Source organism: Puntigrus tetrazona, chromosome 19 (genome assembly GCF_018831695.1).
Source record: "Puntigrus tetrazona isolate hp1 chromosome 19, ASM1883169v1, whole genome shotgun sequence".
Taxonomy (NCBI): domain Eukaryota; kingdom Metazoa; phylum Chordata; class Actinopteri; order Cypriniformes; family Cyprinidae; genus Puntigrus; species Puntigrus tetrazona.
The window spans coordinates 6,878,027-6,950,115 of NC_056717.1; the positions used below are offsets into that span (position 1 = coordinate 6,878,027).

General features: G+C 39.5%; 2 protein-coding genes and 1 long non-coding RNA gene across 3 annotated transcripts; 1 reads left to right on the forward strand and 2 right to left on the reverse strand.

The window, feature by feature from the left end:
• Positions 1–5,935: 5,935 nt before the first annotated feature.
• LOC122324041 lies at positions 5,936–7,417 on the reverse strand. The gene is made up of 2 exons (XR_006247094.1): positions 6,993–7,417; positions 5,936–6,717 (listed from the first exon to the last, which is right to left on the reverse strand). It is a non-coding gene; the product is annotated as an uncharacterized LOC122324041 (long non-coding RNA).
• Positions 7,418–11,244: 3,827 nt separating this feature from the next.
• Positions 11,245–21,779, reverse strand: ube2ql1 (ubiquitin-conjugating enzyme E2Q family-like 1). The gene is made up of 2 exons (XM_043217669.1): positions 20,786–21,779; positions 11,245–15,237 (listed from the first exon to the last, which is right to left on the reverse strand). Exons 1-2 carry the CDS (start codon positions 21,491–21,493, stop codon positions 15,106–15,108), a joined length of 840 nt encoding a protein of 279 aa, XP_043073604.1. The 5' UTR covers positions 21,494–21,779; the 3' UTR covers positions 11,245–15,105.
• Positions 21,780–22,608: 829 nt separating this feature from the next.
• med10 (mediator complex subunit 10) lies at positions 22,609–24,303 on the forward strand. Its single transcript, XM_043217670.1, has 4 exons — positions 22,609–22,875; positions 23,056–23,139; positions 23,416–23,518; positions 23,924–24,303. Exons 1-4 carry the CDS (start codon positions 22,754–22,756, stop codon positions 24,017–24,019), a joined length of 405 nt encoding a protein of 134 aa, XP_043073605.1. The 5' UTR covers positions 22,609–22,753; the 3' UTR covers positions 24,020–24,303.
• The last annotated feature ends 47,786 nt before the right edge of the window (positions 24,304–72,089 follow it).

Consider the following 72,089-nt stretch of genomic DNA (forward strand, 5'->3'; position numbering starts at 1 on the left):
TCAGAGCTGGAAAGTTAAAAGTTAGTACTTTAAAAGAAAATGATTTGTGCGTTTCATGTGCTGAAGAGATTAGAGCGGTCACATCTGATTATATTGTCATAAAGCCTGTAGCTCTCACACCCTTATTATTTTAACATTTTGGGAGGAGTAAAATTTACATACGTGGTTTTGACAACCAGATGCTTTTACACCTCGTCCAGTTTTATCTGGAATGTCTCCCAGAACACACTGAAGTGGTATGAGCGGATAAAGGGCATTTACATCTGTTTGTTTTTAACATTTGGATAGCTATCATATCAGAGAAAATGCATGAGGTGGCCAGGTGTGATCAGACCCTGACTATGCTGAAAAGGTTGCCACTTTTGCGTGATTTATGCTTGGTGTTTATTAATCGTTAGAAATCGTTAAAACAGTTTTTAATCGTTAAAACTGGCAGCTCCAGTGGTAATGAAAATATTTATTTTGAACTCTCATGGAAACGAGCATGCTATTTAATAATCGCTTAAAAACTATACCTTTTTAAATGATGCTGTACACTTATTGGAAGAAGTTTGGTCACCACCTTCTGGCGAGTCATGGGAATTCATTCAGCGTGACCCTCCCTGCATTATGGGTATTCTCAAGCCATTGAGTGTACATTTGGTTGTACACTTGTTATTAGAGTGCATTGTGGGATGGAATGAGTGCACTCGATGACATCTAGTATGATTTTGGACACCACTACAAATGGTGTCCCCTCACATAGATTTCACACACAGCCCTAGAAGGTCTTCAGGTTTACCAGAATCCTACAGGCTGGTGAGTCTGATCCGGTTTGGAGCTGAACTCTGCAGGAAAGTGGATCTCGAGGGCCAGACCTTGAGCAGACCTGCCTTATCTGCCATCTTGGTTGCCAAACAAGGTGAATGATACACTTCATTAACCCCCTGCACTGGCAGACGACGAGTGTAAGCCAGGCAAAGGGAGAAAAGGAGGGCGATTCGCTTTAAGCAAAAGAAATGTCAACATTTTCTGCCAGATATACGACTCCTTAAACAGTACACACTGTCCAACCCCTTCCTCATCACTTCCTGCTAAAACGGTCCATCTCATATACTTCTCGGCACTGTTGTCTTATCTGTTTCTTAAGTATCCATCCTCCTTCTGTTGCTCACCCTCATTCATCAAGATCAGGCTATTGTCTGTCTTGCTCCACTCCGGTTCAGAATTATTTCACTGTCCTTCCCTGACTTGTTGTGTTGGGTAACACATGATCCACAATCTTGCCCTTTTTTTAGTCTTTAAATCTGTCTGTCTGTCTGTAGTTGACTGCTGGTTGTTTGGTTTATCTCCCTTCATTAGCTCATGGTGATTATGTTTCCCTGCAGCCATCCATCTCACTTCCTGTTTATCGGCCAGTGTTCTTTCTCTCGGGCTGACAGGATCTATTTCGTCTCCTGCATTGACTGACAGATTCACCCCTCTCTCTCTCTTTTCTCAGGCTTGCTGGTTCGTTCTAGAGATAGGCAGCGAGTCTACAGACCGTGGAGATTGTTACTATGGTCACTGCAGAGAGCTCTGAACGTAATTAACCACAGTGACAACCAGCTACAAGCAGCGCATGCCAAGGCACAACATATGAAAGAGAGATCTGACATAACCCCTTAAAACCTTGCAATTGTCCTCAAATGCTGTGTGATCTGGCATGCAAATAGCCATGAGCTTTGTGAGCGGACATTGCCTTACTGTTTTCAAGCAGGATACTTTAACCAGGCTTGGAGCGTCCTGTGCCAGTTGTGCTCTGGGTCCTTGAAATATAGAAACATCTAAATCTAAATTTGCAGAATTGCCGTGAAAGAGTTGCAACACCTTGACAACGCGGCTGCTAAACCCCGCTTTTCTAATTTTTGTTTCTTTAGATAACATTCTGGGTGGAGAAAAAAAAATAAAAAAGTGGTTCTGCAGTGTTGACTTTAACGGAACACTCCACTTTTTTTTTGGAAAATAGGCTCATTCTGTAACTCCACCGAGTTAATAAGTTGAGTTTTACCGTTTTTGAATCCATTCAGGCGATAACACTTTTTTAGCATAGCTTAGCATAGATCATTGATTGCAATTAGACCACTAGCATCGCATTCAAAAACAAAGAGTTTCGATATTTTTCCTCTTTAAAACTTGACACTTCTGTAGTTATATCATGTACTAAGACCTGCTGTCTTTTTTTTTGAGCGAGATGCTTATGGTCTAATCAGATTCAATTATCTATGCTAAGCTGCAGCTAAAAGTGCCAGCGTCAGACCCAGAGATCAGCTGAATGGATTCAAAAATGGAGAACTGTTGGAAAATAAGTCTATTTTCAAAAACGGTGGAGTGTTCCTTTAAGATCAGCCAGCGGATCGAGCGCAGCTTGGTCCACTTTAAGAGCATCACCGGCCAGTTTTCTCTCTATTACTTCTCCAGATCAAAATCTTTAAAACACCAGCCCTAGACAAAGTGATTTTTAGAATATAACAATATATTCTCCAGCTTTCGATGTCTCTATTTCCTGAACCGAACGCCCCCATGTTCATGCCTGGTTTGTTCGTGCTCTTATTTTAAATTCAAAACAAGCCTCGTATGTGGGAGTGGGGTGAAGCATCACTCGAGCATCCCCCTTATGATGATGATGATGATGATGCTCACACAGGACGCTCGGAGGTGGGGGTGTTTTTTCTCTCTCTCTCCTCCCCTGCTTTCAGATGGGACACTCCGGGATGCCTTATAATAAAAAGCTCTAAAGATAAACCTCTGATATGAGTGTACATTTGGGATTATGTAACGAAAGCGTTACGCAATGACCGACAGCCACGAAAGCACCAGCGGATGAGTTTTGTGTTTTCTGTGAGGATTAGACAGATTTTTCCTCCGAGTCTTCTGTCGTTTAGCAGTTATAACCACCCATATGCCACTCGTTCACTCCCATTTTCCCTTCCCCCAGATAGTAAGGTGAGTAGCTGGTCTATTGCTCATCAGTCACACCTGTTCAAACATCACATGACCGCTAATGTAAATATACGCTTTAACATTGCAATATGATAAGTACTAACCATTATGATGGCTCCTGTGGCCGTCCAGGACTCCCTAGTAACTGCATAGCAATGCCTTTTCAATCATGTATAGCAATGTGATGCTGAGTTTTGCTCAGACACGCACTACTGTCATATTTTTGTGTGTGTGTGTGTTCTTCTTCATAAGTACAGAAAAGCAGACCCAAGTGGTCAATGTTTGGAATATACATTTTTTTCTTATATGCTTACCAATGCTGCATGTATTGGTCCATTAGTAAATGATTGTTTGCACGGTTTAAAATAACAGTTTTGTATTGGATTTTATTTAAATTTTTATCATCATTTCTGCAGGCTTCAGTGTCACACGATCCTTCAGAAATCATATTAATATGCTGATTTGCATATCCAGAAGTTTTAAGGTAGGATTTTAAGAAATGCATTATTTTCTCATTAAGGACCGATTCAATTGATCAAAAGTGCTCGTGAATACATCTATAATGCTACAAAACATTTCCATTTAAAATAACTTTTAAAAAAGTTTCTATTCAAAGAATATTAATATTAAGAAGCAAAAAGCCTATTACTATGATTTCTGAAGATTGATGTGACGCTGAAGACAAAAAACGGCTTTATCAAAAGTAAAGCACATTTTAAGATTGTAGTTGTATTTCATGTCGTTGATCCAATAAATGCAGCCTCGGTGAGAATAGAGACTTCATTCAAAAGCATTAAGGGTAAAAATGATTTATTTGGGTTTGTTGTTTTTCCTCAGGAACTAGAGCATGTGTTTTTGGCTGTTAATCTGTAATATCAACGGTGGACGTTGGAAGTTGTAAGAAAGCGGGAGCTGTGCTTTTGTGTCTCTTACATCGCTGCCAGGCGCTCGCCTGGTGCTAATCTTTATTTAGCACATGCCAGCAGGTGTTGCCTAGTAACAGAGGACTAACAGGTTGGGGGGTGGAGGCCCGAGGGGGACGTACATCTCCGTACTAGCTTCACAACCCCACAAACCCTCGGCCTCCCCCAGACCCGTCTCCCCTCTGACTCTGGCACTGGAGCCACACCACAGAAAATGAGGAGTGTGTTCGTTTTCACAGATAGCGGCGATATTTCAAGGGGCCTTGGTGAAGGTATCGGTTTCAAAAGGAGGAAAGTAAAGTGTGGGCAACAAAGAATTCCTCCGTTGTACACAGAGATGATAAACGGCGGAGGGTTGCCATGGTTTTTTTCTCCATGTGGAGCTCAGTTTGCATGCCGTCATGTTCTGAGGATGTGCTCCTTCATTCATGTCTCACCTGAACTAACACAGGCAAATCTCAAACTGACTTTATAATGCATGCGTGTTGAGATGGTTTTGCATGTCTCTGAGGAGGGTTTTAAGTTTACTCAGAGGTTTATTGTGAATTGGCATGAATGCATTCGGTCGATCAAAAGTAACAGACGTGGCACTAAATATTTTAATAGTTTTCTGTAGTTATTTGATGAATACAGTAAATAAGATGTTTTGAGCATTGATGATAACATTAAAAAAAGTTTCATGAGCAGCAAAATATAATTTCTGAAGGATCACTATTATTATCGCAGGAATAAATTACATTTTAAAATATATTAAAATACAAAATGGTTATTTTAAACCGTATTATTATGTTTATTGATATGTTTATGTTGTATGTAGTATTTTTATTGTACTTATTAAATGAGCGTAGCCTCGGTTCGCAGAGATTTCTTTGAAGAACATTAGTTACAGACCCACACACACATTATAATTATATTAACAACGTGACGTGTGTTAAACATAATATTATAACATAACTGGATTTGGGAAGAAACTGTAGGGGGTTTATAAGTTTAATGAAATAGCTAACAATTAACTCCTAAAATGATTTCTTATATTTTGAAATATTGTATTTGTTTACCTGTACCATTAACCAACACCAGAGAACAGTGCTCATACAAATGAGATTAATATATTTCTTTTAAAATATATTCAGTGATAGAGGATTGAATGAAAGAAGAAGAAAAAAATTGTGCATTTGTGTTTGAAAGACAAACTCTTTCCAAAGTAACACTAACAAAATTAAAATTAATAAAATACAAATGAATGTGTTCGTCAGTAGTTGACGGTGACTGTGAACGAAAAACACTGTATCAAGCATTTAAGCGTAAGCGTTTGTATCAGATTAGTTTTGAGCTCAAAGTCATTAACATTAGTCAAGACCCTCTGTATGAACTGCATGAACCTAGTGCTGTTACATATGCAAATGAGCTCCTGACAACTACAGTGACCTCTGGGTTTGTCACAAGGACAAGAAAAACTTCCAGAACCGTATTACATTATTAATAGTAACAAATAATAACCACTCCTGGCATCCTCTTATTGTTGGAAACCATCACATAAGGCTGTAAGATTTCACTTCCCCGGGCGTCCACTTGATTCAGCTGGCTGAAGATTACAGAGCAGAACTGTTTGGGATTACTCAGCACATTGATGCACTGAGATTATTTGCCCAATATAACCACCCCAGATTATCCTGACCTGTATTACCCTGGATTATTTCCTTCACATACACAGATTACTCAAGCCATTGTAGCAACATGAAGTCAATAGCAGGAACGCCTTTGTTTGTGCTGAAGAAATCTGACTTCTTTCAGAGTTTACATCTTGCAAATCTGAATTTGTATTTTGCGATTCTTACTTTTTAGTTCTCTGAAGTTTGCTTCTCACATTTTCCCCCAAACACAAGATAAAAAATAAAAAAAGGTAATTGTTAGTTTTTCTCACAGTTGAGAATTTTAAGATTGTTTGTCTCACAATTGTTAATTAATTGATAATCTTGCACATAAGTTGCTAACATCCAGATGTAAAACATCCAGAAAATGATGTTGAATTGTAAAGTAAAAAGCCACAATTACACTATTTATTTTATTAAATATGCTGCCACACATCTCATAAACCTTTATTTGACGATGTGTTGATGTTTTCTTTTTCATCCAGATTTTACATTAAATATTTAAATATTTGTTATAAAGTTATGGAGGTCCAATAATTTGCAATAATTCATATTTTTATCTAAATGATTTAGGCTTATTTAAAGCGAGACTTAACCACACAATGATAATTCTGTCATCATATACTCAGCCTCATGATATTCCAAATTTGCATGACTTTAATCGAAAAAGTAGATTTTTAATATTTATCAGAATATCCAGGCTGTTCCTTTAGGACCAGGAGCAGATTTGGTCCCCATTGACTTTCACTGGATGGAAGAGAGCAGCTTGAACATTCTGCTAAATATCTTCTTTTGTGTCCCACAAAAGAGAGGTGAGACAGTTTTAGAGCAACGTAATTGTAAGTATATTGATGACAGATTTTTATTAAATGTTTTTTTTTTTCCTTATTTTTCCCTTATAAATAGCAAAGATTTTCTGATTGGGCTTGAAGAGCGAAAAAGAAACTAAACGTCATCACCCATGGGTAGATCGCGGTGTTCTAGCCCTGCCTGTGTGATGTCATTGCAATCCCCCTCCTTCCTGTCCTCTGTGTCCTTTTCCTGCCCAAACTGGAGCATTTCATAAATCACGGCAATCCTTCTGGAGAGCAGAAAGCTGAAGAATCCCGGAATCACCTTGAGCGAGATTTCCTGCATGATGCAGCGGGACAGCGGCTCATTTATTACTGTCCTCATCCCCGCTGAAAAAAAGCGAGATGTACATAGATACAGTATGTTCGCCGTTTCCAACGGAGCTTTCACAAAGGCTCTAAAAATACATCTTTCCCACATGCACTGTGCCATAAAACATTTATAGTCCGCCACAATCTGCTACACTGCCGTTGATGCAACAGTCTTGAAATATTCACAAGGTTTCCAGCTTGTTGGCTCGAAGAGAGCACTGGGGGGAAAAAAGGTAGAGGAGAGAGAGAGAGAGAGAGAGAGAGAGAGAGAGAGAGAGAGACGATGTGCTTACATAATACGCCAGCCGCAGTCTGAGATGAGGGCGCAGGTTTAGACACGCGTCTCCACGGCCAATATCAACAGCCAGTCTCTCTCCCGCTGCAGTGCATGGTGACAGGAGATGCTGTCCATCTCTCTTCCTCCCTGCAGTCTTACACAACCGCACAGCTTAGAGGTCAGGTTCAGACAAGGACTGAATGCACATTCGTGCGGCCGATGTTCGTTGACAACAGAGCACAATATAAAGCTTGACGTAATTAGCAAGACTGCACTTCAAGATATTTTTAGATCTAACTAAAAGATTAAATAATAAACATCATGCATCACCTCTTCTGGAACAGGTGCACAATGGCAATTGTAGTACGCTTAACTTGCTAATAAATGCTATAATAATGTTGGTTTTACAGTCGGATCTCGGAAGAAACGCTGGTATGATTTATTTTCGACTAAAGGTATTTAAATATGTTTCAAAGCTGAATTATTGCTTTAGTTTTGAAAATTGCTAACTTTTGAAAATGCATGTAAACCCAGCAAGTTCCGTTAATAATATATGACGTCCAGTCAGTTACCACTGAAAATAAGTCACAGTAACCACCAAAAAATCCTTTTACAGTAATGCACCTACGATGGAAGCGTATGAATGAAAGCAGACATGCTGCATTCTAAACACACTTCAAGTATATTCACATACTGAAACCTAATGCTGGATTAGTGTGATAAAATCACTTGCTAACCTCGCTTGTGCAAAGTCATATCCCATTTCAATTATTGTCAAGACCATGTGAAGTCAGTACTTGAACTTGATACATGCACGGATACAAGACACTTTTACATAGATCACATTAAAAAGTTCCAGAAACCAGGCATTCATTTGTTTAGACCAATTTAGACAACTTTACAGCTAAAAACAATATAAGTGCTTTATAAAAAAACATGAGCTGCACATTTTAAATGTATTTACTCACACACTTTTCCTTTACAAACAGAGAGATGTGTCTGTATAATATTTCTATGCTAATTAATAGCGTTAATAATTGTGTTGAACTTAGACCATTCCTTTAAAATTTGAGATTTACGCTGAAGTTGCGGTACAAAAGACCGCTGCATCGTTTTTACTACTTAAACTTACTTGAGTTCATTAAAATTCCTTTACTTTGAAGTCCGACGCTATGAATATAAGAGCAAAATAACAAATATTTCCCATAGGCTCGCTACCCTGCATTCTAGATGCTTTAGGTCTTTGCTCGTCTCTGAGATATAAATGTATGTACGCCTTTTCCATTAATTATTGAACTTGTGTCTTGGCTATGAGCGGCGATAACTCGGCGGGGGTTGCACAGATCTTCTGCACAGCTTCTGGAGCGCACTGAAGGCCTTATTATGAATATGCATTAAAGAGCAGTGTGATTTGAGACACCCCGTGTTGCTCGTAGCACCGCACTAACCGCGACGCAGTCGTCGTGGCCCAAAGGTCAGGAGGAAATCAGAATCGCGTCCGTCTTCTGGGATGTGCAGCAGCACCTCAAACCAAATCAACTCCACCCAGCAGCATTCAAATGGAAATACACCCACTCCTTTATCTCACCCAACCGGGGTTTGTTGTTGTTATTTAGTCCGCTCTTTGAAGAAGTAACCTTCAGAGGGCTGGAAAATAAGGCCGGAGCTGCATTGTCTGCTACCTATCTGCTGTTTGCCGTCCAGCGGTGTTTGTTTACTGAGTTTTAAAGGGAATCTTCGCTATCTTGTCTGGTCTGCAATGCAGTCTGCGAGTGGACCAGGGGGCCTTTAATGCTGCAGATGAAATGTCCTCTTTCTTATATTGTTCAGATGTTCTCTATCGTATTGATTATCTGTTCTTATTCAAAGCAAACCGTTTCGGTCTTTGATGGGTAGCGTTATGCGGTAAGGCCTTTCATCCGTGTTTATCCCGAACACAGAGACGTAATGTTAAAAGAATATTCAGTGTTGGGAAACTTGAAGAAAAAAAAACAGTAGCTAGATGGGCTGCAAACAACTCATTTAAAAGGATAGGTCACCCAGTAATCAAAAATGTGTAGAACGGTAAAGACGATTTTTAGGTGATTCCCTTGGTCTCGGTGATGTCTGAACAACTTCTGCTGGTTTTTTAATCATCAAAATAAAAATCAAAAAAGAGTACATATGGTTCTAGATGACACACTTATGAAGTAAAACGAGCTGCCTGTGAAAGAAATAACCGTCATTTACAACATGTTTACAACACAATCCACAGCCTGGGCGAACGATTCTTCTCCATATATTTTGTATATTACTTGTATTTTGGCCTGAGAGTAAGTTAATAGCGGACATTTCACTCTTTTAGGTGAAACGCTTCACTTAAAGTATTACGCTACATGCTACACGTAAAATGCAGCTGACTATTTTAACTGCTTTATAATGTATGTGATGTTAGATTTGCTCTCTTCATATGTCCGTTTATTAAAAATGCCTCCAGAAGAGGTTCAAAAATGTTATATTGCACTTTGTTTTGTATGTTTTTAGACCGTCTATGGTGTAAAACAGTCGCATTAGAAATTAAAGAAAAAACTGGTAGTCTACTGTATGAATATATGAATTTTTGGGTATATGTCACAGTTTATTTTGCTATTTTCACTTACATTTATGAGTTATAGTGTCCTGCACCTGGTAAAAAAACAAAAAAAACAATAGTAATAAAATATTGTTGGCTATGTTCATTAGTTCCATTGAACTCTATGAGTAACAACGAAATAGACACACTCCTGTTCGACTCGGTCCTTGTTGTCATTCTTACTAGATGACTGAGAAACAGTCCAAGCATCTTTATTGCTGAAATTTTGTTAGTAAAATGTAAAAATCTTGACTGAATTTCTGATTAAAATCTATACGTTTTTAAACGAAAATAGCAATGCTAATCACCTCACTACAGAGAAATATAATTGTTATGTCTATTTGCGGCATGTATCGTCAAATAAATAAAGCTATATGATATAAGCTATAAGAGTCATACAAATATATGACTCTTACATAAGAGCTTGTGACCGAGCTCTTTCTGCATGGCGAGAAAGGTTTGAGAAAACTTCTTTGTGCTCTGGGATCAATTAGAGGTGCTTTCAGCTCAGACAGACTGTGACTGAGGCTGGTTCATGTGAGAAGTGTGTTTTGTTTGGGTGAGAAATGTGTTTGGACCTCATGACCCGCTCACACATACTTATCGGTGTCCTTGTGAGCCCCGGGGCAGAGCAGCCGAGACCTGCTGGCCTTTCTTCATCCTGTACACACTGCTCCTGGACCTGGAACGCAACTGCTGTATTCTGTCCAATCTGGGACTGGAGCTAATTACATTTTCTGAAGGAAATCAGCCCATGCAGCACTTGCAGCCTTGTTTCTAGGGTGTTGCTAAGGTGATCTGATTGGTTGTTGCACATTGCTTTGCAGTATTAATGAACTCAAATCAGAGCCCTAATTTAAGCAGGTCTATAATATATATATATATATATATATATATATATATATATATATATATATATATATATATATATATATATATGACCCATATATATAAATGTAACTGTTACTGTGCATATATGTGTGTGTGTGTGTGTGTATATATATATATATATATATATATATATATATATATATATATATATCACATACAATATATTGTGCATTATGACTTTACTCTTTAAAATCTTCTACATTTCTAGCATTTCTCATCTCTAAAGCAAAAAATAGATATATTCTTACTGTACCCAAATGTTATATGTTTCAATTATATTTCATAAATGATAACAATGACAGCTATGTTAGTTATATATATATATATATACACACACAAGTGTCTTTATAATAGCATAAGTACCATTGCAAAACATATAGCTCCAGTCCTTGTTTCTGATTGGTCAGTACAGTGATTCAGCCATGCGGAAACAGAAACAGTTGCACATACTACTTTTCAGGACCCATTGCAGCTTATTGTCTTTGCTGCATAGCAACAAGTTGTTGTTTTAACGGAAACATGTAAATGAACACAGTTGTTACACTGTATCGTAATTGCTAACAACAGCTGAGAAATTCTCGCAACGTGCATACAGTCCTAACGAGGGAAACGTGGACTGGTGGGGTTCTGCAGAGAAGCCGGTGTTATCGTTCACCGTCACGGGTGATTTGATATCCCCGAACCCACAGGGCGGAACAAAACCGCATGTTCCCAACCTCGGTGACTGCAGAGAGCCTAGAGAGCAAGGAAGACAAACACAAAGTTGTTCCAGGGTGGAATCAGCCTACAGCCTTTATTGCACATTCCTGTTTGGTTTTGCTCTGACCACATCCTGGCATGATGTTTATGCAGTGCAGAAAACACATTGTCTTGTAGTTTTACCTTTCACCCCGTGAAAGCCTGAGATCACTACATATACCAGACTCCTTTCAATTCAGGTACATATATTATATTTTTTCATTTATTTTTCTTTCTCTTTTTTTTTATCATCAGTGACAATGCCTGCAACATGCTTCAAAATCTTCATTTTGGCAAACTACAAATAAATTAAAACACATTCATAGAACACAATTTGACATTTAAGGACAATAATAAAGAAAATTAGGACAAACTGAACAAACGAACAAACAAAAATAAAAATACAAAGAAGCGGCTTCTGCTCTTTTTCGTTACTTTCTTGCTTTTTTTTTGAAAAACAAAGAAAAATAAAACAAGTTAGCTAGCTAACAATCACAGACCACATGCAGATATAATACAACAGAATCATCTCACTCGTTTGGACGATTAACTCTGTTAGTTAGTTTCTGCAAACTACTGATCTAAACTATATCACAAAATTATGCTTTAAACCGGAAAACATCCAATTTCGCGATATTTTTGACTGGTTATAATAATAAGTCCTTGGTATAGTATCTCCTCTCGCTAAATAGGAAAACACACGACCACTTTTCAATAATGTCCAAACAGAGTCTGGAGAAGACCAAATGCACTTCAGTAGTGATAAGAGATACCATCTGCGACCAGACACAGAAATCTGCAATAAGCCACCCACGAGGGTTTCCGCATGTTTTTACAATCGCTGCAGTGATACGAACATGAATTACAGGTTCTCCGGTGATCAAAGTGTATTTGATTTCAATGACCGGGATAAAATGATCACTTTATACAGTAAAATGTAGTGCTTGCCGCCGGATTGCCTTTTGAAGCGTTGCACAGTCACCGTTCATTTTACCGGATCACCTTAATATCAAGAACACAAAAAGCTACTAGACAGAAATAATAAATATCAATTACAGATCATCAGTGTTGTTTCCCCTTCATCCGCCTTCAGGGCATCAGCATTTCTGGTTTTATCACTGATGCATCAATGTCTTCATCGTTTTGTTTTGTTTGTTTTTTTTTTTGTTCAAATGCCATATTAATTAGCAGCGTCTTGTGTGACATTTGAAATGGTCAGAGAGAGCAAAGAGTCTTTCTATTGAGAGCGCAGCGGTTACACACGAGAAAACACACAAGGAAATGGTGACAAAGTACATTAAGCATTTGGCACATGCTGTTTCCATGTCTGGAGAAGACTTTCCTCAATACATCACATGAAACGCATTTCACAACAAGGAAATCTGATTTTTCCAAATTCACCCAAAAATGAAAACTCAGTCGTAGTTTACGCACCCAAACATGTACGACTGACTTTCTTTTATAAAGCAAAAAAGAATGCAATTGCTGCTCTTATCCATATAATATAAGTTAATGGGAAGCTCCAAAATGACAAACAATGCACCATAAATGTATCGTGATCTAATGATAACAATTAGTGTCAGACAAAGGAGGGATCTTATATCATCCTCCCCTCTGCCATAGCTCTCATTTGCATTTCCACATATTCATACTTCAAGATCAACTCGTGACTCATGGAGTTTAAATGCACCGTATATGAATCAAAGCAGACAGCGACACTTTTCACTTATTTTCTTGATTTTGTTGTACGTCTATATTAAAGATCAACCCTAAAATGGAAAAGAGCATCAAATACACACTTCAGCATTTATCCATTTGCGTTTCGCGCGGGTTGCCGCACCACACAGGTTAGAAAATGGCAGGATTGAATTTTGAGAGTAACTCATTCATTTAAAACGGCCAATGTGTCGACGAAACCCGTGATTTTGCCTTTTTTCGCCCATCGTGCCATTTGTATTTCGCACGCCGTGTGGAGAGCGACCGTGGGTTGGGTGGGGTCTAAAATAAACAGAGCTCTTCTACATCTCATCGCTCACAAGATGCAGTCTGAGGCGTTCCGGATTCACGCTGACATTTGAAGGAGAAGTCAATAAACATCAAGGCGTCGAGCTGCGGCTCTCTCTGAGCATCAATCAGCCAACTAAACGAGACGCCCTCATTCCTCAAGGTTTCAGAACAAAGGAGTCGCCCCCTCAGCGTCTCTCTCTCTTTCTCTCTCTCTCTTCCCACCTCTGTCCTTCTTCATCTGGCTCTCGTCAACAATGGCAGCACCGGCTACCAAGTTTGATGCCGACGCGCTTTGATTTACGCGATTTGAGAGCGACGTTTACAGTCTTGAGATCTTATTTCCTGGGCCGTCGGCCATTTTGTCCGGTTGTTCTAGTCTAGTATCGATCGGCACAGTGATGCAGAGTCAGTGCAAGGTGGAGGAATCAGGCCCACAACCACAAGAGTATCGATTTATGAGCCGACGTAGTACAAGAGAATCAGCACAATTAATGTTTGGGGCATCAGCTGTGGCATCGGCATGTGAAGGTGAGAAGTTCTTTACGTCTTTACTTTTTGCGCGATCTGCGTGGTCCTTTCACTCAGTGCTCAACATCTCGCGTGTCTGTCACATGCCTCTCTCTTGCCAATACTAAGATCCCATTGGGACACTGACATTCGTTAATGCCATCTGGTATCTAAACCATCCGAATTAAGAGCTTTTGGTCTTCTCCACAAACAAATAATGGAATGACCAACAGAGGTGCTTCATTTTTTTTTTACTTAGACCTCTGCAAAAGCAATGAAGGCTTTGTTCACACCGCATATCAATCCAATTTTTCAAATCACGATCTTTAGGACGGACCAGTGCATCGTTTTGTAAGTGGCGTGTGTGTCGTGTGGTCGATATCCGATGCATCTACTTGCCACGATGCCAGACTTTCTCATATAACAACCGAGAGCAGCTGTCAGTGTGGAAAAACAGGATGGAAAACTGGGAATTTTGCCTCTGCTCAGTGTATCATGGCATGTTGTGGCAGCACTGGACTCACAAGAGGCATTTTCACGCATTCACAGTGTCCAAAACTGCTGACTCGTGCACTCACCGAACATTTGAGGAGATATGAGCTAAAAAGATCGATTCAGATCTTAAAATTTGGATTTCGCACCACATACGGATGTGTTCAGACTCGAATTTAAGTCCGATATGGTAAAAGAAATAAAAATAAATCAGATATTTGCTGCCTGTCTGAACAAAGCCCTACAGTATTTTTTTCTCCATCGGAAATCAATGACCATCTACGCAACACAGTGATGTCTAAATTTTGCCACGTGTACGGAGGAATAGAAAGAGCACAGCTCTACATAAATTACAATCATTATGTTGCATCCAACCGTGAAAAACAGCACAGCCAATGAGGAGGAAACCAGAGAAACCGAAACTCAAATGTAGTGTAATGATCTGCTTATCTATTAAGTGTTAACAAAGTCATTTGCATGTAAATGGTTTGATGCTGTTCAGTGCAATGCATTGTCAGCTATAAAAGGAAAGAGAGAGGGATGGATGGAGGGAAAAAAAAAAAGAAGCTACACAGACAAGGATATAGAGTGGAGATGGTGCACATATAACTTTGCTTGGAGCCTCAATCGTATCCAGAATCCATAGCTGTATGTAGCTGCAGTGACGCCCACTCATGAGTAATTGTGATATCGCAGCAAGTGTTCGGTCCATGGCACCTCGATGAAGAAGAGTGAAGGACGGAGTGATGGTGAATGTGCCACGTTTATGTGTAAGATATGACGCGCTAGCTTGTTTTTTTTTTCGTAGTTAAGTTTGATGATGAAAAAGAAGAAAACCCAACTGAAAAAAGCCGTGTCGGGATCGCTGTCGAAGATGCTGACATCAGCCGTCGGATACGGGAGGGGACACCCAGCCATACTTCTCATGGGTCTTGACAAGGCTCTTGAAGGTCGCCTCGGCTTCCTTACGACTAAAGGCCTTCTTAGACTTGCCTGCTTTCCTGCAGATACGACCCTAAAGAGAAAGCACAACGTTTGAAATAGTGAAGGTTTTCATGTGTCAAAAAATAGTAAGACATTCTATAATGAACTGAATGGCCTTTAAAATGAATAGTGGAAATGGGATGAAGAGATGAATGTTAACTGTGGGTAACTTAGTTAAAATAAAAAATAATTGTAATACTTAATTAGTGCATATTAGTATTAGTAGCGTAACAAATATATGATATGATGCACACACATATATATATATATATATATATATATATATATATATATATATATATATATATATATATGGATTCAGTTATATAAAAAATATATCATAGAAACACAATAATGTTAATAAATAATATATTGTTTTATACACACACACAATATTACAATTTTGTTGGATTAGACATTTAAATAGGTGAATATTATTATTATATTATTAAATTAAATGTAAATATTTTGAGGCATTTTTGAGCTCACCTGAATATTATGATTTCATATCCCTTAAACAGTTTTATTGTTTAACATGTCAGTGAGACAGTCTTTCTGTCTAGTTAGATGTTCTTGGCCAGAATAAGCTGCAAAACATTCTAGACATTATACAGGTTTATGAGACACAAAAGGCTACATAAAAATGACAATTGCAATCTTAACATATCTATTATATTTCAAGAGATTTCATTCTTTTAGCATATACTTGATTTAAACAACGGTCTGCGTGTGTTTTATTTGTCCAAGTGTGAAATTATACATGATCTTAACATACTGTGACATGTCCTGCTGGACACAACATTTAATTTAATATAATTTAGGCCTAATTATTTAAGGGTGAGATGTAACTTCATTATATTAAACCGCTTTCTATGCCAGTTTAATGTGCAAATAACTACAAGTAAGCCATTAAATGATTGTTTTATATGATTTAAAGTAAATAAATTAATCTTAGGTTTGCAATTAAGAATCAAAGAAGCTTGAATCAGATGAGTCAAGATTGTCACCAAAAAAAAAAAAAAATCAACCTCTACATATGAAATCAAAGTTGAGGGAAAATGTGTAGGTGGACTGGAGTCTCACACTAGATGTTTTCATACATTATGTAACTGACATGCAGATGCAGATGTGTGAATGACGGCTTGTGGTGCGATTAAATGGTCCTGGTGCTCCATTTTCAGAGGTTTTCCAATTTTTAATTTCAAAGCCGACTGCTCTGAGCTTTGAAGACACAGTATATCAAGAGGCAGTGCTTGATAAAACCTCAGGCTGAATTATTTAAACAAGCTACAAGAGCATTTTAACACCAAGTTCAGCCATTTTGATCACTGCTAAAGGATAATAAGAATAGAAATGACGCAACGGTGCATCCAGAATTGCGACATCCCACAGTTAAAAACATCCAGCTCTCATAGTATGATGTTCACCAAGTATGAAAAAAATTAGATTTTTAATGCTGCGTGTGCAAAGAAATGGAATCCCCTTTTGCTAATGTCTCAACGATGTCTGCATGTTTGTAACTCCAGATTAATAACAATCCTACTGTTATTAAAAAGTCTTTCAAAAATCAACATAGGCACCCATTTGACATCATTTATTTATTTATTTAATATTAACTATTTTAAAAAATTGGATGAAAGATAAGACAGGTCTTATAAATGCTTATATATTTACATTTTAGAAATTATGAATTGATTGGAAAGTGGGTAAAATTAAGACGGTTTGACAAAGTATTACATTTAATGTGCGCACTATGCATGCATTAAAACAGTGTCCATTTAGGTTGCAATGTTGATTTTGAAATTGTTCTACTTGCCCATGCAAGTAACTTGTATCTGACTCATCAAGCCTCTAAAGCCTGCTCTACTTACGTGTTAAGGAAACTTTTTTTTTATCTGGCATCCTCAAAATGCCAGCCAACAACCAGGCATGACCTAACAAATGATTTCATAACGGGAGAGACATTTTAAACCAAGACATGACGGTGAAACACATTTTCACCCCAATTTTTATTTTTTTTTTCACAAGAAGTGCATCTTTAATGGAATAATCCAGAGAGAAATAATTAACTCAAATGCTTTTCGAACTCTATTTTCTTTCTTCTGTGAATCACAAAATGAGATGTTACGACACAGAACGTCCCATCTAACTATGGATGTGCTCTACAATCTAATTTTGGGATTCACAGATGTCCAGTCAGTCAAGTGACCGCATTTAAACACTCTTAAACACAATTAGTCCATCTGCCATCAGTGGTTCAATCAGATTTTTTTCAACCTTGTGTCGCAGCTGAAACAGGGTTATTTTTATTTTCTTTGCATACAAAAAGTATTGTTTTCACGTTATAAAATACAGATTGAACCACTGACGGCAGATGGATTATTTTGAGTGTCTTTCATACTTGACAGTCGTTCTTTTTGGCAGTCAATGGGATAAGTACAGTCACAAGCTTCCCGGTTTTCATCCAAAATATCTTAAATAGTGTTCTGATGATGAACAAAGCTTTTACATGGAGGTAAGTGATTAATGTCAAAATTGTCTATTTGTTGTAAAGTAACCCTTTAAAAACAATCAAGCTTCTTTATTGGTGTCATTGCTTGTATTAAGAACTTTAACACTCCTTGAACCTTTTCAACGCACAACATTTTCTTTACAGTGGATAAAGAGTGGTTTTAAGAGTGATAAAATGTTTTTTTTTTAAGAACTGTTCACCGAAAGGTACTTTGAGGAAGCAAAAATGGTTCTTTTATGGCATGATTACAAAAACCCCCTTTCAGAATCAAGAGTGCATGACCAAATTTTGGTTTTGGCCTGAACTTCTCCTTTAAGGCCAGCAAAAGTAATCGGGTTCTGCGTGCAAAACACGACCGTACAAATATGCCACTTCGGGCTACATGCAAGAGAGCCGCAATCTCGCAGACCCAGCATCCACTAAATGAGCAAAAAAGGATGTGCTTTCAGATGCCCCAGGACTGAGGTCAGTCTAGTGCCAGTGCTGATGTAAGACAGCAGGGACAGTGAGACAGAAATAGCTAGCGCTTCCCTCAGGCTCTATCAGTCAGGATGAGATCTAATGGCCCAGAAGTAACCGCATGAGTTCAATCGAGAAGAGGCTGCCCTATCCCCTCAGAAAAGCCTGTGATTTTTGGATTAAAAGGAACCATTGGAGCCTTAATTAAGCTTTATTGTGTTTGCGGTCTCCTTGAAAATCGCTTCCCTCACGCTTGAGAGGCACCGGAGGAGAGCGCTAGGGAGAAAGCCGCTCCGATGTTAATCCAGGTTATTCGCATCAGCGTTTTCCCTGCAGCGTGCTAGCGGCATCAGCGGCGTCTCCCTGCGCTATTTCGGTTTTGGTGCATATCGAGCGCGACGCAGTGCCCATGTGAGGAGCCCGATGGGTAATCTGTGAATGGAGATCAGTCAATGGTCGCGCTCGGCCTCTGTGCATTCCGGGACAACACAGACGGTAGGGATTATGTAACCGACATGTGCCAGATAAGGGTAAACAGTGTTGCTCTTTGCATCATAGCATCACATAAAGCCCGATGGATGCTGCTTACCGCTTTGTGTCTGAAAGGAGCTTGTCTTTAAATTCAACAAGGCAGAACAGAAACATTGCTTTTGATCAACAGGAATAAACCCTTGTTTCATTTTGAATCCATAGGGTCCATTGAATCCATACTACTTTTCTTTCTGTTGACGATATTTTGTGCTGCATGTGTTGAGAACCGTAAAAAAAAAAAAACAGCAAATGTCTTAGCTTTGGGATGCAGAGAGAGTTTCCCTAACCCAGGCAGGATTTGAACAACAAAAAGCCTTCAGTAGAATTTAAATGACTGTCAAAGCATATCTATGTCTTCAAGATGAAGCGAAGGGAGCCTTTTAAACACAATTCGGTAAAGCTGTAAAATTTCAGCATTGAATGCAAAACGGATGAACCATGAATGTTCTGCAGCGAACGCCAAAACATGGCTCGTCGTTTCCTTTTCTGATACAATAGCTCCATGTTAATTGGGGGTCTGTTGTGTCAGCAGCAGCTAAAATGGTAATTACCCTTGAGTGCTTTGGGTCATTTGGGGAAAAATGGTTATCTAGCCGCTGCCTCGGGCTCATCATGAATTTGGCATTTAAGAGCTCTTGACAGGTTGAGGTAAGCGTAGATGAACAGGTCTTTCCTCTCAGATTTACAGCACAGGGTTAATGGCCAGTCTCTAGCTTCATTATGGATTCTCGTCCATTTCCATGACCCACGTCGGTCTTTGCATTCATCCTTCGAACGGGACCATCTAATGACCGATGCCATCTATCTGTGGAGCCCATCTAATCACATTACTAGTTAAGATCCAGGCTGCAGGACGTTCTTAAGAAAAAATGGTTCGAAATAGCACCAGATTATGATTGCAACAATACTAGGACCATTTTTGATGCCAAAACCACCAGATAGAAGAATCTACATACAAAAATCTTAATTTTGATGTGAGCTGTAGTAGAAAGCACAACTAAAGCAATGTATGGTCATGAAACCCTTATTCTGGTTACCCATAACATGTTTTACTGTCCAATGACATAAGAGACTTTTTGTTTAAGTTGCTACAGTGCATTATGATACACTTTCTACGGTATTTTAGATAACCACATATGTTCTAGTGCTTCAGTAAACCCAAGAGAGCTTTGCTTCGCTCTGTTAATGGACGAAGCCAGCACTGATCAGAAGAACATATAATGGTGCATCCAGACCTTTCATAATCTCCAAAGCCTACATTCTATATGCAGCCAAATGGCTCTTGATAACACGTGTTCTTCGCTGAAGATATAAATCATCTAAAAAGGCAATCCTACCTCAATTTGTTTGAACCCATGACGCTCACAAAAGTAACCTCAGCCACCATTTACTTTCATTGTATAGATGCAAAGATGGTTTTGTGCAGGAATGAAATTAGACATACATGGGATGACACACCAGTATTTTTCTGAGTGTGTATTACTATGTAATTACACTCACGCGCAATATATGTAACAGACACTCAAAAATAAAGGTCCTGCCTGATGACATAAGAGCCTTAATATGACATATGATCATTTTTCAATGATACTTTAGACCACCACCTATGTACTGGTGCCTCGATAAACCCAAGAGAGCTTTGTTTTGCTCTGTGAATGGACGAAGCCAATACTGATCAGGAGGACCTATAACGGTGCATCAAGAACTTCCACAACCTCCTTAGATGACAAGTGTCCTTTGCTGAAGATGTAAGCGAGTAAAGGTGACATTTCTACCCGAATTTGTTCGAACGCTTGTCTTCCGTGGAACGCAAAAGCAACCCCCGGCCACCATTTACATTCGCTGTATGGGAAAAGACGCAATGAAAGTAAACGGGGACATCTTGTTTCGCGAGCGTGTGAAGATGAGCGCGTACCGTTTAAGCGGCACTCACGCGCAATATATGTAACAGACACTATCACGCGGACCCGCGGCGAACGGACGCTTTCACGCGATTCACCTGCCAAAATGGAGGATGGCGTCAAGCAACATGAGATGTGAAGAAACCAACGCCGCTATGGCAAGAAGCCATCCTCACCTGTCCTTTGACCAGACTGGCAGCGAACTGCCTCATCACGGCCTCGACGGTGTACGCGCTCGACCAGCCGCGGGGCGTCAATAACTCCATGCAGATCGCGCCGCCGTCCAGCACGTATCCGTTCTCCAGCCGCGGCGTCAGGACGCGCATGAACGGCGGGGAGAACGGGAAATTGTCGGGGAAGGTGACATTCAGCAGTATGTACTCGGTGTTGGTCTCCTTCATGTCCTGCCACAGCGCGGAGTCCTTGTCCACCTGGTGCAGCTTGACGTTCCAGTCAAAGAGGTTATCGTCCGCCAGCTCCACCGTGATGAAGCTGTCCCCGAGCCGCCGGATCTCCTGCAGCTCCTTCATCAGCCTCCGCGTCCGCACCTGGGTGCAGTGCTGCCGGTTCGCCGCCGGCGGGGGCATCACGGAGCCGCTCGTCGCCTTGCCGCCTCCCGTCTGCTGCTTCTCTTTCGCGTCCTTGCTCGGTTTGTCCGGTTTGACGGCGGGCTTGTCCTTGCCGGACACGTCGAAGCGCCTGGCTTTGATTTCTGGCGTGCTGAGGATGTTGTTGGTCTCGTTGCTGGTGTTGCAGTGCTTCGTGTTGTTGTTCTTCTGGTTGCCTTTAGTCCCTTTCAGCGAGCCCTGGTGGTGATGCTTCGGGTCCTCCGTGTCTCGGTCGTGCAGTCGAATTAGACCGATTTTCCGCAAAAGAGTAGCCATTTGTGATGCTTCGCGCCGATCGAGGTGGGTGTAATGGAGCTCAGGAGATAAGACGCGTCCTCAATGCATCATTTCCCCGCGCGAGTGCACTGAAACACGAAAACGTTCATATAATACGTATCCCCGCTCCTGTTATTCCCTATGAGGCACAGCCGCGGCTGCTGCGAAAGAGGCGCGGTAACGCTGCTCGAAACGGAACCGATAATCTGGCGCAGGCACACAAGAATAGAGGGAGCGGAGCAACCTCAGGTCGGTCGGCTTCCGCTGTACCTGGACGGAATGAGTAATCAAGGGTCCAGCACGAGTTATTTTTTCTTCACGCCAGTATTCCGACAAGTCCCGCCCTTGACCCGATCGCTGTTCGCTGGAGTCGCCGCAGCTATGTGATGGACTTCTAAAGCGTCCAATCACAGAGCGGCGGTGGCTGCGAGGGGCTTACGCTAGCCAATCCTGCCGCGGGGGGCGGGGCCTGTCTGAATACTGGTGGATAAAATAAATAACGTTTTTCTCTACGTCTATATCAACGCGCTGTTAGTACACCTTTACCGTTTTGCAAATTTGGCAAATTGTTCATTTATTTGTTGTTATTCTTTTTTATTTATTTATTTTTTCATCTACATGTTTCATGTGTAACACTCCACTCTTGTCCCGTTCTAGTTCATTTAGATCCCTGCTTTATATCTTTGTCGAGTACAGAAAGAAAGAAACGGTGGTGTCGTTGCGTAACTTCGTGCATTTGTTTCTCCCTCTCTGTAGTTTTTCTACATTCACTGTAACGTAATATGTAAGATGCCATCGGCATTAATAAAAAAATATTAATAAATAATGCGCAATTGCCCTGTTTGGGGGAAGGGTATTGAGTTCGCGTGCATCAGCTAGCAGTAAAACAAAAACACCCACTTTTCTTAAACCTCGTATTGAAAAGATCAATGCACCAGCAGTTCACACGAGTATGTATAAAATCGTTCGCGTTTGAACGAATATTGCTTGCCCTGAACCAACGCATTGTCACCCATATGTTGTTTTCCAACAACAGCGACTTTGCAGCAATTCGAAACGCTTTACAGCACAACGAAGGATTCCGTTACCAGGGTAACAGCCCATTCTCTCTCCCCATTCGATGAAACGCTGCCGGAAAGTAGTTCGCTGTCATGGAAGCTGCGTTGGTTGAACAGATATCCGTCTTTTGTTGATAATTGTACAGTTTTATCCCAATTAAACCAATCGCACGCTTTACCTATATGTAAAACACAGCACGCCATGGCCGAAAAGTTTGATAATCTCGAAGAACACCTCGAGAAATTCGTCGAAAACATACGACAGCTTGGGATTATTGTCAGCGATTTCCAGCCCAGCAGTCAAACCGGACTCAATCAGAAACTGTGAGTTCTAATTTTGTTATTTTTAGCAGATATCTAAAACCCTATGTTGATTTAAAACGAACAATATTTAGAATCTTAACAGTTATCTTGATCTTTAGCGGTTTTGACTCGTTATGAGCGGAGTTGCATGTTTCTATCGCTAGTAAAGCCTAAAAATGATGTGGTGATTTATTTCCTCAGGAACTTCATGATCACAGGACTTCAGGACATTGAGAAATGCCGACAGCAGCTTCATGATATCAACGTGCCGCTGGAAGTGTTCGAGTGAGTAGCACGTTACATAATAGAGATTAATAATAAATATTTGGAGACACACAAGCCTCTTGAAAGATAAATGCAAATGGGTTTTGCCCGCTCGCAATAGTTGGATAACAAATATTTAAAGACCGTTTGCGCTTTATTTATCAAATAGCCCTTCTTTTACTCTCCTTTCTGCTTTGTTGAAGAAATGTGAGATGTTACATGTCTGTTTAAAGACATGAAGAGCCATAATTGGTTATTGATTTTTTTTTTTTTTTTTTTTTTTTTTTTTTTGCACAGGTATATTGATCAGGGTCGTAACCCTCAACTGTACACGAAGGAGTGCTTAGAAAGGGCTTTGGCTAAAAATGAGCAGGTCAAAGGAAAGATTGATACACTGACTGTGAGTATCGGCCCAGCGGTTGTGAGTTCACTATGAATGACCGACTGATTTAGAAGTGCTAGCGGGTTATTTGCTATCGTGTATTTATACGCACATCTTCTACCCCTTCTGTTTATATAGTTATTATCATGGTCATCGTTCTTCATCTGAACAAGCTTTCTTTTCATTGGTTCAAAATAAAGCTGCAGCACTGACTTATTTTACCTCTATGTCACTCTTGATGAGCTTAAGTTTCTTGGAAGTCTTTAATATGCATGCGTGTATTATAGAAATCATAGGATAAAATGCTAGTTGTCCTGCATTATAGATTTCTGTTGTGGCTGGACGATTTTCCTGTATGTCGTGAATAACGCAAACAAAGGCAGTCGGTCTTAAAATATTTTGCGGTTTCTTGTTTTTCTGCAGAAATTTAAAAGCCTCCTCATTTCTGAGCTGGGGAAGGTTTTTCCTGAAGAGATGGCTAAATATAAGGCCATTCACGGGGACGACCCTCCTTCATAAGTCACCAGTGCCACAACACTTCAGACGCAAGATGTACATATGTTGATATTAGTATAACACGTTTTTTAAGGTTGAATCCATCAGTGAAATATGCAAATTTTTACGGCTTTTTCATCTTTGTATTTGCCTTTGTAATTCATACGATTACAGTTTAGAAACTGAGGGACATTTTGGGGGTGGGATGCGTCCCTGAAACGGTGCAAAGCGTTTCTTTTCCCTCATGCATTGTAATTTTCACAGCATTATTTTTAGTTGAATAAATGATTATTTTGTGTAATGACGAACACCGGCTTTTTTGGTTTTTTATCAGCTCTGTTGTTTCTAAAATGAATGTGTAAAGGTATCAGCCAGCCATCTACTCGGTCTTTCCTGGGTGTTTTGTGTTTGGATTAGTTCCAGTGGCCTCAGGTTACTTCCTGCCATGCCCTTTTTCTCCCTGACTTGTAATCTCACACTACATGTGCTGTGGTGATGGAATTGATCTCGTAAGCGTCCTCCTTTAACCACACCATCATCCACGATGAGTCCTCTAGCTGAACTGTGAACGGACAGTGAGACAAACTCACGAGAACTTAGATGTTCTTGATGAACGTTCCACTAGTACTGGTGTTCTAATAAGCTTGGCCACCGCTGTAGGTCCTTGAAACGGTAAAGCTTTGTACTTTGGTAAGAAAGACTGCAGGTTTAAATATTTGCGTCTGAAATAACTTTGGTCCAACTGATGGAGCGTTTTGTACTCTTTTGTGAGTCTTTGAAGACTGGTCAAACACTGAACATCTGCTGTATGATTATTCATTTTCCTACACAAAAGGGCTTTATTCAGTGTTTGTACTGGAATACTAGTGAAAGGCATATTGCACTGCCTGAAAAAAAAAACGTAAGGTTATTATGAAATGACAAACATAGACAAACACAGTAGTCTGTTGCATTCTTGTTCTTTGAGGTTTACTTTAGCGAGAGTCCAGTTTTTGTGTTTGATGTAAAAACATTTGGTCCCACTTTATATTAGGTGGCCTTAACTACTACGCACTTGCATTAAAAAAACAAGTGTACTTACTGTGTTCGTATTGTATTGGTTGGTTAAGATGTAAGGAATGGGTCATCAGTGTAATTTAAAATGTAGTTACAGATTTATTTACATATAGGTATTTTTTTAAATATAAGTACAATGTTAAAACGTGTATATTACTTTAAATGGAAGTACGTATTTTGCAGCCCAGTTCTCTTCTAGTCACGTATTTGTGTTAGTCAGGTTGCAGAGTGAGTCAAAAACATGTTAATATTATCACACCAATGTTGCTTTGAGTAGATTTAGCCACATTTTTTCTCAGAGAGAAATAGGTTAATCAAAATCGTGTTGAGCAAGGCCATTAGAGAAGAGAATCGTCTCTCCAGTACTCAGTTTCTCAGCCGCAGTCTTTCTTTGGGATCATCTTTTGTAAACACACAAAAAGCATGGAGTGGGAGAAGAGATGCACAAAGAGACTCTTATAAAGGACACAGTTTCCTGTTTGGTTGCTCAGGTACGTCTTCGAGCGGTGGTGTGCACGTTTTCTCACGCATGGCGTGACGTTTCTGTGGGTGAATAGTGAACTCATCTTGTGACTCATGAGATGAATCATGTTTTTTTTTCTATAGTATGACCTTCATTTCACTAAACACCTCTTCCACCTCTTCTCACTGAAGCAGTGATGCATACTGAAGAATTTAACCCCATATATATCACTATGCGTCAATTTTGATCTATCTATCTATCATTATTATAACACTTTAAAATTTGCTGCTCTGTTGACTTAGTGCCACATCAGGAAGCAAAATCATACCGGTGAGCCAGATATACAACAACAACAAAAAATTCTCAACAAATGCATGTATACAGCCGGAGGCTTAACCAACACCAAATATGTTTCTTTGATCCCCATCTTACATGTGACGCCAGCACAAGCACAAGTCAGTATCACTTGCTTGCAGCTTTCTTAGTTAGCGGGCAACCCGTTGCTACCTTTGATAATATTATCATAATGGCTTTGTAATGCTAATGAAAGGTGCTTCAGACCGACTGTGATTGCAGTTGTGCATGCAATCCTAAAGAGCTCTGGACAGTTTGATCATTTTTTCCTCTTGATTGAACACTTTCCACATGAAGGAGAGCGCTGGCTCTATTTCAGGACAATCACCCCCTTCTGTGAAGGTCATGAGGAAGTCAAACCCTTCAGCCTTCTGTTGCAGTAGTCACCATGGCAACCTACCCCGCCTTCCGCCGGCGGAAACAAAAGCCACCGTATAGGGGACGAAAAAGAGGGGCATGTGTCGGAAAAGGAACTGATTCACATTGAGCAGACACACACACACACACACACACACATATGTTCTGAACAAACGGCTCATCCCATGTGTGTTTGACTTTGTCATTCATTATTTTTCTCTTTAGGGCCAAAGGTTGCAATAGCTCTGAATTAGCTGAAATGAATCGGGTTTATCGCGCGTGTGCAGGCGTGCATGCTAATATCAAAGCAGCCGTAGCGCGGCCATACTTTGGTTCACCTCCAACCTTACATTTAACATAACTTTGACTCACTTCAAATGTAAGTTCTGTACAGAAAGGAAGTTTCTGTGGTGGATGTTCAGCTTTTATGCATTATTCGGACTGGTCAGCATGTACGACTTTCTCGACCGTGGACTCATTTGGAGGTAGAAAGTGTAGCCTTGAGGGTTGCTGAGAGAAAGGGCAAGGCTGTAGATCTCTCTGGTCTCCATGGAGATGGACGTCTTGCTCTCTCAATCCTTTCCTCATTAAAACGCGGCAAGGCACAAAGCCACGGGCGATCATGTGATCCTGTATCTCGTCCTTTCTCTGGCAAAAAACAATCCTTAAGTTACCAAATAGATTACTCATGTAAATGTATAGAATAGATCAGACTGCAATTTCAATGCTGTCACTATATACTATGGTATATGCAGTCATAGGAGAATATTGACAAGTTTTCATGCAGCTCCTTTACACATTCCACAAAAAAAATCTCCTTTTGTGAGAGAAAAACAAAATTAAATCTACTTTTTATGGTTAAATAAATATTTTCGATACAACGGTACGATACAACAAGTCTACGGTTTAAATATAAGGCAACAACCATGTCTTGAACATTGGAGGGTACTGTTTTTTTGGTGAAGGAAAAACTAGTTGGGAAGTAATCATTATAACATATAAAATACTATGTTTGCAAATAATATTTTTAAAATATGCACGCATTCGTTTGTATGGCTATGATGACAAAAACATTAATGTCTCCTTACAGTTTTTATGAGTCACATAATTGGTAGCATATTTTCAATTAAAATGGCCATGTTTAAGAAAAGTTGGGTAGTTTCTCTGGAAATTTATAATGGTTATCTAACATTTAAATGATAATAAAACAGTTGCCGAGCGATATATGTTTCAATATTTGCTTCTTACTTTCCTCCAATGTTAAAATGTATGTTGTGCTCTGGTTCTCTGAACAGTAAGCCCCACCCACTTTGAGAAGTGCTTTTTGAGAAGCACTGTTAGAAGGCTGAGACAGACCAAACTGTTTGCAATCCTATAATAGAAAATCAGAGCAGTGCATGAATTCAAAATACTGGGGGGTATTTGGTGATTTTTACCTATTGTGGGGAGGGAGCTTGTCCTATTCAGTGTCAATGGTGGTTGAATGAGTCAGATAGTACTAATTGTTCCTAACGTTTAAGTGTTTCTAAGGGGAGAGTTGTGTAAAGCAGAAAGGTACAGAATACAGAACACAGCTTTGTTAAAAAGCAAACATGGATCAGCTGTATCCAAATCTGCAGAGGAACAGGTTCTTCAGACTTTAGCTCCAATACTAGTTAAACACACCTAAACCTACTAATCGAGGTCTTCAGACATAATATTTTGTAGCTTGATTTCAAACTTCAACAACCTCACCCCTTTTGCAAAATTTTAGGGACAAATTGCAACTTCTTGGACAAATCTTATCCAAGTTCTTATCTGGCCCCTAAACTATATTCATTTTTATGTAGCTCAGTGAATTACCCGTTGTGACTGTGAGATCTGAAAGCTTTTCTGACCCTGCAGACAGAAACCCCACCAGGCACCGGACGTCTATATAATGTCAGATTGATGTTGGACGTGACGTCAGACAGACCTTGCATTTTACTTGAAAATAAAAAATCGGGTTGACGGCAGTATTTGTTGTCAATTTGACATTGACGTAACATTGGATTTCGATTACACAACCTAAAAACAAGGAATATCAACGCCAGCTGACGTCTGTATTGGACATCCATTTAACATTGACATTAGACGTAGACTTTATGTTGAATTTTGTTCACCTGACTTATGACCTGTTCAAATATTAGTGGATGTAACGTAAGCTATGAGAATACTTGAATGCTCTAAGAAAACAAAAATAACGTTTTTTCTTCATGTCACTCTTTGATGTGCATCCGTGTGAATATTAGGATTAACCTCCCTTTAAGTTTCAAATATTGTCCAGAATGGTACAAGCTAAAATGAGGAATATACAATATAGTAGAAGCATAGAAGAAGTTTTTTGTTGTTTTGCTCAAACTGATGTCATCAGAAAATGATCATTTGACAATTTATTTTGACTAACAATTATATGAAACCAAACTTGTATTCATTTATTTATGCTGGCTGCAGTTTAACTTGTTATGTGTGCAAACGTATTCAATTTTGATTATTAATCCTCAATTTATTGTGCAAGATGCTACTTTTCCAAAAATGTTCGCTATGCAAACTGTGTAAACAATTGAAGCACAAAACTAAACATCAAAGCAAAAATTGTAATAGTTATTGACTGGTCGGTTAAGCATATGGTTGGACTAGTCTACTGAACAAACTGCCCATAAACTGCAATGTGATGACGGGTAAACACAACTTTCATTTTTAGGTGTACTATCCCTTTAAGACATTAAAGTGAGGCTTGTTTTTAGAAACCTCCTGTCCTTTTCCAAGAAGGAGAGAGGCTTTCATTTGTTCATCCTGCAGCGTTCATTTGAATATCACAGGCCCATTGGGATTCAAACCTAATTTCTTCTCTTCCTCACTGTCTGTCTTCCCTCAGCCCCAGGGCTTCTTATTTAATATACAATCAGCATGATTTCCTGACAAGCATCTTGCGCATTGCACAGGGCCAGAGCACAGAGGCTTACGCTGCTCTTTGAGTTCCCACAGGCTTAATTAGTGCTGTTTGTTGACAGCTTTCAGGTTTCAACCACTGTCCTCCTGTAGGAGTAATAATGGTGTCATGTTGGTTGTTGCACCAGTGTAAAATCTATCAGTGCCCAACCCTGTTTCACACAGGTACTTAGAGATGAGTGATGTTGGCAGCTGGATAATTAATACAGGGTCTACTGTCTGTGCGCTTGTTGCCGTCCGAGCAGCTCTGCTGGGGTTGTGTTGTATTCTCACACCTCCTAATGCGATCCTAGTGTGATATCATATACACAGAGAAAGGCATTCTCTGGTTGTTGTCCTGACTTGTTCTCTTCTCAAGGGATGATTCAGTGTCCAATTAATGTTAAAAAGTTATGAAGATCTTGTGCGAGGTCCAGTTGCTCCAAATAAATGCAAAAATGGAAATTCTGTCGTATGCGTCGTACTGTATAAATCTATGTCACTTTTTGAAAATGTCCATCCGTAATCCCTTCCGGTGAGGCGTAAGCCAATTGTCAAAACTCTTGATTAAGACTCCGACACAATCTTTATGTTGGAAGATTCATATATCTTGTTTTTTGATCATTGTCGCTGAAGTAGCACTGCATCTTTGTCATCATTTATTTCTATTTTGTGATGGTTGTATATCATTGGGTGCAATTCTATACCATTATATATTTTATGATACCGTAAAATGTTACTCACATATCACATGACCACCTTTCTTTTAACCTTAAAATGACCTTAAAATGTTATTTTTCATAAATGGTGTTTTTTTTTATAAAAATAATAATCCCTTTTTAAATTCCCTTGTCAAATTTTTGTTCTTCATTAAAACAATTAAGTTTGTACTCTGAACAATATTTAAACCTTTGGTTTGATTTAGAAGTCTCCAGCAGAAGGGGTCGTAATTAGCATGCTATAAATGCCAACTGGATGCTAATTTATTTTGCGTTTAACTCCACGGTGTCGTAAGACAGACGCTTATGTGAGCAGAATGTCCCCTTTGGATCCGGAAGGACGATGCCAGACGTACATCAAGCCCCATAAAACTCTACGGCACTGCCCTGCCTTTGTCTTGCCATTTGTCCCGCACTTCTGTCCCCTTTGTAGACGTGTGTGTGTGTGTGTGTGTGTGTGTGTGTGTGTGTGTACACATCTTAATTGGAACATAAACCCCATGTACCACCTCAACCTGAAGAGACCTGGAGGACAGAGGAGGAAGGGACACCCATGTATTAAATGTCAATGAGTAACTGCAGGCATGAATGATACACGATTTTGCAGCAATTCCATAGAACAACCATTCTGGGTTCCTCAAAGAACCGTTCTGTAACCAGTTCTTAAAAGAATGACTGTTAAGAACATCTTTTTCTGGAATAAAAAGGTTCTATGGATTTTAAAGGTTCTTCATGGAATGTTCAATGCCACAAAGAACCTTTACACACACACACACATACACTTCAAGCAATTTCCCTTAACGGTAAAAAGTATGGTACTGCTTTTCTTAGCTATTTAATGTAAGATGTTACTGATGTCGAGACGACCTAGCAGGCAGATACCTTTGCATTCCCTTCAGAAAATGAAAAAATCTAATTCAAGAGATTTCGAGTCGGGAGCAGTCGTTTGGGGGGCGGCGGCTGGCAGGGGGTCACCCGTCATGATTCGTGGACCCCTGCATGAATAGAGTTGGGGGAGGATATGGACGCCTGCATGTCTAATAGTCTGAAACAGGCACATTGTATCCAGCTCGTGCCTCGGGATCTTTAGGTGCAGCAGATGTGAGTTATGCATGGCCATTTGAACATAATTAATCTCTGTCTCCTCTGCTCTCTGCCCCCAGATCATCAGTACAGCCCGTCTCTGTGTCTTTGCACACTTGCACACGTGTCCCACAGGGAGGATGTGCGGGGGGGCAACCTCGGTTTAATTCTGCACAGATCTGAATGTCATCAAGTCTTTATGGCTTCAGCTGGAAGGGAGGAGGGAGCATGAATCTCTTTGTCGTTTCTTTTGCTCCTGAAACCGCAGAAGCAGGGCAGTAATCACCGTAGATATTGATGGGAGACACGTTTGGATCTTTGATTTGTCTCTTTTTCGGGGATGAATGGTATTGCATTTCTGACTGATGCTGATGCCTTGCGTTATCGCCGATAGCTGATAAATAACTGCTATTAAAAATGCATGCTGGTTTGCGTAAATAAAACAAAGCATTAAATTTGATAGTTTTAAATGCAACAATTCAACTCGTATCATAATGTGAAGTATAAAAAAATATATATTCATTTTGAGATCGGCTAAAAACGTGACGATAATACTGTGAAAAAGCAACAACAAAAAACAGGAAATTATTTAGTTTTTTTTGCAGGATAACGTGACACTAAAAACTGGAGTAATTCAGCTTCACGTGACAAGAATTTCGACCAGATAAGATGATAAAATTCTACTTTAAAAAACATACAAAAAGGAAGGATTGTTAATGTCAGGTAATATGGGTCCTGAAGCAAAACCAGTTAAAACCTCTGGCTTATAGTATCTGTTTTTTGCAATGTTAAGTCCCAAATACAGCTTTTATCTGAATGATGCAGGGGATTTTCAGGCATTTCAGAAATGTTTTGAATCGTAAACAGAGTTTCCTGCTACTATGCCCACATGCACGACTCAAACCCACATCTCTTCAAGTCAAGGACCAGTGGTCACAGTTGCCTACACTGATGTAGGTGTGCAGCAAGATGTCCTAATTTAAATCCTACTCAACAACAGAGCAAAATTACAAACACAGTGTGCTTCCACACTTCAATTTGTATTGATTTTTCTCATTCATTTTGAGCTTATATTGTGCACGGATTAAACCACGTACTTCATTTTGCTTTCCATTGTTCTAATATTTCAATGCATCCTATTGTGATAGGTCTGTTGTATTAAAGGGATGGTCTTGTTATTTCCTTTCATCGACTCCCTAACCTTGATTTCTTTTCTCCCTCTGCAGTTTAATCCTCAATGGCAGTTTTCTATGAAATCCCCTTGTTGAAGGTTTCCCTTCCAAGTTGCTAATTGCTTAGTAAGATAACTATAGCCGTGGCTCTGCTGATAAGTATTGATTCGGTTCTCCGACACGATTTTGCCATCAATCTTTACTTATTCTGAGCGGGATGTGCCCCGGTGGGCTGAAAGTCCCACATCTCCAGTGGTGCACCATTGGTTGTGCTTCTGTTGTTTGCCAAATGTATCGTGACACGTGGGATTCCTCCCACAGACTGCACAGTCTCGTCCGTGTGGAGAATATACAATGAACAGACTAGGACTTCCTTCACTAGGAAGTTCAGAAGAGGATAAAGGATAAAAAGGATAGCAAATGTTGAATGCTGATATGAAATGCTCTCATGAAAGGTCAGATGGAAAGCTATTTAAGTGCATGAAGGCTGCATCTAAATCTGCATACTGTCCATCACAGTATGTGAGATTAGGATTAGTCCATCTAAAATCCTAGTATTTAAAAAAATATTAAGGCAAGAGTTCAGCTAGTGAAGCGTTACCAGTAGATTTTTGTATTGTGCATTGTTTTTAGTTTAATATCACCCACAAAAAGGAGATGGTGACGATTATCTTTTGACATTTAGTATATGCCCTCCGAGAAGTCAGCATTACTTTGGTTTCCTTGAAAAAAAAAAACATTTTCCATTGGCTTTTGAATTACTGCAGAAAATAATTTCTGCGGCCAACAGTTTATGACAGTAATCTTCACAAATAAATACGGCTTTTTTGAAGCTTAGCACTAGAGCTAAATGTGTCTATAAATGAAGACCAAAGTCACATGGCTTCTTCCTAAACACCACTTTTGGACAACTTTTACGGTATTGAATTCAAGACGGTTTCCATGAAAGTTTGCGTTAGGATAGTTTGCATAAACACAAGTGATTAGATGAGATTGAGATTGTGATGACATTTAATGAAACCTCTTTTCCAAGACAAGCAAAAGCATAAGGGGCTTGTTTAAGTACAATAAATTATACTTCGTAGGATAAATGATTAATAACATCTTGCATTTAATGAAAAACCCATTCAAAAAACCAACTGATAAAAGAAACTTTATTTTAATTTGTTTCTAAGCTTTTGGCCTACAAACCCTGTTCAAAAAACCAACATATGCTGGTTTGAGCTGGTTTAAGCTGGTCCTTAGCCGGTTATGTGCTCCTCCTAACTGGTCCAACCGGCTTAAAACCAGCAAAGGACCAGCTCAGACCAGCATCCCAGTTTCAAAACATACCTAATCAGCATATGCTGATTTTATGGTGAACGATGGACCATGTTAAGTAAGTGTTTACCTGCTACCAAATAAACTAAATGTGTAATGACTTGATCCACCTGAAACATGTCTCCTAACCGAAGCCAATAGTAAACCAAGCCGCACAAGCTAACGGCTAGGATGAAATCAAGAAACGGGTTGGTTTCCTTTGAATATCCCATTTCATTCTTGCAATGCTGTTTCCCGTCGACTGAAGGTAGTAATATGTTTTGTGGAAATTAATCTAGCTAAATGCTAACAGATACATGCAGTGTCATGAAACAAAGGGGCTGATGATGTCACGGTGTCTCTGGCATGCTGTCTACATAGTCTACTCATTTACATGCTTTTAATCTGCAACACAAGCGAACCGTAATGCAGTCTACAGTTAGCCGGGCTGTTTATAGTTGCTCTATTCGTCATTCTGCAGTCAGTGATTTTTAAGCCTCTAAGAATAAAACCAATTAACTCCAGCAATGAGGATGATGCTCTTACTTGCATCCTCCAGTCAGCAGGAGGTCAGTGCAACTGTACTCGCTGTTATATAATGTTATATAACCTTTAGCCTTTCTGACTGAAATAGGATTTCCTTATGAAGACCTCATAATTTCGAGCTTTCTGATCTAACTAAAGTAATCCAATTAATCCCCATTAAGCTTCTTGCATGTGTGCACATCTCTCACTCTATTTGCCTGCAAAGCCATTTATGCACATGCTCAAAATTACGTAGACGACAGATTCAATTAATGTGCCTTCAAAAAAGAGAGAAAGGAGACTTCGACAGCGGGCTGACAATCAATAAAGATAAGACATGGACAAACAGCATTACCAGACGCAGCAAAACAGATTATTAAATGTAGGTGTAGACCTTTATTCATTCTGATGTGATTTTAAATGCAGTCGATAGATGCCAGACATAAATAACTTACAGCACTGCACTGCGGAGACCAGGTAACGCCATAAAGCAAAGCAATGCATCATGCTTTTCACTCCTAGGAATGAGAGTCTGTGCTGCTAGACAGGATTTCAGAGGCCTGGGAGACTGAATGACTGTATGTTATTGAGTGAGACAGACTGAAATAACACCTGCTGGAAGCAGTGAAGCATTCTGTGCAGTCTGGATAACAAAGATCCTGTCTGCACCTTGAAGTATTAAGCTTATGTAAACTCTGCATTCGCTGCCCTTGAGAAAAAGAAGTGCTATTAATTGCACAGCATGTGTTCTTGTAGCGTTCTTCAAATCTTATCAGTAAAAAAATCTGTACTTGCAGGTGACATAAAGTTAATTACCTAAAAGGCCACTTAAGTGTAGGTAGAGTGCGCTGTCTTAAGTACACTACAAGGGCACTTTGTACTGTCAAAGGAAAAGTTTTGTTTTAAAATAGATGTAATACGATTCATTATTAACTTTAAAAGATATGTTTTAAAGTACGCTTACAGTAAAGCTACTTTTCATAATTATATTGTAGTTTGCTGTTTTATGTTAACGAATTTTTAATGTTGATATATTCCATGTGATATATTTGTCATATTTAAAAATGAAAATACATTTGAACATAGGATTTAATATTTTATATTAATGATAATTGTCTTATATATATTTTATATAATAATATTTTAAATGCACTAAAGTTCACCATTGCAAATGTATTTAAATTACAAATATATTTTAATAAATGGCATACATATTTTAAAGTAAAATAAAATCTTATATTAGTATAACTAATACTTATATAATACTCTTATATTAATATAACTTTAACGACAGTATAAAAGTAATTATGAAGTTACATATAATGGTGTATTCAAGTCCTTCTTAGGCAGGTCAAGCACTTTTAACTTCAACTACTTGCATTTAATATGTAAACTATAATACATTTTTGTTTATTTTGCAATTACTCTTTGATAGTACTTTTGCCTTTCAAGTAGGCCTACTCTTTATAAAAGTATGTTAAAGTGCACTTCTTTTTCTCAAGGCCGAGTGTGTGGCAGGCTGAAATCAAAACGTTGACGCACTGGCACAAGGCGGGATTCATGGGAAATTGGTATATGTCCTGAAACAAATGCAACATTATTGAAACAGACAAATAGCACTTAATTTTGTAAACATGATGTATAAGACTACAATGAGCGTACTGTGCATAGAAACAAGATCTTTTCTGAGAAACTGAAGATGACTTTTGACTCGATTTAATGCATTTACTGTACATTTAGAACCTGGTTAAAGAGGTTTATTCAGTAAGATGCAATTTTTTTGCCAGTAATTACAAAGATAACTGAAATGGCATAACCCTTTAGTAAATCCAACTATTTATTTTCGGGTGTGTGTGTGTGTATGTCTGTCTGTGTGTGTGTGTGTGTGTGTGTGTGTGTGTGTGTGTGTGTGTATATGTCTGTGTGTGTGTGTATGTGTGTGTGTGTGTCTGTGTGTGTCTGTTTGTGTGTGTGTGTGTGTGTATGTGTGTCTGTGTGTGTGTGTGTGTGTGTGTGTGTGTGTGTGTGTGTGTGTGTGTGTGTGTGTGTGTGTGTGTGTGTGTGTCTGTGTGTGTGTGTGTGTGTGTGTGTGTGTCTGTGTGTGTGTGTGTGTGTGTGTGTGTGTGTGTGTGTGTGTGTGTGTGTGTGTGTGTGTGTGTGTGTGTGTGTGTGTGTGTGTGTGTGTGTGTGTGTGTGTGTGTGTGTGTGTGTGTGTGTGTGTGTGTGTGTGTGTGTGTGTGTGTGTGTGTGTGTGTGTGTGTGTGTGTGTGTGTGTGTGTGTGTGTGTGTGTGTGTGTGTGTGTGTGTGTGTGTGTGTGTGTGTGTGTGTGTGTGTGTGTGTGTGTGTGTGTGTGTGTGTGTGTGTGTGTGTGTGTGTGTGTGTGTGTGTGTGTGTGTGTGTGTGTGTGTGTGTGTGTGTGTGTGTGTGTGTGTGTGTGTGTGTGTGTGTGTGTGTGTGTGTGTGTGTGTGTGTGTGTGTGTGTGTGTGTGTGTGTGTGTGTGTGTGTGTGTGTGTGTGTGTGTGTGTGTGTGTGTGTGTGTGTGTGTGTGTGTGTGTGTGTGTGTGTGTGTGTGTGTGTGTGTGTGTGTGTGTGTCTGTGTGTGTGTGTGTGTGTGTGTGTGTGTGTGTGTGTGTGTGTGTGTGTGTGTGTGTGTGTGTGTGTGTGTGTGTGTGTGTGTGTGTGTGTGTGTGTGTGTGTGTGTGTGTATGTGTGTGTGTGTGTGTGTGTGTGTGTGTGTCTGTGTGTGTGTGTGTGTGTGTGTGTGTGTGTGTGTGTGTGTGTGTGTGTGTGTGTGTGTGTGTGTGTGTGAGTGTGTGTGTGTTTGTTTACAGAATCTTTCAACATTCAGGCTGTTTCCACATACATTTGATTCTGTCAACAGTCTAAAAACGTATATGTTTTCATATTTCATATGAGGTGAAAAGTTTCTTAAAGGAAATCCAAAATGAATCCATTTTAACCGTAAACAGTTTCTGTCCAATATATTGAGTTCATAATCCACAAAAATGTTTCCTCCAGTGAAAACATCCATCCTTTTTTGTTCTCTCATGTTTGTTTGGAGCTGTTTTGAACAGTTTTTACTTGTAAACATTGCTCAATCTGTTTATATTTCTCTCCTGATTCACTTCAGAAAACCATATATATATATGATAATGGACTCCTGTTTTATAGCTGAAACCAATGGTTTGAAGTTAAAACCTCGTAATGATGAATTAGTTTATTTGAAACATCCTTCTTCTTCACATGGTTTTCATTGATAGGCCGGAGTGGTGTGGATCACTTTTGATGTATTTATCAGCTGTTTGGACTCACTCTCGGTGCTAAATTTCTCCAAATCTATTCTGACGAAGACGTAAACTGAGGGTAAACCCATTTTAATTTCGGGGTGAACTATTACCTTGCTGTGTTACAGAACGGAGGGATAAGCTTCACAGTCACTCAAGTGTTTCATTGTAAAATTAGTCATCCCTCCGTAATAATATTTGTCCCTCATCTGTTTGTCCCTGGAGACTGTTAATGCTATTTTACATGTGCAGTGAAGCTGGCCAGATTTAGATTGGTTGAAAGCGCTGACGGTACCGTAAATCCTTAGTCAGCAAATTGTCCTCTCATGAACAGAAGGGCAAAAACGAGAGAGGGAATATTGCGAAATCAACCGGCCTCCTCGCTGCATTTATTCTTACTGCAACACTGCCAGTCCCTCGACAATATGATCTACAGAGCTGCGGCAACACTTGTACTCTGTTTTCTATGCTCTTGGGTTTGTGTACTGTATTTTTTTGTCCGTCGGTTAATAGTTGAGTGCCCTCCGACGAGCAGTGTAAAAGATTTATGTTCGCCTCGAAACCAAAAGAGAAATGTAGTTTCGCTGCATGAGTCATCAGATCCGTGTTGTTCACCTGACATGAGGCTTTCAGAGCAGTGCTTCAGTCCAAAATAACTCCTCGTCAACTATAGCTACCTATTACATGACTCAGCCTGATTCTGCTGGACCAGAGGCACGTGGAGGTCATCACTCAACAGTAGTGCTAAGTCATGATAATCGGTGATCATGTCCCCACTATATACAACAAATGCTGTTTGTAACGGCTTTTATTGTTTTTTTGTATCATAGCGCCCGGACACGGTATAATCTTATATAATAAGGGGCGTAACACTCCTGTGGTATTCGGCCAATCACTATGCACTGCATAACTGGCCAATCAGAGCACACCTCACTCACGACCCGTTTCAGAAAGGCGGGACTTAGAGGAGAAACAATAATGTACAGTATGTAAAAAAAAAAATCTGTTTTTTAAACACATCGACTGTTTTTATAAATATTATTTACACATATTTCACATTATTTTTGATAAATTCTATTATTTTCAATGGTTTTAATCTTCATCTTTTATGCTGACGCAGAAGCCCACTTGAAGAACCCGACTGATACCAGTTCTTCTCTGAGTAGAAGCTAGCCAATCTGATTGGAAATGACATTTTGAAGCATCTCTACCCATTTTCGGATGCAGTAGGCCTGACGTGGTTACTGTTTCAACATCCCCTTCTGATCTGTAGATAGATGGCATGTGTTAAGGGATAAGCTCATAAGACACCTTCATGCAGCAGGAGCACAGAAAAAAAAAAACCCAAATCCAAATCCCATGAAGATTTACAGAGCTTTGCATTTCATCATTGCCATGTGTGAAATCCCACTGCTTGTGCTGGTGACAGGTTGCTAACAATCTGATGGCATATGTGTGTGTTCAGTGACTGAAGAATGCATTGATCTTTGTCTTCGCAGTGTGAATTATCTTTTGTACTGATTCTCTGTTGGCGTCAAGTGTTTCCTCAAGGTCTCTGCGGTCAGTGGGCCACTGTGCACCTGTGCAAGGACCCACCTGAGCTTGAACCAAAGAGCTGTAAAAATAGCCTTGACACATTTTAAAGCAATTGCATCACCATTTGGATCCGCAGATTTCTTAGAAATATATTTTGAAAGTACATGTTGTGTTATATTGTAACTATGTAATATAGTGTAACCCTCTCCACTATTCTTTTGATTGTATCAAGGTTTTTGTTGATGTATAGATCTACACACTTCCGGCTTATGCTTATTTTGTAAGACATTTTTTGTACAAGGCTTCATTTCTTTGATAAAAAATACAGTAATATTGTGTAATATTACTACAATAATTTTTTTTATTTTAAGACTTTATTTTATTTTTTACAATATATGGTATTTTTTATCAAATAAATGCATCCTTGGTGAGCATAAGCAATTCAAAAACAGTAAAACCTAAATAGAAAAACAATATTTATTCCAATTCATTTTACATTTCCTACTTTAAACTTATTCAAAACTTTTGCTCTAAAATTAAATATATAATATACACCAGCTACAATAGAGTGTGAACAAACCTGGATTTAAAAGCTAATTTTATAAGCCTGGTATCTAACCACAAGACTAGCACACACTGTAACTGTTTCACCGTTAGCCTTCACTCATTAAGCAGATCATCCAGGCTCATCCAGGTCAAAATAACTGCCAGACTGCGATAAAGAAGTGATGAACAGGTTTTTAGGGGCGTTGATGACAGACACTCCAGCTAAAGACCACAGCTGTTGATCATGCTACAGCGCTAAACACACATGGCCTGCTTTGTGTCAATGTTTACAATATGAAGTGTGCAGTTGACTGATCTAATTGTCCGTGATCGCTTTAACAACATTGAAATAAGCCTCAGTGGCAGTGGCGGTCTGCTGTGTTTGAACTTAAGCTGTTTACTATATGAGGAGCTTTACTCCCTGCCAGAGAGAGAACATCCCGATGAAGACGATGTCCCCTCTGGGAAGGGTAAGTGACAGATAAGCAGGTTGTGTGGAGAACGCAATAAGCTGGTGTGTTGTGATTGGCTTTTGGGCCGGTGAGTCACGCTTGTGTGCTGTAGTGACGTAGCAAGTTAAAAGATTTAGGTCTGTAACCACTGCAGATTCCAAGAAGAGAGAGACGAGAGATTAGGGCTGCTACATGAGCTGTTTGCTGTGACTAGTCTAAGCTGGTTATCATTCATTAGGCCACAGGCACTGCATAGTGAACACTTCATAGTAGCCTACACTGTAAGAAAAAAAAAACTAAACAAAAACAAAAGATTACTGGAGTACTTCTGACAGCAAAATACTATTTCAGTCATTTTACTTTAATTCTGTTGGCTTCTTCAGATTCTTCTGGCACCTTTGTGGTAAAAATAATGACTGGTAAATGGAAATACTGTATCATACAAATCCCCCTCGAAATTCTGGAAAAAATACTAAAAATATTAGATTGATTTAAAAAAATAAATAAATTGAAGGTGACCACAAATGAAGAGGCTCAGAGGGTTAAGACATTGTTTAAATTAGTGTCTTGCTTGTTGTATTTGTAATTATTTGTAACAATTGATTTAAAGTACATCCTACACAAGTAGTGTTTAAAAGGGTGGACATGATGCATCAATAAACATATTTTTACATAAGTGTGCTGCTGTTAGATGACCTTTTCTTGCTCAGTTACTAAGATTTATATTGTTAAGATGTCTAATGAAATAATGAGTCCAAAAGATTTTTGAAAAAGAAAGAAAAAGGAAAGCAGTACAACTGGCATAATAATACAAAAGCATTATCTTGAGCAGCAAATGGGAATGATTTCTGAATGACGCTGTGACATTGAAGGCTGAAGTAATGATTCTGAAAATGCATCCCCGGACAGCTCCGCTCGTGTGGAGATGTTTAGTCCATTGAGGTGAAGCGAGCGCGGGTGAGCGGTCCGGGTATTGCGTGTGGTTGGCGAGGTACACGAAATCGTCCGTGTGGTCCTCGGGAGAGCGATCCCTCTGGATGAGGCCATTGGGGTAAAGAAAAACAAAAACTGATCAAAACACGGAAATAAAAGGGCAGGGAAAAAGGCAACGCTCACAAACTGTGATGGTCTGGTCTTCTGTCACGTGATAACGTCTCAAGGAAAGCACAAGGAGAATTACAGTCTTTTAATTAATCCACACAGAGATAATACCACATGGAAGAACACACATCACGTAGGAAAACAAAGTAGACTGGACGATTGCACACCGAACAAACTGGAACTTCTATTGGGGAGAGATAATGACATAATTAGACGACACACACCTGAACATAATGACATGATTAACTGATTAACTAAGAGCACATGGGGCATGGAAAACAACAACAAACAGTGACGATCACTGAGCTTGCTGCGGCCACGGTATGGCAGCAAATTAATAATTCAAATATGGGATATAATTTTCATTTTTTGGGTGAACTATTCCTTTAAATTGGGGCGCAAATACAAGTAAGTTATTAGTAAATCTGATCTGGTCCTTGAAAAGACATTGAAGTGTAGCATGGCAGTGTACTGACTACTTGGTATACTTTAGAGATTTAAATATATTATTAATCTGATTTCTAGTCGGAAGCGATAATAAAGCAATTTTTGCCACATTGCAGGTGGCATTATTCATTCCAAGAAAAATGTGCAACAGACAGATTATACTTCACATACAAATAGCTTGAAGCGACCACATTGGTGCACGGCACACACTGTTTACAGCAGACTTAATAATGCACTCATGTGCTGTATGAGACAGTCTGACAAGCACGACAGAATGAGAATATCTGGACTTCAGCAATTGCATCCATATGCACTAAATTTAGAAAAGGAAATGACTTCATATCACATAATTGTTAAATGTGAGTGATTCAGGTGGAGTCCATCAGTGTGTCATCCTTACAAACGCACCTTTCTCACGTAACTCCAGCCTCTGAATGTTTCATCGACGGAAAGAGTGGAAGCGGCCACACTTAATGATTTACAAGGGAAATTAAATGAGCTCCGGGTTGCTCACCCGTAGGGCTTCGGTGACAGATGCACTCGTTTGTAGGTAAGACTTACACCTCTTCCTGTGTGTTAAACCTGTAAAGGAAAGTAGTATATGAAAGTATGTTTTTTCTTTATCTCATAATTCTGACCTTTATATCAGAATTCCGAGCTTACGTTTAAAAGTTCCGGAGGTTACAGCTCCGGACTTTTTCCTCTCTTTCTTCCTTTTCCATTGAATCCCAACTGAATTTGGCTTTTGTCATTGAAATTCATATCTCGTGATTCCGTGTTTTTTCCTTTTGATATGTCTCATTTCATATGTCGGGCTTCACAGGGTTGAGAGCTTGCCCATGCAAAATATATTGCCCCGGTGTTGCCATGTAGACGTTACTGTGTTCCAGGTTGTTGTTAGGTGTCAGTTTTTACCCACACATGTAAAAACTGTCCACTCGCGAGTCTCTATGATATTTTAATCTTCGTCAGGGCATTGAATTATCCAATGACATTGTGACGTTAGCCTCACCCCTTCCAGCACAGGTGTTGAAACGACAAAAGAGCACATGTTCAGGGGACAAACGTACAAAACCACAACAGCAGAGCACCTCCAGTAATTATGGCTCTCAGGAGGAGGTATGATTGAAGGGTAATGTGAGGACGATCAGAGAAATGCAGATCGTGCCTATTGTTCTCCGTTTTCTCTGAAGATCCCTGCATTTACGTGCGCGCGAGTGTGTTTGTGTCAGACGTCCTCTCAATTCGGCCTTGTCTGATATCAGTCTGACCTTCCGCCAACACAGCGGTTCACGAGTGACGTCGGAGCCACTGCTCCGTCGTTTGTCTTGACATAATATATTGTTTTTCTGTTAGGAGAAAACAATACTTTGTCAAGATAAGGCTATTTTCGCTCAGGAGAAGCAAGGGCTGTTTTACATTCTATATTCTTTATCTTAACATGCATAGAAACACATTTAAGAAGATGGGAATGTTGCAGTTGAATACTGCTATATATATTCATGGAGGTTTTGCGCTTTAATAAGAAAATTGCTTGCCAGTTGGCTATTTATTACTGATAATTATGGAGAAACAGAATAGTGATTCAGCTCGCTTGAGCCATAAACATAAACCTCCACACGCGCACACCCTTTAACTAGAGTAATAATTTTGAATGGTTTTTCAATTAGTTAAGAGGTAATTTTGCATCGCCCGCAGGGGTATTACATGAGATCATTCTATCCCCGAATAACCCAGTCCTGTGTGATATAATAATGCCTTTCTCTGTTTTTCATTCAGCCTCATTATTTCCTCCTGATTATGAATGGCTTGTCAGGAAAGCATTATTTGATGGCCATCTATTAAGCTCATATTTCCATATGTATGAGGAATCATTGCTTACTCACACATTGTTTGCATCCTGCATGTACTGTGCTGTCGATTCAGTCCAATTTGATTGTTAATGTGTTCTAAGAAGGGTAAAAAATGAATGTGAGAGATGTCTTGGAGCTCCTATGTCCCAAATGGACATAAAAGCACTGTAAAATCTAAAGTAAAATGGTCCTCCTGACCAGTGAACCTTAACTTAAAGTTGTTGCTCAGTTATTCACTCAGTTATATAACCTTGAGATTCTCATCCTTACAGCCGCTTGTATCGTATGGAAAAGAACAGCTTAGACATGCTGGATATTGAACATTACAAATATTATTATTATTTTTTTTTTTTTTTTTGTGTCCCATGATAAGCAAGAACATCTTACATGGTTTAAAATATCACAGAAAGATCACAAAATTATCTTAATGTTAATTGAATCTTACTAAACCTCCTTTGAAAAATCTCTAGAATCTTTTTAGCACGTTAGTCACTCACTAAAAAAAATATTCTTCATCACTGTTCAGTTTATTGAAAACAATATATTCTCATTTAACACCATTATGTTAGGTTTCCCATTCCAGACAATTGCATCGTGTTAAACTGACTTGAAACAGTTGAAACAAACCGTTTTTGTTTTAGATCGTATTCTTTAGGTTTTCTATAAATTATTCTTCTTGGCGAAAAACTGGATGAATTGTTTTAGTTGAAGGTGACAATATACATTTTAGAATAACTGAACTTGATTAAAAAATCTAATCAAAGGCAAGAATGTTAAGTTTATTCAACTAAACAACATTAAATTAAAGTTTACTGAAATCCGTCATGTTACTTAAATGCAACCTAACTCAGTTACGTAGAACCTGTTGATCTAAAAAAAAATTTGAGCGTTCAAAAAATGCAAATGTTTGCATTTTGAAATAGTGAAGCTTAGTTTTTTATTGCACAAGATAAAATATAAAAACTATTTAAAATAGGTTTTGTATATTTTTAAAAGTAATCATGAAATTGTTACCTTTTTTGATACGCTTTTAATGTATTTGTAGTGATTCTGTGATGTTAAATAATATTTTTTGACTTGGATAAAAACAGTACGTTTATGTTACTATTTCGGTGTTTGAGTCTGTGTGTATGAGAAAACTGAAGATTGATGTCTCAGGCATTCAAGTGCTGAAATGGAGTTTCATAAGTTCAACGCTGAGAGATGCAGGTGGATGAATCAGCAGGTTGTCCAGGGGTCAACAGCAATTTCAGGAGCATCTCCAAGAGCAGGACTGGTACAGTATTGATAAACCCAAATCTTTTGTTCTCTGCCAGTGTAAGCAATGTGATCTGGACATAAGATATACTTTTTTTTTATTCAGTTTACCACCTGCTGGAGAAAGAACATCTGAGCGTAGCAAGGAATGTTTGCTTACAACAAATTTGGGGTCTTGATCTGGAACTGGATCTGGGCCTTAGGATGTGCTTAGCTTGGTTCTCTTGGTCTTGGTCTTTGAGAAACACTGCCATAAATCGTATACATAAATCGTATTCGAATGATTCGAATTTATGTCGGACGAAAGTTTCACAGGCAGTGTGTGATCGTGACCGACTGTACGTCAGGTCGTATTTATTTTTCAAACATGCAAAAAATTTCAGACTTGGAGTGCGATGGCCTTCAGCGTGCAAGGACCTTTACATTTGTAGTGTGGATGCTCATGTAGTTGAACGCATTTAACAGACACTAAACTGCCTGCCCTCCACCTATTGACTGAACATATACTATCATAACTTGACTTCTAGAATGAACCCACAGTGTGCAGAAACGAAAGAAGCTGCCCCTCATCTTTTTCTGAAGTCTCATTTTGTGAGCATATGAAGGCTGAGCTTCATCCATTGGAATCGAAGTAGTTGAAAAGGCCCATGCATGTACAGGTACACGGCTTTCTCCAACATCGTTCTTCACTTAATAACAGAAATATGACAAATTAACTGCGCATCGTTTACTTGTGATCCAATTGGCCAAAAGGCATCCTACCAGCTGTAAACATGAAAGTGTCTGGTCTTAACTCTTTACAACATTGCTGTTTTGAACGCGTTGTCGCGTGATGAGAATGCATATGGACTGATAATACGACAGTCAGGTTTGAGTGATGAGTGGATTGCGGTTAATGCGGTAATGTATGCACAGTCAGGGAATATATATACGCTCCAGTGAGTTCCAGAAACATAAAAAGGATTATGTAATTACCATATAAATTCCAACTTATTTGCGCATGTGTGTGCATCTAACCGCGTCGTTGTGCACTGATGGTTGTGGTTCGTGTAGCTTTGCGCGGGAGGGATTGTTTAAGCGAGACATCGTTACAACAGCATCAATGCCCCGTTCCTGGAAAATGTCACAATGAAGCGCTCGCTCTTTCTGTAATTCGCTCCTGCGCGCAGTTACATAACTCCCCTCGGCCTGTCTCCTCCTGCTACGCTAACACAATCTCTTGGGCAACCTAAATGAAATGGCCCCGCAATCTCTCACGTAATCATGCATGTAGTCATCTACCGCTGGATTTTATTTACATACTCACGAGGGGTTAAGATCTATGCGGCGAGAGGGGTGGGATGCAGATGTGATTATGTAAATCGCGCTATGCGTCTTCGTAATGCGTCACAAGCTTCTATATTTAGTTCGAGAGCTTGTGACACAGCACAAAAACTGATGCCGGCTATTTTTGGAAACCGTCTCAGAGCACAGGTTGTTTGTGTTCCCTAAGAAACTTTGACACGGACGTGATGACAGCAGTCCATCGAAGGCTGAGTTTTGCGGTTATAGTTGACAGAATTATAAAAAGAGAGATTTTAGAGCATTTTTGCACAGAAGGAGTCATCTCAATCTGTGACTGGCTGAAAAAGTGACCGGAAATGTTAAGGAATGAGTAACGCCGTCAGGCCCATTCAGAAACTGGTTAAAAGTTAGAATACGGGATTATTATTCCAGTTTATTTGATTTTTAAATCATATGCTCCGGTGTCTGATTCTTGGAAGAAATAAAATGGCAGCAATAAATTTATCTTTGATTTCCAGGGTTGAAGATGATTTCATGTGTTTTATCATTGGTCTCTGCTAAGAATATTTTATTGTATCGCCGTTTTATTTGTTGAAAATAGGATGCACCATATTTTGGAACCATATATTTTTTTCCCCTGATATTAGAGATATTTTAATTAATCTGTATTTAATTGATATATATTGTATTATACATACAGTATACACACACTGCTTGTTGGATTGGAATATATTTTACTAAATTTTTACTATTTATGTAGCAAGAAGACACTAAAAATACAGTAATATAGTGAAATAATATGTGACCCTGGAAAACAAAACCTTTTTTTTTCTTTTTTTTTCCAAAAATCATTAGCATACGAAGTAAAGATCATGTTCCATGAAGGTATTTAGTACATTCCCTACAGTAAATATCAAAAATGAATTTATAATTGGTAATATGCATTGCTAACTTAATTTGAACAACCTTCAAAGGCAATTTTCTCAATATTTTGATTAAAAAAAAAATTTGCACCCTCAGTTACAAGATTTCAAAATAGTTGTATCTATAGTCCTATCCTAACAAACCATATATAATATAGTCCATATGATATTTCTATACATCTTATTTAAATATTTGTAAATATTAGCTCTAGATTTTCACCTCAGTTTCCTGGTTTCCTGGAAAGTGTTTTCCGAGCTGGCCGACGTGTATTCTGGCAGCTGCCTGTAATGCAGCATTATTCCCCGGGTGCTGATGGCTTCTTTCACGCAGACCACTTCTGGCCTATAGCAGATTTGCTGACGTTTTGCTAAATGGTCATAATGGTCTGTCTGAGGTACTAATGGTGGCCGTGACTGGCTGGTGGTGATAATAAAGTATTGTAGGCCTGTAGCAGTGTTCAGGGACGTCTCATTTATAGATCATAAGATCATTATCCGAGCTGTCCTCCCTCAGAGCAACAGGACTCACAGAGATGTGCTAATTTCAGAAAGAGAGGCGGCTGAGAGTCGAGAGTCTAACACTGACCTAAATGTTGAGAGATCCTTTGATGTTTGGCTTTTCAGATTGTTTTGTAAAATAGTCCTCTGTTTCTGTGTATGATTCATGTAGTTCATTGTAGGGCTGGGGGCGTTCAGTGTGTGTGTGCGCGTGTGGTCAGTGTGTGTCGTCAGTCTTTCATCACGCTCTATACACCACATTTCCCCGAATACATGAAAGCAGTGGCGCAGGATGAAGCCAATGTCTTTTTATTCTGCATTCCAGATTTTTTTTGTGTCCCCTAAACATCACCGGTTGTCTGATGAGAAAGTACAGATGATTATGTGTTTGAATCCAGCTGCAGGGGAGAACAGGCATCGTTAAAAGAGATCCGTCTCTGAAACTATAGGATCTGAGCCAAAAGAAAGAAAGAATGTGTTTTATCACGCAGAGCTTTTCTATGTTCAAACATTTTCGGTACAGTAGCTGCTGAGAAATGACTGAACACAATGAAAACACACTAACATGCGGTACGTTTTATGACTAGATTTATACTCAAATGTTTTTAACTGTATTTCAGTTCCGATCAAGTTAGATATATGATACATGTTTTAAAAATATAAATATAAAAATAAAAAACATAGCAATGCCTATTTTGGCAAAATGTCACATTAATTAAAATAACAGCAATAAATGTACCTATAGAACATTTAGATTTGAAATACAAACGGATATAAATAGTAGATGAAAAATCTGTTAAAATTAGTTATTTTAAATTGTATTAATATTTAATGGAATTACTGTATTATTGATCTAATAAATGCAATTTTAAAAAGCAACAAAAACATACTTTGGAATGGTAGTGTAGTGTTAGGTTTAGTTCAGGTGCAAATATTGACTTGATCTTCTTTGTTCAAGCTTGTGTGGGATTGAGTTACATCTCATCTGGTGTTCAGTGTCTTCTGCGCTCTTTCCGAACCTCGACTGTAAACCGCATTACCTTTTGCCCATTGCTTTGAAACTCCTGCATGAGTGAGTGAAATATAAAACTCACACCTGCACACAAAACCCACTGCAAATGCTCAATGAAATTCAGCAATAAGCATTCCTGAATCTTTTTTTCTTTACTTTGCTGTTGACAAGAAAGACAACGACAGCATTGTAAGGTCACATCGATTGAACTGTGAAGAGCCTGAAGTGATGAAACCAACGTGGAAGGGTTTTGTTTGTTCATAATTGAGATTTCCAATAACAAAGCTTTGCACTTTTTTTTTTTTTTGTACAAAAATAGCCTTCAATGATTTTAAGGTAAATCCTAAAAAGTTATGTAATTTATTTTTGAAATATAAAAATGTGAATCTCAGACCAGAAGTAACCACCAGTAATTAATTAAATATAAAAAATAATTATTTTTAAATGGAAAACAATATTATTTTGTTTACATCACTGGCAGATTATGTAGCTAAAAACTAAATAAATTTTGACTTTTTTTTTCTGAAAATAAAACAATTTTTACTTTAGATATTTTGGCTGGGAACATGACAAAAGTACTAAACTAGAAAATGTTTTTTTGCAGTGTAGATAGATTTGTTACTTCAAATGTTATATATATATATATATATATATATATATATATATATATATATATATATATATATATATGTATGTATGTGTATATATATGTATATGTTTTTACTGAAGCCTTCTTTCAAATACTTAAAAAAATAAAATCTTTTGCACAGTATAATGTACATTTTTGGAACCCTCTATTTTACTACCAAAAAGGAATATAAGTCGTTCTGCCTCACCATTTTTTTTTTTTTTTCAACAAGCCCTAACAAAACTTTTTTTTTTTTTACTTTTAACTTTTGGACTTTGTAAGTGAGTTTGACCTCAACACACTTGTTACAGGATATTTCATTCAGACTGGATGATGCAGTGGATCAGAATGACCTCGAAGTCACCACAGCAATGGTTGTACATTTTATATTGGAATGTGCCAATCAGATCGAGAGAGGAAGAGAGAGAGAGAGAGAGAGGGAGGGAGAAAGAGAAAGAGAAAGAGAAAGGCAGAAACATGTTGAGTCTGGGGAGCTGGCCGACAAACAGAAGCCCATTCCTGAGTAATTGCCTGTCATACACATTAAAAGTGCATGCGGCTCACCTGACAGGTGGCCCTGGGGAGTGAGACACGCTGTAATCGAATGGATAAATGCACATGGCATAATGGCTCCCATTAAGGTGAAGGCGGCTGAGAAAGAAACAGTATATCAGAAAGCATTGGTCAGGATGAGTAAAGATTCAGTTGCTTGGAATAAGCAATTTTATGCTAATAAGCACACAAAGAGTATCTTACCCTCCATTTGTATGATGTAGATGTGTGTCAATTTCTTCATATTGGAAGTTTGGGTGGTGTTTTGATGCTTAGTAAGCATTTGTTCTATTGGATGGAAAACAGTATGCGTAACTGTGATCAATTAGGCCTTTACATGATTACTGTGTATAATGCATTTAGCGTGCTTCATTTCTGATAAGCCAAGGGCATTATCCAAAAATTCAATCTGAAGTTTTGGTTAGAGAAAAGTTTAAGTTTTGTTCCTCTGCGGGCGGAGGACGGTATCTGTGGAGATTTACAGCCAATCCATATTTAGTGATGCAGTATGTTTGGTCGGACTTGTCTCTGTAGTTTTTCTTGCTTTGCTGTGATGAAGACTGAATCAATCTCTCTCTCCCTCCTGACCGAGAACGCACATTTGGTAGTCGATATTTAATTTATATGGTTTGATAAAGGGAAAGGAAAAGTGTGAGAAATCTCCAAGAAGCTCATCGTCTGACTCTAGGCAGGTTAATTTGATGCAATGGGCATCACAGCGATAGTTTCCCAGACATCCTGCTGATTTTTGATCTGTTATAAAGAAGGTCTTGTGTGAACTAACAAAGTTTGGACTTCTGAAATGGAAAGGATAAAAACAAGTAAAAGAAGTAAATGTTGTGCAGCATGCGATGGGGCCCCATTTAAGTTAGTTATGAAAACTAAAACTGAATGCACTTAATGGATTTGATCAGTTGCTTGCCAAATACACATAAGTCCATATATATATATATATATATATATATATATATATATATATATATATATATATAGTATATGTGTGTGTGTGTATTAGATTGTGTATATGGTTTGACAGCAAAAATGTAAAAAAAGAAAAAGAAAAAAACCCTTCACTTACCACAATGTTGTTCCAAACCCGTAAAAAACCTTTGTTCATCTTCGGAACACAATTTAAGATATTTTGGATGAAAACGGAGAGTGTTGTGACTGCCAAATAATTGCTACTGTCAAGGTGCAGAAAAATATGAAAGATGTCGCCTGAATGCTCCATCTTCCATCAGTGGTTCAACCGTAACGTTATGAAGCTACAAGAAGACTTTTTGTGCAGAAAGAAAACAAAATAGCAAATTTATTCAACGATTTAGCACAGTAACATCACTGTATCGCCACTTTAGACGGCATCCTGTGAATGAAATGGCATCATGACAGCTTTGCAATTAATTTTTGTTATTGAAGGAACAATAGTGACGTATTGCATACAAAAAGAGCTTACAATCCTCCTCTTGATTTTACCGTTTTCCCCCCATCCCACAACCCACTCCACAGAACAATCAAAAAAAGTCAACAGTGAATAATTGTGATTTTAGAAATATTAAAAACCTTGAAAACATTATTAAGAATGGGTACTAATTGACATCTTTATTAGCCCATTCCCATTGTGTATGATTGCTTTACCTTTTCAAATGTGCACAGGCCTTTTAATTTAATCATTAATTTTATTTTGGGGGCTCATACTGAATAGAAATGTTTGGTGAATTCTCTAAGAGAATACTTAATTTTCTCCATCTTTAAAAACAGCCTCATATCACTAATCCAGAGTGAAAGTGAAGGTGGTTTACAATCAAGTAATATTCTTCTGAGCCAAAAAACATGCAGTTTTATCTCTAAAAAAACATTCTGAAATCTATATATCTTCTTTGTATATTTTCTCACATTGTCACATTTATATACACTCATAAGACTTGCTTTTGCTGAAATATCCACGTTCTCTCTCCACCAAGAAGATGAGTTATAGATAATGTATTATTAAGCCCGTACAGAGTGAATCTTTTATGCCCTCTGAGGGAAAAAAATGGCCCTTGGTTCATTTTCAAGTCTGGCTGAAAGCTCAGAAATCCTTCAATTCCCAAATATGTTCTTCCGCTTGGTATCTCAGTGCGTGAAACTGAAAATATCTCATATTGATGGATCCGTAAGATAATCGGAATAATCTCTCTATTCCTCCCACAGACTCCTCGTCTTTCCCCCTTCACATACGTGGCCTTTTATTGCCATTATAGCAATAACAGAGCTGACACTGGATCTGTCTGCTCTACAAAGAAGAGCTGACGTCATGCGTGGATTCAGGTGCTCATTCGACCTCTCAAGCCTATCCAGGCGAGAAAGAGGCTTCTTTGTGTCCAAAACCACTTACACGTTCGCTTTTAAACCGTCAGTTGCCTTGTAACTTACTGTTCCGGTCGTCCAAGGACTGAGGTCATGAAGGTATGTAACGGACCCGTGATGAAGCGCCGTCGTCGCGCCGTCCAGACATAAAAATCACAGCCCTATTGAATCTCTGTCTTTGTGATGTAGAGCAATGAGGCAGTGACTTCCTCCTACACTCTCTAAAATCCACCTTTAATTGCTGCATCAAGCATCAGCTCGTCCTCAGTGTTTTGACAGTGCCTCTAATGAATGTGTCACTTATTATGTTAGCTTTTGTCAGCGGATGAACTCGCTGGGTTCTTGAACTGTGCCGTGAGTGACATTTGCATCACATCAGAATTTCATGAGATCATTATTGTGTTGATAACCTTGGGAGATAAAGCTACAGAATGCCTCATTCAGGACCGAAAACGAGCAGGGTTTGAATGCTCTGCATGTGTGTCTTCGAATGAAACCCACAGTGGAATCAATTTCTTAATTTTTTTAAAATTTTTGTGCTGCCCTCCAGCATTGATAGTGGATGTTCCATCACCCGCCGCCAAGAAAGAATATTATGATTTTCCATTTATTATTATTAATACTTTTGAGAAGCTAGATTGAAAAGCTGGAGTAAAAGGATGCTCAAGATTCTAAACAACATCCTAAACAGAATTATGATGATGAAAAAATATATTTCATGATGCAATGCTTTGTTTAAAATGGGATGACACACAATTTCTAATAATTCCATTGTGCATATTCTTATTGTTATTTTAATATCTTAAAGAGACCCCCTCCAACCCAAATAACTACTAAGTCCCTGATCAGTTAATACGTAATAAATAAGAAGACATGTCATAAAAAATTATTACAAATTCAATATAATGCATTGCTTTGCCTGAGATGAATACATGATGCTAAACTTTTATCATCTCATGAATATTCATAAGAACAGTTTTAATGTGCAATATTTACTTATAGTTATAGCTTTTAAGAGTTTGATCATTTATAATAGACAATGAACACGATTTATCCACTTAAGTTATATGGATTATATTTCTCATAGTTATAATGAATTATAAGTCTCATATCTTGCCATTTTACTGATGTTACTTTACTTAAAGCAGACAAATACCACTCATAAGTAATAATAATTACAATACAATTTCTTTTTTCTCAAACAGCCATAAGATCATTGATATGACATATTTGCTTTGAACATATCTTTTTTTTTTTTTTTTTCAGTTTGATAATATTGATGTTACCCTTCAGCAGATGTCAACTAGCCTTCATTACAGTATTAGTGGCTGTTAAATAGACACTTTATTTTGATGGCTCCTCAATGGACATATTGAGTATAGGACACCTAGCAAATATGTGGACATTCTGCCTACCCCAGTCTACTAATACTCTTTTTGTGCATTAGCTAGCTCACATTAGCCTCGATATTAGCCTCACAGGAAACGCTCAAATATCAAGATGTCGTGAGTGCTTAGGTGTTGTGCAGATCTGTGCACATCTTAAAAAATAATGTCAAGATATGGTGTATCCATTTATAAATGAAGTAGATTTAACATGGTGTTCTTTGAGTGATATAAACAATCATACGCACATCATGATGTGCGTGGCTTCACAGCAACAGCTTCCAAACACAACTCCAGACCTTTTACCTGCTTAATTGATGTAGGAATAATAAAAGAATAGCCCACCCCTGTCCACAAAACAGCTTTTGAATTTTTCCAATTACTTATGGTCCCTTGAAAAGGTTGAGGTACAAATTAAAGAGCTGTAATTCCTTAACCTTTCCTCCAGTTTGAAAGAGAATGCCCTCAAATTAATTCTCAGATTGAGCAATTTAAGCCCTTTAATTATGTAACAGTAACTTGAATATGTTTTGGCCAGCAGCTACAATTATGCCTCTGTTCAAACTGTATATGTGGGTATTATTAATATTATTCAAAATCCTAAAACATTTAAATGGGAAAAACTTCAGATTTTCATTGTGGTTGTTCCCTTTAAAACCCTGCTGTGTGTCTTAAATAATAAAAAAAATATTGGTTGAATTTAAAATACACACTAGAACCACAAGGCATTATATAGTATAGTAAAGCAATCAGGCACGCTGCCAATTTCCAGATATATTACTGTAGAAGAGAACAAAAGGAGAAATCAATGAGGCCTGTCCTGGGTGATGTAGGAAACATGCACTCAGCTGCAGCAAACATCTGCCATTCATGAAGCAAAGCGTGTCTTCATTACCCTATCTGTCCCTGCCACCTACATTTACCTATTTTTACACAATCAGGAGACACCGAAAGGTCAGGAAAGACTAAAATAGTCCCTGTCTTATTCTGTTTCATTCTTGCAATTTCTCCCTCTACCATCCTCCTTCCCACAATCCCCTGAGATGCATACTGTTGCTATGGCTGTGCATTGTGGGGTAAGGAACTGGCGTCAATCCACTGCCAGCAAGAGCTGAGAGAATTCAATAAAGTGAGATGACACCGGGCTGATGCATCACGTCTGTGCTGGAAAAAAGAGGCTGTATCTGGTGCTCGGAGAAAGAGTTAGATTAGTGGCCAAGCAGCTTGTCTCTACAAGTCAAATATATTTGTAAGGTATTTGTCAGGTATCAGGTATTTGTATGCTATATTGTTGCTTAGCAACAACAAAATGTAGTCGAATTTCTGCCTCAAAATATATACTCAATTCATTGCGCACTTATTTTTCACGCAGGTGATTTTTTGTTGCCTATCTTTGACTTGCTCGACGATGGTTTGTTCTGCTTTGGTGTTAGTTAAAAACCCGCATCCAAACCACGACATATGCTAGTGTTTTCAGCAAGACTATCAGCATGTTCAGTCAGTCCAACACCTCTGTATGAGGTCTGCAGTGAGCGAGAGCCCAGGAGGCCACACAAGAGGCAGAAATCGATGAGCGAGAGGGTGCAGTGCTGTGTGACCGTCTGAGGGAGATGAGGCATGGACACAGAGAGAGAGAGAGAGGCTGAGTCAGTGCCGGACCAGAGGGACGAGAGGTCTACAGAAAAAAACACAGGTCTGTGTGTGCAGAGACGAGGGAAGACTCGAGAGGCAGAGGAAATTGGCCAGGGAAACTCCACCACTCTTCATGTGGTCTATTTGCCTGCCATATTCACGATGCAAGCCATATGTTGCAAAGCTTTATCTGAACACTTTAAAAACATGAAATTGTCCTCATTGTATTCTGCATTTGATGTAACATTTTGATGTAATGTTACATTTGTGCACAAATCTTGTTGCCAAAATTCTGCCATTAAAGGGGTCATATGATATTGCTAAAAAGAACATTTGGTGCATTTGGTGCAATGCAATGTGTTTATGCCGTTTCGGGTTCCACTATTTTTTTCCACATACTGTACATTATTGTATTGTCCTCTAAGTCCGCCTTTCTGAAACGGGTTGATATGTACAAAGCTCATTGTTCTGAAAAAGTGAGGTGTGCTCTGATTGACCAGCTATGAAGTATGTATGGATTGGCCGAATACCGCATGCGTGTAACATTATGCTGCGTCTCGGCGCCATGACACCAAAACAATAAAAGCATTACAAATGAGGCATTTGTTGTATTCAATGGGGACACAATTACTAATTATCATGACTTGGTATCGTCTTTTCATGCGTTGTTGCATCGCGCCTCGTAAACATAACACCATGTCTGCATTTGTGACCGGAGAAACCACCTAAAACAAACACTTTCACTGCTCAAAACTCAAAACTACTTTGTTATAGTAGTTTACACTGCGTTCATGTGAATTTGTTATGCATATCTCTGGTTGGTAATCTTTGCTTAACTGTAAATATATTTAGTAATTATATGTTTTGGCATTATTGTAGGACTGGTCACTAAGAAATTGCATGTATAATTAATGTCTGTGATGCAAATGGTGTACCTTTTAAACATAAAAAAGTAGTGATGCTGTCCTTGACAAACACTGCTAAAGATAACAAGTTGTATATACTGACATATTTGGCTCTTTTCTGTCATTGAGACAACACACACACGCACACACACACACACTTGCAGTTTCATATAAACCAACAAGTTCTAGAAGGGCAGCTGTGCACCTGCTGTGTTTGCGTCTGACGTCTGGATGTGATGGTTTGATGTAAACCCAGTGGAATGTGTGGAGTGGCCCATAGCTGCTGGTCAGATACATACACATCAATAACATGACAGTCAATGCAGCCAAAAAGCAGAAACATAAGAAAACAAATATATCAGAGGTGCAGTCAAGCCCGACCGTAGAGACTGCGCTGACAGACAGCAAAGAAGCAGACAAACAAAGACAAAGAGAAGAGACTACTGAGAAAACACAAGACAAACTGGAATAACCTCAGCTCTAAACATTCAGCATCAGTAGTTTCAGATTTTTTGAGAGTAGTGAAATGTTGAATGCAAAAATATTTAATGAATTACGCTTAATAATAAATAATTAGTAATACTTTATACTAACAATAATAAACATTATGCTATATTATATTAAGAGTAAAAACAAAGAAAACCTAGCAGAAAAAAATACCTCAAAACATTGATATGCAGAATCAACATTTTATTTTTTCATACTTAATATTTTACATGCCTAATACATTACTGTGTAACTAGTTATATTTTATTTGTTTAATGAACGAGTAAATAAAATGCATTGGAACTCATTTCTATGCTATTCTATTGTATTATTTTGAGATAAGAGAAACAAAGACAGAGAGGATATTTCAGCTATTTTCATGTTCGGCTCAAGACATCGAGTGGTGTTTTAAAGCCTCATTTTTGAGCTAAATGGAATATTATGTAGAAAAAAGCTAGAAAACAATAGAAATGTTGTTCCTGAGCTAAGCAGAAATTAGAATGAAAAATAAATTATTGTTCAATTAACGTATTACGTGCAATATTATTAAAGCCACAGGGAAGATAAAAACAACATGACAAATATAGTGAAAAACACAAGTGGTAGAAGAAAGACAGAAAGAGGGAAGGCAGGCGCTGTTCTTTCACTCTGTATGATCATATATCACCCTGACCCACTTTGCCGGGATAGCAGATGAGGTGTATTCAGATGAACACAATGAGCAATGTGTGACCGTCTAAAATCAGCACAAAGAATATATCACAACATCCGCTCATTTCACCGTCTACTGAAGAGAAAAGACCCAAAAATGAGCCGGTGAATAGCTTCAAAACTAGATAGTTCACACAAAACAACTGACCAAAAATGAATTCAGAGGTTATCTAGTCACAATCCTGCCATGAATTCATAAATTCTCATCAATTTTATTCGGTGCTTTTTATTGAACTGCTTTTATTGATCATGTTAGATTGAATCTGTCGTGCAGTGAACACGAGAACATCACTCATTGTATCTGTGCTTCATTATTGCACTCACAGCGGTCAATGTTCAAGGTTAAAGATGTTCAAAATCACCTGTAAATTTCAGTTATTTGTTAATGGCTATAACTGTTTGTGAAATGTGCCAGGTTATAGTATATTTGTTACGTATGTGTGCATGTAAATAATCTCTTTTGCATTAGTGTGTGTGTGTGTGTGTGTCACGGTTGTGTGGTAAGCACGAGAGCACACAACGAGATTAAATGAAAATAAAAGGGTTTAATTCCAAAATGGTAACAAAGATACAAAAAAGGCAGGCAGGTAGAACAGGCAGGCAGAATAAACACAGGGGTATCGACATCGGGTAGGGACCTTGACGCTCGGACCAACAGAACTCAAAACACAGCACTTAAATACACGGGGTAATTGACAACACTGACGAGACACGGCTGCAGACAATCATACAATTAACATGGAGGAAAGGCAGGGCACAGGGAACACATGGCACGAGACGAAAACAATAACAAAGTCCGGGGAACGTGACATTACCCCCCCCTCCCGGAAGGTGCGTCCTCGCACCTAAAGGGTAACAAACAAACAAACAAAAACCAAGATGACTAGGATTTGGGGATACCGGGTCTTGGGAGGAGGTTCTGGTGGAGGACGGATCGCCCGGATTGGGCAGGCAGAAGGCAGAAGGGTCCAAGGAGGTGTAGATGGAGGGAGGAGCCAGGAAGGAGACAGGAGGAGTCCGGAGCAGGAGGAGATCCAGAGCCCAGCTATGGTGGTCCAAGGTGGAGCCGACGGAGGGAGGAGCCATGGAGGAGGAGCAGCCATCGACTCCATGGGGCCGACCGACGGCGGCGGAGCAGGTGGAGGAGGAGACTGAGGTGGTGACGGAGAGCCGAAGAGCCAGGGTGACGTCGAGGCGCTGGAGGTCCAAGGCGACGCCGCAGGCTTCGGCGACTGACACGGAGACGGGGGGCGGGAAGGACGCGCGGAGCCAGGCGCGACTGAGGACTGAGGTGAAGCCGGAGGGAAGGAGGAGCCTGACAGAGCCGGTGGGATGGAGGGACGAGGCGAAGCCGGAGGAGAGGAATCCCGAGGCGACGGATGGTCGACAACAGACCAAGGCGGAGCCGGAGGGACGATGGAGCCTGGTGGAGCTGGTGGACTGACGGACCACAGTGTAGAGGAGGGAGCTAGGAGCCCAGGGGAGCCGACGGGTCTGAGCCGAGGAGGAGTCTGGGTCTCGGAGGCAGGACGGTGAGGCGAGGGATCCTCCAACCTCGATGGCGATGGAGACCGGCAGACCCGTGGCGAGCTCCAGATGGTTTGCTGAGGATGAGCGCAGGGGCTGCTGGGATCCATCGACGTGGTGTGGCATGGGTGGGAGGTGGGAAAACTTGGGGAGGGAGGCACGGGGCGGGCACTGGAACGGGACGGAGCGCGGGCACAGGAACGGAGGGCGGGCGCACTGGAATGGGCACTGAACGGGCGCGGGCACTGGAACGGGACAGGCGCGCGGGCGCGGGCACTGGGCACAGAGCGCACGTGGCGCGGGCACTGAACGGACAGAGCGCACGTGGCGCGGGCACTGGAACGGGACAGAGCGCGTGGCGCGGGCACTGGAACGGGACAGAGCGCGGTGGCGCGGGCACTGGAACGGGACAGAGCGCGCGTGGCGCGGGCACTGGAACGGGACGGAGCACGCGCACGTGCGCGCGCGGGCACTGGAACGGGACAGAGCGCGCGGGCGCGGGCACTGAACGGATGGAGCGCGCGCGGCGCGCGGGCACTGAACGGGACACTGAACGTGGCGCGGGCACTGGACGGGACAGCGCGTGGCGCGGGCACTGGACTGAGCGAACGGGACAGAGCGCACGTGCGCGCGGCACTGGAACGCGGGACAGAGCGCACGCGGCGCGCACTGGAACGGGCACGTGGCGCGAGCACCGAACGGGACAGAATGCACGCGGGCGCGGGCACAGGAACGGGACAAGACGCAGAACGCATATGGGCACTGAACGGGACAGAAGGCACTGGAACAGGGCGGGCGGGAACGCAGCGGCACTGGAACGGGACGGCTGGGCGGAACCAGCGGGCTAACGGGACGGCTGGGCGGAACCAGCGGGCTAACGGGACGGCTGGGCGGAACCAGCGGGCTAACGGGACGGCTGGGCGGAACCAGCGGCTAACGGGACGGCTGGGCGGAACCAGCGGGCTAACGGGATAGCTAAACGGGAACAGGAACTCAGGATACAGGGAGGTACCCAGTCTAAGTCCAAGTCCAAGTCCACATCATCCAGCTCCCTTTGCAGATCCAGCAGCCCCAGGTGGATGATCAGCTCATCCTCAGCCGATGTGCAGTAGGCGGAGCTCCACTCCGCGCTCATCGTGGTCGGCTGTCTCCACCGCGGGAGCTCCGTTGCTGGCTCGCGCACCTGGTCTGCTGGCTCGCGTCACCTGGTCTGACGTGATACGGCTCGGGTCCTGTTACGCTCCACGGCTCTGATCCAGGCTCTGGATCTGGAGTGGGGCTGGTGTCTGGAGTTGTCCTCAGGCGCAACCATCATTGTAGATTTGCAGGACACCAGCACCCACTCGGCGTCGCGGCGAGCTCTCTCGAGGACCGCTCCCGGACAGCTGGGCTTGGCTGGAGGTATTAAGTCCGCGGAAATAGGTTCCGCACAGAAAGCTGTCCGGGTAGCGCGAGTCGTTGGCCAGTTCGAGGAACAGTTCGGTATAGTCCTCGAGAGAGCAATCCCCCTGCTCCAGCAGGCGGATGAGGAAGTTTGGGTCTTTATACTGGGCAAACATGGCAAAAAACAAAAAACTAAGGGGGAAAATACGCCGCTATTTACTTTTTGTAGGTCCGAGCGTTCTGTCACGCTTGTGTGGTAAGCACGAGAGCACACAACGAGATTAAATGAAAATAAAAGGGTTTAATTCCAAAATGGTAACAAAGATACATAAAAGGCAGGCAGGTAGAACAGGCAGGCAGAATAAACACAGGTATAGACATCAGGTAAGGACCTTGACGCTCGGACCAACAGAACTCAAAACACAGCACTTAAATACACAGGGTAATTGACAACACTGACGAGACACGGCTGCAGACAATCATACAATTAACATGGAGGAAAGGCAGGGCACAGGGAACACATGGCACGAGACGAAAACAATAACAAAGTCCGGGGAACGTGACAGTGTGTGTGTGTGTGTTTGTTAGGCCAAGGAAGCTGGAGACACATGCCATGTTGTTATTCTTCTTCCCAGCCGCCATGTTCAGTAACCAAAGTGATGCAGATGACTGACTGCTTATCTGAACTGCTACAACATCACAAGAACAACACTGTGCACACACACTGCACCAATCAGCAGCTGTGATTTAGTGAATAAAAAACATTTTCATTGTCTTATAATATGCATTTCGTTGTATTTGCAACGATTAGTTTTTTCCAAACCCTTCCTTTGCATAATGCTAATCTGCAGTGATCGGCCGATTGGTCTCAGTTTTATTTCATCATGTCTGTAAGGCCTGATAAAGCAGCATTTATTTTTGTACAGTGTTACCAGGGAAACCACTATTTTACTGCTACAACAGCAGCGCCTACTGGTGAAGAATGAATGTGCATTTTCATTCATACCAACACGAAAAGACCAACGAGTGGGCGGGCAATAGCTTGGGATTCGTTTTAAAAATGATTCATTTTAAAAACGATTCATTTTAACGATTCAGAGTGGACTCTTTCTTTTAAAAGACGTTAACTTTTTATACGTTGCACTTTCAGATTTACTTACTGCATGAACCTGCAGGTAATTTTCAAAAATCCATAATAAGGTACTTCAACAGAACGTTATACTGTTCATATACTTAATCATCTGCTTTTCTCGTATGCTGTCATGGTTTTCCTTTAGTACACAATTTCTGTTTCATATTCATTGTCTGGACTGCAGTAAACTGTACATTGGCAGTACACACACATGCGTTAATAATTCAATTGGTCAGCATGCTCTCATTTTTCCAGAGTCTTCTCTGTCTGCATCCGTGCATTAGATTCCTCCGGCCACGTAAAAGCGTTACGCTGGTTGTCTAGTTTAAGATAAATGGGCGGATCTAAAGATGAGGAGGAGGATTAATGGAACATACATCACCCACTTGACACCCGCTTTAATTACCCATTCTGTATGTTACCTGCTCTGGTTCAGCCGCAAACCCGGTCTCGAGTAACCCAAACCATCAATTACTAGCGCAGATTAAAATACGTTATTGCCGTGGTCCCCGGTGAGATTCATTTTTGAGATTCCACAGAGAAATATGAAGCAATCTCACTGGAGTGAGCCTCGTGTTTGCTAAACAGGCCCCATGAATCATTGCTGTTTTCTCTTGGACAATTGGCCATTTGTTTTTTTTTTCTGCTGCTGATTTGTTACAGAGATGATTGCATGCCAAATGGAGCCCACATTTATAGCGCATGATTTTGCACAACATTTAAGGCTGACCGCTCTCTGCAGCTGCAAAGGGCTGTTTTGTGTGGTTATTTTGCATCCTAATATAAAAATACTAAAAATAGGTATTTTAAAATGGGTACTTAGAGCCGTGGATGCTAATTGGTTAATAAAGCATTAAACAGCTGCAATAAAAAAAAGTAAAAGTAAAACACTGGCTTTGTTTCTTCTAGCTGAAGGTTTTAACTTAATGAAGTTGGCAAATAAAAGATTGTAATATTGTATCCTTTATGTTTTTATAACGCAGTAACCATTTAGTTAACACAATTTGAAACTTAGGGGCAACTATTTTCAGGGTTTATCACAGTCTTTCATATCTTAATGGTCTAAATATTTGTACACATATATATATATATATTTTGTATCAGATGACCATATCATCATATTTTCATCAGAGGTACATTTAAATCTACTACCTCTACGATGCATGCAAGTAAAATGGAAAGTGTTCGAAGTGTTTTAGTTTGTTGCAGGGCTGTTATAGTTAACTAAAACTAGAAGCAAAATAAAATAAATATTAACTGAAATAAAAAAAAAATGTTTCAAAGTTATCTATGCAATTGCGCGATTTACAAATGAGTAAAAGTACTTCTAAATCAATCCTAAATGTAACTGGAAGCCAGTGTAAGGATTTTCTGGTTCTAGTCAGAATCCTGGCAGCGGCGTTCTGGATGAGCTGCAGTTGTCTAATGGTCTTCTTAGGTCTTCTGCTGGTGGTAAAGGCATGAACAAGTTTCTTGATTGGAAACAAAACATCTAATTCTTGCAATGTTTTTGAGATGATAGTATGCTGATTTAATTACTGTTTTGACATGACTGTCTCCAGACCAACACAGAGATTCTTGACTTTTTAGTGGTTTGACCTCTAGAGTCAAGGTGGTTCATCCTTGTTTCCAAAAGCAATGACTTAAGTTTCCTCCTTGTTTAACTGAAGAAAAGTCTGGCACATCCAACTGTTAATTTCATCAAAGCATTGGCAGAGGATATAAGGCTAGGTAAATCCGGCTATTATCAGCATAGCTGTAATAGGCAATTTGGTTCTTTCTCATTATCTGATTTAGTGGGAGCATATACAGGCTAAACATGAGCGGTGCAAGGCTTGAGCCTTGTGGGACTCTGCATGTCATGGACGTCCATTCAGACTTATACTCTCCTATACTCACATAATAACCTCTCCCTTCTAAGTAAGATCTGAACCATCTGAGTACCATCCCAGAAAGCCCGACCCAGTTCACCAGTCTCTCTAGAATCATGTTATGATCAACAGTGTCAAATGCAGCTCTGAGATCTAGCAGTACCAGCACTGATATCAGAATTAAAGCGAATGTCATTTATTATTTTAATGAGTGCTGTCCCTGTGCTGTGATGCGCTCAGGAAACAGATTGGCCAGGTATACATGTGTGTTAAAGAAGTTGTTCAACTGATTAAAAACTACCTTTTCTATAATCTTACCTATGAAGATGATCAAGATTGCTCTTTTTCAGAAGGGATTTAACAACTGCAGTTTTCAGGGAGGTGTTCACCGCTTCTAGGTGATCTGCTTCTAAACATTTTAGCACCCTTTTGAAAAGTGGGAAGAATAAGATAACAGGCTGACGATCTTAGGTGCTGTGCTGTTTCTTCCAAAATATTGCTATTAATTGCTTCAAAAACCGACATAGTAACTTCTTTTTGAGATTTCAGTCGATTCTGTGTCACCTTTGCACTAGATGATGTCCCAATAGCCTTTCTGATATTACTAATCTTCTCAGAAAAAAGGAAGCAAACTCATTGCATTTGCTGTCAGAGAGCATTTCACTGTTATTAGTCTCTCAACAGTAGTAAAAAGAGTGAGAGTGTTGTTCAAGCTACTATTTATGAGGTTAGAGATGAAGGTCTGTCTAGCTGTGGCTAGTTTCACATTGAAAGTATGAAGGCTGTCTTTATAAATGCTATAGTGAATTTTGAGTTTTACCTTCCGTTTAGAAAATAAAATATTGTGTGGTTTTTGGTCGTGATTTTCAGTCGAAGGGCCAGAAGAGAAGCGGTGTATGACTTTCTTAGCCATTTTCCTAGCGAGTTGGACAAAATAATAGAAAGATGCCTGTAGATGAATTAAAACTTGCTTAGGACCATTCCTCTCCCCTTTAGCTCTGATGACCCTGACTCTTTTAGTAAACTACAGCTACCGAAAGAGCTTACAAACAAATAGTGCGATCAAAATGTTATTTATTGTTTGAATTTCATGTCAGAACTCACAAAATTATAACACTGAGACTTTGCATCTTATCACAAGCAGGGATGGCGTTTTGGCGGGAATATTTACATGGGCAGTGTGAAAGCTCGAGGCAGAGCCTGAAAGCATGTGTCTCACGCCAAATGCGTGAGAGTTGGCAACCAGCTTAAAGTTTTATAAGTTTTATATGTTTAGTGATACAAATGCTCTGCTCTCCACCCACATTTAAAAGCTGCTGTCAGTTAATAAAGATTTGAAGAAAGAATTTGCGGCTAAATTGTGTCAGAAAGCGATAGACGTCGCCATCTTTGATGTTACTTCGGTCACTGTTGCTATGGTTACAGGTATATACATTTGCTATATGCATTTACATCATGTTACTTATAGTAACAAATTTAAGTTGAGCATGTGCAGGATGATGATGCATCTGCCAATGAGTTAAATAGAAACGCTTCCTAATTGAGTTGTTTTAGCACAAAATGTAAAATTATGCAAATCATGCTTTATTCCGCTACTTAGGGTAACATTTAATTGCCCATTTTTTAATTGAAATTTCATAGCAACACTATGAAAGCAAACTGATTGGTTTTATGTAATTAGCCTTTACAGGTTTTAATGAAAATTGAAGATGCTCATCTAGGACACTGAATTAATCATAAAGAATAACCCCATTAGTTACAATACCCATTAGATTTAAAAATAATAACGCTAGTAATAACATTCCATATTTAACATACAATGTCATAGATCACTTTTTTCCAGAGACATTCATCGATTAACCTCAAAACTATTTCGACTGACTAAATCTCACAAATGTTTATATTCAGATGAAATGACAAAATTAAAAATAGCATAGACGTTCATAAGAATGGCTGAGATGAGCTTTTTGTGTCATATATGATTGAGAAAAAAAAATTGGTTATCAGTAAAATACTGTGATTTATTTTTTTAAATAAAATAATATTGGTTGTTACATAATAAATGCATAACACTATTTTATTGTAAAAGTACCATTTTTGGTCTACATTTATAGGCTACAATTTCAAAAACAGTAATGTATGCTAAACTGACATGTATTATTATCCAGTTTATCTCTGCTAAGAGGAATTAGAAGTAGTTTTCTCTTGATTTGATCATGTAGTTTCTGATTGGCTCGTTCTCTGCTGACCTCATAAGCACAGAATCAGTCAGCACAAAGCAGAGCAAATAACACACCAATCCATCGGGCCTCCTCTATATCTTGATGTCCTTTTCTTCTCCCTGGTCTCATGTTTTCTTTTTGTCATCGTGAGATCAGCAGATCACTCAGATGTGTACTGGGTATCTTATCTTGAAGAAAAAAAATCACTGATTTATTCTTTGCCTTCTGTTTAAACACTCCTCTTCTATCTCAGTTTCTCTTGCCTTGTTGTATCATTAGAGTTTGTCTAGCATCATCTCCCTTCCCTCGTCCTCCGTCGTTGATTAGTGGACAGTTAAGTACAAATTACGAAAGAGAGAGCACGACAGAATTATATGGAGGGAAGGTAACGCGTATGAGAGGGAATCATTAGTGTATGAAGAGGGCTGAATCACCGCCTTAATGCTCTCCGGCCTTGATTTGCGTTAGATAACACCATTAACCGCAGCAGGATCAGAGGGATTGTGGGATGCTGTCTAATGCTGTACTCATACACATACACTCCACTACAGCTAAATGATTAGTAGTACAAAGTGAAGAATTCAGTTTCGGTTACCTGAACAAGCTATCCATCACTCTTAAGCCTCACTGTGATCGTCTGTCTGCTGTGACTTTCTGTTGACATGTTGGAGTGATTTGTCAAGGGTCCACAGCGGCGAAGCAGCAATGATTGGACTGTAATTATGATCTGTCTTTTTTATGGAAGAATGGACAGGGGGTTGTAATAAAAGGCCCCTGGCTATAAGTAGATAGCACAGATAGCGCCACTATCTTTTTACGTTAAAGAAATAGTTACCAAAAAATTTCAATTTGATGAAATTTATCCACCCTCATGTCATTCAGTGCCATGTAGGTGAGTTTTATTTCTTCATAGGCACAGATAGATCCTTTGAAATGAATGGGTTGCCAACTGAGAGTCACCAAACATCACAACAAGCCACACTCAAGTTCATCAGCTAATAAATAAATGATCAGTGTTTTTAACTGTCCAAAAACCTACCTGGTCTCATGCCATTAATGTACCTTGGTGCACTTTTTAGTACATCACCTTTTATTCCTTTTCACACAAATGCAGAGAGTTTCAATTAATGAAGCATAATTTTGCAGTCCCCAAATATGTGAATTTTAAACCAATGCAATATGTACATGGAACAATATAAAAAAAAAAAAAAAAAAAAAAAAAAAAAAAAACAGCAGTAGTTGCCTATATTAACCAAAACTGTGCCAGGGTTCACGTATTGAACCTGTGCATTAACGCCACTCAGTGTACATTTCTCATTGAAACTCCGGCGAAACATGCAATAAGGTACATAAAACGGTGTTACACAAAAAGTGCACAGAATCCATAATCAACAAGACGTTAACATGCATGCCAGGTCAATTTTTTTCAACCTTACTTGCTCAGTGACTTTTATCATGCCTGTAACGCTTAATGAAACAGCTTTTGTGAACTCAGTGCCGCTTTGTTTACAGTATTTTCAATGGGCTGCCGGCTGCTGCTCCCAAGCTTCTTTGGCGAGTCCAAACATTCCTACCAGTGCTCTCCCTCATTCAACCTCTGTGGTGTAGTGGGTCCGTATGGTGCTCCGTGGGAGTGGGCCGATCGGTCACACACTGCTGTCTGAAGGACAAGAGAAAAGGCTTTAGTGAAAAGTCTCATGGAGTCTGTGCTCATTTTCTGTCGTGCCTTGTGTGACTGATATAGCCAGCTTCTGATGAGGTGCAGGTGTGACCAATCAGCCTGTGATAGGCGTGGCCAGGTGCTTCCCGTCGGTTTCCAGGGCGACACTGATGGTCCTTCGGGGCGCTTGTCACAATATCAATGTGGATACAATGCCTATTTTGCAATAATGACAAAATATATTGATTCTGTTTATATAAATAACATCTTTACATCAATAATTTTATATTTTACTGAATTGCTTACTAAACAACAGCAGAAAAAACGAACAAAAAAATAACAATTTAATATTATATAGGACGGATCCTATTTTCTTTCATATTGTCTATTTTTGTTCTGTTTTTGAAAATTGAGGGCATGTCATGCAACCTGTCCATGCTGACATCTCCGAGTGACAGGTAAATTACCATAAAGTATGTGACCCATTTTTAGGTCATGAACCATTAGTTTTAGATTATGTAAAACAAATGATTCAAAAATGATGCATAGCCTATTTTACATAAAAAGACAGAATACATGGAATATGCTCATTTTAAGATGTGGGGGCTTATACAGAGAACAGTCATCCAGCCATAATGCATGACGTCTATATGTGAGTGGGTGACTGAGACATAAACGGCATCAATGACCACAGTATTCAGAAATCACGTCATAAGAGCATATAAGAACATATGGACCGTAGGCTTTAGGATGCACCCCAGTGATGTCATGCATTTAGGCATGACTGGAACCCCTTCTGGTGCCTGTCATCCGCTGACAGCTGGCCGGGGTGGGGCTCTGATAGCAGGCAGCAGAAGAGGGGTATGTGTCAGCTATAGGGGGTGCAGATTAACCCCGTCTGTGTCCACCTGGCAGATGAATATGGAAAAGACTTGTGGCAAAGCACTTCGAGAGAAAATCTTTCTTTAGGCAAAAATAACTTGTGAATTAAAACTACTCATGTGGAAAATCAGTAGAAAGATCAATTTAGAAATGACAAGCAAAAACAGCTAATACGAATTAAAATCAGTCATGTTGAAATGTGTAAATTGGGGAAGTTCAAATTTGGAATTATCCTTATATTGCTTTTACTTTAATAGATGGCATATTTAACTCTTCATTAGTTTGAAAGGATATATGAAACAGTACATGAATACAGCCAAAAATGACATTAGTTAATTTTGTCACTATTTCATTAAAAATAAGTTACAAGAATTATGCAAGAAATCACATAGCATTCAGTCTACTAAAGAGGAATAAATTCATTTGGTCCACTTTATATTAGGTGGCCTTAACTACTATGTTCCCTTTCAGTCAGTCACTATGATGTTACGTCATGGGGTCCAGCCTGAAAACCAAATCACCTCTGAGCTTAAGAGAAAAGGCCAGTGAGAAATGGCATACGGAATTTGCAAGCCACTCCTTGTACATACGGGTATATAAGATAGTGACGTGCAATCCCTCATTCAGATTCTGCTTCAGATCCAATTCCTTCTAGAGTTATGAAGAAGAACACTTTTGTCCTTTCTTCCTGAAGGTGCATAAAGAGCTCGCTAAAACGTGGAAGGACCCTTACTCCACCAATACCTTCAATACTCCACCAATACCACTCCTTACTACCTTCAGTGGCGGGGCGGCCAGGGAGTACGTGAATGTTCCCCAGGTGGAGCGTGTGGTTGCGTTGCATTTATGCCCACAAAATTTCACCACCTGGAGGCTGTAAGCTTGCTGCCAAGGCTTACGGTGCTGTGGCCCAGGCCGCCTCCGCCCTGCATGCCGTGGGTATCCTACAGGTCCACCAAGCCAAGGCACTGAAAAAAGATCTGAGGTTCTGACCCGAGGTTGATGCAGGAACTGTGCACGGCACAGAAAGTCATGACCTCTCTGTCAAGTGATGTCCACCATGAAGGTCCAGGAGCATCAAGAGCTGAATCTGGCACAGATGAGTGATGCAGACCAAGTGCCCATCTCCCAGGCCCAAGCCATCTTGCCCAGCAGGTCTCAATAGTACCAAAGCAGATGGAGGCCATCAAACACATCTTGCCCCAGTTTGACACTGGGTGCTAGGTTTTGCCATCGCTAAATCTTCTCAGAATACTGCAAAGCACCCCTGAGACTGACTGCACAGAGATGAGGGGGATTGTTATTCGGGGGACATCAACTTCTGCACCCTCAACCTCGGGAGAGGGCCGAGGGTGGGTCAACGACTCTAGCTTGCAGCCCTTTGGGATGGTTGTGTATTGAGATCCATTTGTTCTGACAATCTAGCCTGTCAGCATTTGTTCCTCAATTATATAACGCAGTTCAGGTTGAGGAGTTTTCCATAGGGACCCTATGACGTCAGTCAGTGATGTAACATCATAATGAATGACTAAAGGGAATGTCTCGGTTACTTGTGTAGGCCTCGTTCCCCGAAGGAGGGAACAGAGACGTTACATCCCTCTTGTCACAATCTTTAACTCTTTAATTGTTGTTTTGTGACTCGGCTACTCAGCATAAACCAAAAAAAAACTACCTATATGTAGTTACATCAACTATAATTATGTTTATAATTACACTGTTGACCCATCCCTTACACCTTAACCCATGGTAAACCTATACCCTTACCACCAAACCTGTCCCTAAACCCGTATCCAAGCAGCAAAAGTGTTTTGCAATACAATATGAACACAATAAGTATATTGTACTTTTGTAAGTACTTAGTTAAGGCCACTTAGTATAAAGTATGACCACTAATTTTATTGTGCATTTTAGTACAAGATTTTGTATCTTCTGCTTCTTTAAAACATAATATACTCAGGGGTTTCTACAATTATACTTGTCATGCATTTTTAAAACAACCAAATAACCAATTAGCTATAAATAAATAAAATGTAAATCTAAATCTCTATAGTAAGATCAATGAATGTAATGATCATTTTTGACTGATATATGAAAAGATTAATATATGATGCAATGTTTTTGGGGTAACAGAACAGAACCTGCTCTCTCATCTTCTGCACACACTGGCTTGTTTTACATGACAACACCTCATCTGTCTATCAGACTATCTGACATCCAGACGTTTCATTTCAGCAAGACACTGACCTGCATCTTATCTGTCCATGTCCAGAAGCTTGGATGGCAGATAGCCTGGCCTCAGTTGGATCAGGGTTGGGATATAAATATGTTTTTCTGTTATATAGACACATATCTTCCCTGTCTGTGTCCTGAGAGTGACACTGGTTTCATTTTGGTATCATTTTCATTATTTCACATTATTGGTATCATTCACTGGATGAACATGGTATTTATGTATGTTTAAAGGTTTATATATTCCTCAGCGAATCCACTTCTTCTTAACTTGACTTTTCAGACCTGTAAGAATAATGTTATAGTTTCAAAAAAACATTTTCTGTCAGTGTTGAACTCTAATGCTGCATCGTTTCACACTGTGTGCCTCTGGAGTAGGACTTTATGACCCAAGGATAAACGCATTGTGTAGCCCCTTTCAAATTTTCCAGGAGTCAAATGTTGCATTACCCCAGATTTAAAGAGATGAAAACCCAGGGTTAATTTGCGTGTGAAAAGGCCAATACTGTGGGCTAGATGATCACACAAAGTGACACATGAGCTGTAATGTTTACGCAAAATTCATGCATGACTGTTTTTCCTTCTAAAGATGAAAGCAGAGGATTCAGGCTGAAGAGAGCTTGTGAATCATCCTGTAAAATAATATGAATAGGAAAGGGGCAGTTCTTTGCAATTGCTTCCTATATTGGATTTTCAGCCAAGTCAAGCTGTGACATAAAGACTTGAATCCAGAAATGTTTATTTATTTTATTTTATTTATTTTACAAGTTTACTTTCTGATTTTTAGCCAAATCAGTCTGTGACACTTTGCTGGATTTGTTTAATGTTTCATTTGATTTAGTTTATATATTTTAATTTAACTTTATTTTATTTTTTCACATAAAATGTAAAAATTAAATTCTTCTGCATACATTTTTCCTTAATGTTTCATTCATTCATTTATTTAATTATTTATTTATTTATTCATTTATCACATCATTTATTCAATATTCATTAATTAATTTATGCTGCCCAAAAGAAATGGGGCAAAACTCCAACAAGAAAATAGGACATTTAGAAAAGACATATGGACACATCTGATTTATCGTTTATCATTTGCAAAAAAAAAAAGTAAAAAAAAAAGATGAAATTTGCATATTAAAAACGCTTCAACACATCAAAGTAGCATTTTGTTCTGTAAACTTCTATAGGTGTAATTGGTTAAGAAAAGCACCAGTGAATGGCTATAAATATATATATCAGGGGTCCTTGTTCTGAAATTGTTAGTACTGAAGCTGTATATGGATGGTTCTTGTTCTCAGACGGGGTTAAGGTTGAAGCACAGTGTACCAGAAAATGCGGCTAAAGCACAAAGCCTTGAAATTGCTTCTAAGAAAAGTGCTCAGGCTTATTTTCAATGGCCCCTTCTGACACTCAGAGAAGTGTGTGTCTGCGTGGACGGAGTGTTTCAACATGACAGTGACGTGCTGAGGAGGAGGAGGTCCATTTATCTTTTCATCCACCTGCCTCTCACCCTTTAAGTTGAGATACAATGCAGGTGTACAGAGACGTGCTTCTCAGAAGACCTTTAACCTGTGAGATTTCCACGCTCTCCGAGTCGTGCGTCACCGCTCTGTGAGAATCCATTCAGTCGGGAGTTTCTTTTTAATGTTCGTCTAAAGGGAGACGAGTGTTTGTGGCAGATGATGCAACGCGATGATGCTCAATGCAAGTCGTGAATTTTTTGGTCATTGCGTCATGACACAAGCGCAAGTATTTTTTTCTTTGACCTTTTCTCAAGGGTAAAGAGCACTTCAAAGCAAAAGTGGCTACTTAAAGTGGCTCCAGGCTGTGATGAAGAGCTCTCGGGACAGTTCGCTTTGGCTGCTGTTACTGATTGTGCAACAATCAATAAAGTCAATTTTTTATTTCCCTGCAAAAATGCAGGTGGATTGTAATAATTTAATTTCATAACCCTGCAACATGCACTTTATATACTAATGAGGACACAAAGCAAAGAGATTTGTTTTTCAATAGTCTTGTTTATCTTCCAGAGGGTTTTCTTTGCTCAAGTGCTACTTAAGCCACCACTGACTGTACACTCTGTGTCCCTGTTTCCATAGTAACTGTGCCAATACAAGGCAAAAAATCAAGCTAATGTGGTGTATGAGAACACGTCCCCTCCCTGCTGTTTCTTAGCATAAGCAGGTGCTTCTGAGAAAAACGCCTGGGCTTTTCATAACCGTAGCATAAAAAATATGCATTTGTTTCCCTGAAAATCAGCTCCCACTGGTGAAAAAGGCGAGAGGGTGAAATAATAAATAAGTGAGTAAATGAATAAATACAAAAAAAACTACAATACACACAATACACAATAAAGGTATATTTCTAA

Coding starts and splice junctions, on each gene's coding strand:
- ube2ql1 (XM_043217669.1), bottom strand. CDS start 21,493: ATGGCTACTCTTTTGCGGAAAATCGGTCTAATTCGACTGCACGACCGA. Junction 15,238..20,785: donor CCAGTCTGGTCAAAGGACAG/GTGAGGATGGCT, acceptor CTTTCTCTTTAG/GGTCGTATCTGCAGGAAAGC.
- med10 (XM_043217670.1), top strand. CDS start 22,754: ATGGCCGAAAAGTTTGATAATCTCGAAGAACACCTCGAGAAATTCGTC. Junction 23,140..23,415: donor GTGCCGCTGGAAGTGTTCGA/GTGAGTAGCACG, acceptor TTTTTTGCACAG/GTATATTGATCAGGGTCGTA. Junction 23,519..23,923: donor GAAAGATTGATACACTGACT/GTGAGTATCGGC, acceptor GTTTTTCTGCAG/AAATTTAAAAGCCTCCTCAT.